General features: G+C 37.9%; 3 protein-coding genes and 1 pseudogene across 3 annotated transcripts in view; 1 reads left to right on the top strand and 3 right to left on the bottom strand.

The window, feature by feature from the left end:
• The window catches only part of LOC107801811 (lysine-specific demethylase JMJ26), a 13,276-nt gene extending 10,007 nt beyond the window's left edge, over window positions 1-3,269 (bottom strand). Inside the window, exons 1-4 of the mRNA XM_016625202.2 lie at window positions 1,939-3,269; window positions 1,739-1,851; window positions 518-617; window positions 272-413 (exon numbers count right to left, since the gene is read on the bottom strand). Coding sequence (XP_016480688.1) covers window positions 272-413; window positions 518-617; window positions 1,739-1,851; window positions 1,939-3,054 — 1,471 coding nt within the window. The 5' untranslated portion in view covers window positions 3,055-3,269. The remainder of the gene's footprint in view (window positions 1-271; window positions 414-517; window positions 618-1,738; window positions 1,852-1,938) is intronic.
• Window positions 3,270-20,285: 17,016 nt separating this feature from the next.
• LOC107801809 (transcription factor DIVARICATA-like) lies at window positions 20,286-22,517 on the top strand. The gene is made up of 2 exons (XM_016625200.2): window positions 20,286-21,232; window positions 21,898-22,517. The coding sequence occupies exons 1-2, from the start codon at window positions 20,772-20,774 to the stop codon at window positions 22,397-22,399; spliced, it is 963 nt and encodes a 320-aa protein (XP_016480686.1). The 5' UTR covers window positions 20,286-20,771; the 3' UTR covers window positions 22,400-22,517.
• Window positions 22,518-43,393: 20,876 nt separating this feature from the next.
• Window positions 43,394-44,424, bottom strand: LOC107761696 (uncharacterized). Its single transcript, XM_016579948.1, has 2 exons — window positions 43,977-44,424; window positions 43,394-43,839 (listed from the first exon to the last, which is right to left on the bottom strand). The coding sequence occupies exons 1-2, from the start codon at window positions 44,422-44,424 to the stop codon at window positions 43,394-43,396; spliced, it is 894 nt and encodes a 297-aa protein (XP_016435434.1).
• A 6,960-nt stretch (window positions 44,425-51,384) lies between these two features.
• On the bottom strand, window positions 51,385-59,057 carry LOC107761695 (eukaryotic translation initiation factor 6-2-like; annotated as a pseudogene).
• Window positions 59,058-72,089: the final 13,032 nt, after the last annotated feature.

Raw genomic sequence — 72,089 nt, 5'->3', positions numbered from 1 at the left:
CTTCTTAGAAAGGTAATAAGATTTAGTAACTTGAATTCAAGTTACTGCCCTATGAACTTTGGTCTGGCCTCTAAGCTTTCTTCAAGCTACCAATGCCTTCAACAAAAAGCATGATAGCAGAAAACTTGTGCAAACTAGTCAACCTAAGAAGGACCAAATAATACCTCAGAACAAAGGCCATGTGGACAAATATCAGCATGAAAGGCAAAAGTCCTAAAAGGGTACACATATATCACCAGGAGACCATGAAAAAGAATGGTATGCATAATACCTTTTATCTTTGCCTCCATCTCCTTTTCTATGGTTTGATCACGGATAAATGCTCTCAAAAATGGATGAAGTGCATTCACAAGATACTTCAAGCATTTAATTTGTTCGTTGTTTTCCAGTGGTATTCCTAAATATTTTGGATCCTGTAGTATAAGGAGTAGATAATGCATCAGCATGCCGCAATCACAAGCCCGGAGGTCTGTAGCAGAAAGTGGAATGAAGAAACATAAATGTGGCAAAATCTAACCTTAGGGACAATATTTTTGCGTAAACAATCTTTGCAATTGCAGTTCTCACGACAAAATGGGCATTGCTCGGCAATTGCTTCCTCTGACAGATGAGGGTACCTACATTGATGATTCAAAGAGAAAAACGTTTGCAAATAGATCACCTACATCCATTGATGATTTGAAGAGAAAAATGTTTGCAAATAGATCACCTACCAACAAAATAAAAATATATGTATATGTATATGTGTGTGTATGCATGTTTGAAATAGCCAACAGATTCTACGTTCAGATTGGCGCTTGTTCAGCAGTATTTTTGTTATTTAATTACAGTTTCAAACTATAAGAGGCCCCTGATTATCTTTACTAAGTTAAATCAATAAATTCATAATGTAGTCAACGGAAAAGAGAAAAAAAACATTTGCAATGTCCAGGAATATGAATAGCAGTTGTTAACTAGTCTGATCCATCTTTCAAGCTAGTCAGTAGGAGGTGGATTCATGAATAGGTTACGCCAATATCATCCTGTGGAGAAAAGAGAATTAATTGGCATTCTACTAAGTAGTTCTCCACAGGCATCCCCTCAGTAAACACTAAAATATCCGGTGACTGAACAGCTGAGCCAGTTAGACCATTCAGGTGGGCAAGATATCGCTATTGTGGATCAACCTCCACTTGATCTAGCTCTGTGCTTTACTAAACATCTGAGAGACGTAGCCATGTAAAATATAAAGTGGCATTGCCTTAGATTAAACCCTCCATCCCATACCATAACATTAATGCTGTCATGGATATTATATGGATATGTTGTCCATAAACAACATTACTTAGAATGAAGTACATCTACAAACCAGAATGACACCAATTAAATGACTGCAGAAGGAACATAACATCAAGAACTAATCTATCTAATCATTCAGAAACACAAAGCAGACAAAAATATTGTAATTTTCCATGTGTAACTTAGGCATTTGATAAGGGAGTTGTTATCAAGTGTTCTTATTCCATGTGAACTTCCCAACCAAAGCACAGACGCCCACTAGTAAAAAATCAGAACATAAGCCACTAAAATGGATTCCTCTCTGCTATCAATCTACAAGTATGCTGTTCAGTTGAAATATGAGACGCCGCCAAAAAAGAAGCTTAGATACCCTAGAACAATACTCTTTAACGTAAAAAACAGAATTTCAGTAGCCAAGAATAGTGAGAAACTCTCAAAGTTAAAATCAACAAACTATTACCATCTCTGAATACAAGGGCTACAATATCGTTTGAGGCAACCCTTTCGACACCTAACAACCTTTCGATCACTTTTCATGCACTGATGGCACATCTGGCAATCATCATCTGAGTTCTGCTTAGTAAAATGATGTCAAGTTATGGTCAGTAATTACAGCTTACAACAGAAAGAATAAGTCCTGAGTAGAGCAAATCAACTCACATCACGATCAAAATGCCTCCTTCTTTTGTCGACCTTCTTGTTTTTACCCTTATTACTTCTTACGCCCTTTGGATCTTCAAAGTAATCCTGTTCATCATCACTCTGCTTTTTCGAAGAAACTTTCACTCTTTTCTTCTCTGGTAATTTTCTGTTGTTTCTCCTAAGTAAAGATGCAGTTTTAACACCTTCTGCAAGAGATTCCAGTGACTTAGCTGAATGCTTCCTCTTTAAATTACAAAAGTTACCATCTTTCTCCTCCTCGGCACTTGGAGTATCCTCTCTATTCCCCTTTAACCTCATTTTCCTTAGCTCACATCCGATCCCTTTTTTAACCACTCCACAAACCTTCTCACCTTCAGGTTTATTCTCGTAGCCATCCCTCTCAACATTCCCATGTTCTTCTTCCTCTTGTGAAATCCCTTTCATTCTATGCTTTTCTTTCGAAGAAGATTCAGTCGTGACACACTTTTCAGCAGATTTGATCAAATTGGAACAACCTTTCTCCTCTGATTCATTGGCACTGTCATTCTTTTCCTCTTTCCTTCCCGAAAATCCCTCATTAAACAATAGATCTTCCTTCTTTTCACCCTTACCCCCTATTTTTATCTGATCATCTAAACTATCCTCATTTTCAAATTCCACACTACTATCTTTCATCATCGTCAACGATGTAACAACCTCATTCTCCTCGAAACCTTCTCCATTTCTCCCCATTTTCGTCTCACATAAAGGAGATTTCTTCACAGGCTTTACATCCTCTGGTTCTTCACTTAAATCATGCGTCTCACTCTCACTAGAATCACTCGTATCGCTGTCCCTTATTAGATTGCGTCTTGCCCGCAGTTTCTTCTGCGGTTTCACTACGGATGACGACTCCTCTTCTTCTCTCCTTCTCACCGTCTTGACCACTGAAACCCTTTTCTCACGGCGTAAATGTTCTATACGTGGTTTAAGAAAATGCTTCTGGCACAGGGATTTACCTTGGATCCTGTAGCCGTTGCACCTCCATTTCTTGCCGTCTGACCTTCTGCAACGGAGATCTTCCGGCGGCTTCAACCCCAGCTCCATAATCGTCTCGTCGTCCCACCACTTGTCCTCCTCTTTCCCCGGCCTCATTCCGACCTGTTGATCGTACTGGTTAAGGTTTGGGTTGTGTACGGTTTTGTTGAAAATGAGTTTTTAGAGGGAAAGTGAAAGGGAGGAGAGAGGAAAGGATTTCATATTTTGTCTTGGTTTTCGTGTGTAGTACTATGTAGAGGTAGAGCATTAATTAGTTCTGAGAAATACATTCTGGAAAGGAAGTTTCGGAATTGGGATCAACACAAAAGTTCCTTCTCAAATGAAAGTTTTGGCATGACATGAATAGTTAATATTCTATCTCGTTTATGTGAAAGTGTTTATTGAGTATTATATAAAGTTTAAAAAATAAATGGTGTCTTCTGAATTAAAATCAATTATTATATATAAAGTATCAAAAAAAAAAATTAAAATGAGTAGCGTTGAAAATAAGGTTAAATAGTTGGCACAAAAGGAAAATTGTTCTTTTTTAAATATATAAAAAGGTGAAAGCATGTCATATAAAATGAAACCTATGAGTGATTTTAAAGCAGGTTTTCTTTTCTTTTCTTTTCGGAAACTAAAAAAACTGCAAGAGTAGTTTTCTACTAATATTAACACTATTGTTCATCAAAAACATTTTATCAAATTAATTCAACCAAAATATTTTCAGGAACATAATGTTATCGAGAAATAAACCAGAGTTAAACTTATACCTATCTCTCAAGAGTTAGAAATTGTTTTCAAATGTTAATAAACAAATAAATAAGTAAATAAAGCCAGTAAACATTTTTTTCTTCCCGAAAGACATTTTAAAGTACTGCCAATTTGATTGGACTCTTTATGCCTAAGAAAATAGAAATTTGTTTTGTACGAAACATGTTACAAAAATTCCTAGAGGAAAAAGGGTCAGATTTTCCCTTTTACTACGTGAAAAATTAAAAAGAACATGTAGGTAACTATTGAGTAAAATGCACAACAGAATTAGTTTGAACTGTTTTAAATGTAAAAGATAGTACATCTTTATTTCAACTCATTTCCGATAACTGAATATGCACGGGCTAATATAAACCATCAAGCATTGACGCATTTTTCTTCAAAACCAATTAAAGGATGATTTTCCTGTTTTGGAATGGAAAAGTCACAATATATGTGGAAAATAATAAAATGGACTTGATCTGAGGTAGCTGAAAAATCATCTGCTTCATAACTAAAGTTACTTTACGGCTACAAAAGATATAATAGTATGCAAATGTATTCATACCCTCTTTATTGACACGATCAATACTACTAGCGGAATGAAACAAGGGATCTAAAGAAGAAGAAAGGCTAGACTATATGCCCTAAAGGATCTCGACTCTTTACCCTCATCTCCAACTTATTCGTGGTTTAAGGTGTTTTGACTATTATAAAAATTTATTTGGAGACCAAGATGAGATCAAGTCATTTTCGACAACCAACCGGTGGAGCCGATTTGAAAAGTTGAAAATAGTAAGCAATAAATTAATAACAAGACTGAAACATAAGTTAAATACAAGAAAATATAAGAAGAGATGGGTCTCCTCCCTATATATTTGATACCTTCATTTTAAAATATAAGCATTTTTGTGTGCTCACTCTGAGATGATTGTCAAACGCAAATCTGCTTAAAGTATTGTTAAAATATAATTACTACTACAAAGCAGGCTAAAATGAGTCGCAAACCAAAGCATTGCTGGAATTGAACTTTGCAAATTCTCTTCTGATTCAAAAAGAAATGTACTGAGGTGGCAACCCACGTGTTGTCCGCCTCACAAAAATGTCAGTGTCACGTGGGATTGAGTGTCCACCTTAACGGTCCTAATAGATGAGGGGTATATTTGAGTCGTTTGTGTAATGATAAGGGTATTTTAGTGTGAAAAGTATAATGGAGCGTAAATGTGATCCTTTAGCATAATAAAAGGCAAATTTGACTCGTTTCCCTTTCCTAAATAGTATCCTCTCGAGTATTGAGGAGGTATAAAAATGTAAGTATGGCAAAAGAGATAAAAGAGAAATACATCTAAAAATACAGTTTAGTCAAGTATACGTAGACGTCAATCGTTCTAAGTATACTTAATTTTGACATTATAATGTATGTGTTGTATTTATACTTGTGAACATGTCTCTTTTCAAACTCCATACAATTAGGGCTAGTTTGGTAGGGAACATAAGAATATAATAATACCAAGCAAGATGTATTAGTAATGCTGGATTAATTAGTTGTGTTGCGATTATTTCTTATTGACTGTTTGTTTGGTGTATTAGAAATAATATGCCTTACATAATTTGTTTAAAAAATTATTTGCTCACAAAAATACCCTTCGACAGTTTAAAAGAGGATTTGGAAAAGATTTTGAAAGGCATGTTCTATCTTTATACATATTTATCCATATATTAAAATTATGGTATTACTATAATTTGCTATGTATAAAAATAGTACTGAATAGTGTGTATAACTAATACATGTATTAGTTATACATAGGTTGGAAAGCACTACCAAAGGGATTAATAATATCAATACTAATACATGTATTATTTTTCCTGATGCATCCTACCAAGCGACCCTTATTATCTTGTACAATCAAACCTCTTTGTAACAACAACGTTTATTCTAACATTTTCAGGTTTTTATAGTGAATGAATGTTATACACCTATAATAACATTTGATATATTAACATTTTCTGGCTGTTATAGATAAAGATTATCAAAAGAATAATTTTTTTAAATGTTATATATAAAAGATAAGAAATTATTCAAATTTAAAATCTCAAAAGATATGTATATTTTACTACTTAAATATTAAAAAAAACTAATTTATTATTAATAAATTCATAACTAAATATACAAAGACTTAAACTCTACGGCACAGATTTTAAAGCTACTAGAAAATTAAATTCTCTCAAGATAGAGCTCTTATATGTACAAATCTTTGAATCTTAAGCATTATACAAGATGAAAACTTTGTCCAATGGAAGACTTCAAATATTAGACATTATGCATATAGGACCATTTGTATAATAGAATGAAAATCTACAAGCACATCTTCCAATCGAATCAAATAAAAAATTTTATTATGGAAATATGTACTAACATAATATTTTTTATAGATAATACATACTTGCTACCCTGTACTTGTTCGGAATTTTTAATTTAACATTCAAACTTTGTAGGGGTCCTATGACCCCTTATAGTTGTTTTGTGATCATCACCACTTTTCACAGACTCATCGGAAGGCACACACTACTAACATTTTGCCACATAATTTTCTTTTTTAATACTTTTTTATTTTTATTTTATCTTTTGTTTCCATTTGCGTTTTCTTTTTCTTTTTCTTTTTCTTCCTTTTCTTCTTCGCGTGCAACCACATCCAACTTAACCACCATCCAACCACCACAAAACTTATTCTTTACCGATGAATTTAATGAACATTCTTTCCTAATTATCAATTGAAAGGTGACTCTTTATTATATAGGGGTAAAATATGTTCATATTAAATGCTCGCATGATAAAGAAACACGTGGAGCCAAAGACAGAAGATAATCAGGTCTAAAGGCAACGATCTCATTTGTTACCGAAGAGAATGGTATTCATAAAGGCGAAGTAAATGCCTGCCACTCAGTAGCATTTAATGGAGATTATTCTATAGTATTAAGTTCATGGTCGGTTACAGAGAATATGACATTCACTGCCTACCATTACACATTCTTCAATGTCCTTCATAACTGTCATTAAATAGGGGTTGATCCTAGGACCTTATTCCCTATGTGCAACTATAAATAATGAGCTCTAGAACCATTGTAGAATAGGATTTTTTTTGACTAGCATATACTATACTCTGTTCAAAGCCCAACACTATTTATCTTCTTGCTTATTAATATTGTTATTATTGTCTCCGGAAGCTTTGCTTCCGGAACCAGGATTTTTACTGTTCTATCTCGATTTCAACACTAAGTCTTATATTCTTGTTTAATTTATTTATCATTTGAGGATCAAATCGATTCACTTGTCTATAAACCACATAAATTCAACTGTACTGTTTTACGGGTAAACAGTTTGGCGCTCACCGTGGAGCTTAGATATTTGTGTAATTGAGTTGATCCTTACATCTATTACTAACCTGTTTGATTCTTTGTTCTTAGCAAAAATCATAGAAAATGGCAGATAACGATGTCAACATCGCACATAACGTTGAGGCCCAGGGAATTCAGCCTTAGCACAAAGATTTAATTAGTGATACTCGCAACGAGGGAGATGAGGCCATGCCGGTTCATGGCATGCAATATCCACGACATGTTCGAGAGGCAACTCCTGATGATGTTGAAGACGAGTACGTCGTTGAAAGAGTAAGGATTATGAGGGAGCAACAAAAGGTCATTATGGGCCACCTCTCACGACAGGATCAGGTCATGATGGAATTGAGGCAAGCATTGTCGGATGATTCCAACAACGCAAATGGATGAGGTCCAATTCCTCCCGGTGCTCCCGCAAATCAAACAACATAGAGGGTCGACAACAATACCCCGAGGAGCGAAGTCGGTTTTGATAGGGCCGGGGGGAACGATAGCGGATCCGGTCATAACAATGAGAATGATCCCTTTAAAACCGAACTCATGCGGTTTCTGAGGAAAATAAACGCACGAAAGGATAAGATTCCGGGCGCACCGCCAGTATTGAAAGGACCGAACTCAAAGAAGTACACCCAATTGTCGTTCAAACCAAGCGCGGCACCAGAGTTGATCCTGAAGTGGTACAAAATGTCAGACATGCCAAAGTATGATGGGATTTCAGATCCTCAAGAGCACATCACCACATATACAACGACGGTGAAGGGGAACGATCTAGCTCCACACGAGATTGAGTCAGTCTTATTGAAGAAATTCAGGAAGACCTTCACAAATGGGGCCCTGACATGGTATTCTCTTCTGCTCGAGCACTCCATAGATTCCTTCAATATGCTCGCAGATTATTTCATCAAAGGCCCATGCCGGGGCTAGGAAGGTGCAGCCCCGAAAGGTAGACATATTTAGAATTGCACAAGGAGAGTCCGAATTGCTACGGGAGTTCGTGACTAGATTCCAAAAAGAAAGAATGTTGCTCCCAGCCGTACTAGACGAGTGGGCACCTGAAGCATTTACTAAAGGGTTGAATCCGAGAAGTTTTGATGCTTCCCAAAAATTGAAAGAAAGACTGCTTGAGTTCTAGGCAACAACATGGGCGGATGTTCACAACCGTTACGAGTCAAAGATAAGAATTGAAGATGATCAGCTTGGTTTTTCGGCATCAACCAAGGGATTGGACCGGGAAAATAATAATAAGAAATCAAAGGATAATTTCGACACAGATCGACGGTCTTCAAGGGGTCGATTTTTGCCCTATGAAAGGGCCGAAGGACGCGGCAGAGGTTTTCGGTCGGCGGATAGATTCGTTACGGATAGGAGAGCTGATCGTGGCTGAAATAATAGGTCATTGCAAGACAAGGAGATATCAAGTTCTTGAGATTCCTCATACCCCAAGCTTTCCGAATACAACTTTAATGTCAGCGTGGTGAAGCTGGTGTCGGCTCTGAGTAACATTGAAGAAGCACGATTTCCGAAACTAATAAGATCTGATCCTAGTCAGAGTGATCCTAATTTGTGGTGCGAATACCACGGGACCAATAGTCACCAAACATGGGACTGCCGGCATCTACGTGAGGAAGTGGCGACATTGCTGAAAAATGGCCATCTTAGAGAATTCTTAAGCGACATGGCTAAAAATAACTACGACCGCAATCGTGATAATGCGGAACCTTCGAAAGCAGGAGAAGATCCTCTATGTTTGACGATTAACATGATTTTCGGGGGAAACAAAATTAATGGTGACTTTTTCGGCGGCAAAGAAGACGAAGATATTAGTAACCCATAGTAAGAGACTCCGGGAAGTCGTTGAGGATGACATTACTTTCACGGAGGAAGACGCAGATGGACTATTTCTCCTGCACAACAATGCCTTGGTAATCTCTTTAAATGTCTTAAATTTTAAAATTAAACGTATATTGGCGGACCCAGGAAGTTCGACTAATATTATCCAGTGGAGAGTGCTGGAACAAGCCAAGATGACCTAAAGTATCATTTCAGCCACAAAACTCCTAGTCGGGTTCAATTTGGCAAGCGTGACACCCTAGAAGAGATTCTACTGCCCACGGATGCCGATGGGGTGATAAAGACGACCATTTTTGAGGTAGTGGACGGTGATATGGGCTATAATGTTATCCTAGTGAGACCGTGGTTACACGAGATGAAAGTTGTGCCGTCAATATATCATCAATTGTTGAAATTCCCAACTCGCGAAGGAATTAAACAAATAAGAGGCGACCAATCGGCGGCAAGGGAGATTAATGCAATCTTGGTTTCCAGTAGCAAAGGGAGGGAACATGTAGCATAGTAATTACAGGAACCGGCGCCTGCTCCTGAGCCGAACAAAGTCAACCGGGGGGAGGAGTCGTCGGAATCCTATCAGGTACCGAGATATTTCCAGGTACCAGAAGAAACAGACGTGACAAAATCCACAGCGGAAGAACTTGAACAAGCCGTATTGTTCGAAAAGTTCTTGGAGAGGAAGTTCCAATTGAGGACAGGACTAAACCCCGAGCTCAAGTCTGGATTTATTGAATTTCTTAAATTTAACGTCGATTGTTTTTCATGGTCGCATGCGGATATGACAGGTATCTCTCCGGAAGTGGTCGTGCACAAACTAAGTTCTGATCCTAACATCCCTCCGGTAAGGTAGAAAAAAGTTCATATCGTCGAGGTCAGAAACAAATTCGTCAAAGAAGAGGTAACTCATTTGCTTGATATCGGTTCGATCCGAGAGGTAAAATAAGCTAACTGGCTAGCTAACGTAATAGTAGTTCCAAAGAAGGATCTAAATAAGGCGTCCTCGAAATACTCGTTCCTATTATCAAACATTGATCAAATGATTGATGCGACGTCGTGGCATGAGTAAATGAGTTTCCTTGATGCTTACTTCGGGTACAACCAAATCATGATGAACCCGGAGGATTAGGAAAAAACTTCATTCATAACGAACTTCGGCACATATTGTTATAATGTGATGCCTTTCGGGTTAAAGAATACCGAAGCCACTTATCAACGGTTCATAAATAAAATGTTTGAGAAACAAATAGGAAAAACTATGGAGGTTTACATAGATGATATGTTGGTTAAGTCTTGAACCCAGGTGATCATCTTAAGCACATATAAGAAACCTTTGACATCTTAAGGAAGCACAACATGAGGCTTAACCCCGAGAAATGTGCATTCAGGGTTAGCTCCGGTAAGTTCCTCAAATTCCTGATGTCGCAAAGGGGGATCGAGGTTAACCCCGATAAAATAAAAGCCACCGAAGACATCTTGGACCAGCTATCAAACGTGAAGAGGTTCAAAGGTTGACAGGGAGACTAGCCACTTTGAGTTCATTTCCCGGTCTTTGGAGAAACGCCATCTTTCAAAAAGCGGAGGAAGACGAACAACTACTGATCTACTTAACGGTATTAGAGGTAGCGGTAAGTGCCATTTTAGTCTGTGAGGACGAAGGTACGTAATCTCCTATCTATTATGTTAGCAAAAATTTAGCGGGAGCAAAACATCGCTACCCACATCTGGAAAAATTGGTCTTAGCTCTCGTAGTCATCGCTCGAAAACTTAGGCCTTATTTCTAATGTCATCTGATAGCAGTGGTGACCACCTTTCCCTTGTGGAATATCCTTCAAAAACCTAAACTATCGGCTAGGCTGGCCAAATGAGAAGTCAAAATAAGTGAATTTGACACAGAATATAAACCTAGGACTACGATTAAGTCACAAGTTATGGGCGAATTTGTGGCCAATTTCAGTCCGGGACTGTTACCTTTGGCTACCAAAGAAGTAGTAATGGTGTTAGAATCGACATCAGTAGTTTGGACCTTGTTCATGGGTGAAGCTTCCAACATGAAGGGGTCCGAGCTCAGCATAGTGCTAACTACGCCCTCGAGAGACACCTTAAGGCATGCCAAAGAACCGTTCCTCTAACTAACAATGAAGCATAGTATGAAGCTTTGATTGCAGGACTCAAACTGGTCCGGGGATAGACTCTGAGGTCATAGAAATCAAATGTGACTCCTAGTTGGTAGTAGATCAGGTCTACGAGATCTTCGAAGCCAAAGAGGAACGCATGTAGCGATATCTAGTGAAAGTCCCGGCTCTGCTCGCTCGATTCAGGGTATGATCAGTTACGCATATCCATTGGGAAGAGAATGCGGAAGCAGATGCACTAGCCAATCTTGGATCGTCCACGAAAATGAAGGTATCAGACTCCGATATGGTCGTACAGCTTAAGCATTCAGTATTGGACGCAGATAGCTATTACGAGGTAAACACGACCAATTTGGTATAGGATTGGAGAATTGAGATCATAGACTATCTCGAGCATGGAAAATTGCCTGAAGATCCCAAGGCATCTCGAGCGCTGCGTACTAAAGCAACTCGATACTGCTTCAAGGGAGGGCAATTGTATAGAAGATCTTTCCAAGACCCGCTGGCCCGATGTTTGGGAGCTTCTAAAGCTAACTATGTTATGCGAGAAGTCCACGATGGGATCTGTGGAAATCACTGAGGCGCGAATTCCTTGGTGTTAAAATTAATTAGGGTAGGATACTACTGGCCCCGGATGGAACAAAACACCAAGGATTATGTTCAAAAATATGATAAATGTCAACACTACGCACCGTTGATACATCAACTGGCAGAGGCACTACACTCAGTTTTGTCGCCATGATTGTTCATGAAGTGGGGGATGGATATAGTCAGTTTGCTGCCACCGGACCCCAGTAAGGTAAGATTTTTTTTGATCTTAACTGACTATTTTTCTAAGTGGGTTGAAGCAAGTCCTTATCAGAAGATCGGCGAACGCGAAGTGGTAGATTTTTTGTGGGAGAATATAATTTGCAGATTCGGGATACCAAAAGAGATAGCCTGTGACAACGGACCACAATTTATAGGTGCAAAGGTTACAAAATTCCTTGAAAACTTAAAAAACAAAAGGATCACACAGTCACCTTATCATCCAAGCGCAAACGGTCAAGCAGAATCAATAAACAAGGTGATTTTACAAAATCTCAAAAAGAGATTGGAAGTAGCCAAAGGCAAATGGCCTGAAGAGCTACCAGGAGTACTATGGGCGTATCGAACAACAACCAAATCAAGCACGGAGGAGACTCCTTTCTCTCTTGTATATAGAGTAGAGGACCTGATCCCGGTGGAAGTAGGAGAACCTACCCTGAGATATTTCTGGGCGGATGAAGAAGCAAACAATGAAGCAATATTGGTTAAATTAGAGCTGCTCGATGAATGCAAGGACTTGGCGCATATAAGGATGACAGTCCAAAAGCAGAGAATGGAAAGATATTGCAATCGAAGAGCCAAGCTCCGTTATTTCAAAGTAGGAGATTTGGTTCTAAGGAAAGTAACTCAGAACACCCGGGAGCTCAACGCAGGAAAGCTAGGTCGAACATGGGAAGGCACCTACAGGGTCTCAGCTGCCACCGAAAAAGGGTCATATGAATTGGAAAATCTAGACGGAGTAAAATTGCCGAACAACTAGAATGTGGCACACCTCAAAAGATAATATTGTTGATGAGCCTCGCATATACTGAAAATATGTGCTGTACTCTTTTTCCTTTCTTCTAGTTTTTGTTCCAATTGGATTTTTCTGGCAAGGTTTTCAACGAGGCAACTAGGGGTGTTCATGGTTCGATTTGGATCGGGTTTTCCCTAAAAAGAAACCAAACCAAGTAAGTCGGTTCTTCAAATATTGGAACCAAACCAAACCAATTAAGTCGATTTTCTATCGATTCGATTTTTATCGTTTTTGTTCGATTTTTCATTTTTCGGTTATTTATCGATGTTTTTCTTAAATATGAGACATACACTACCAAACACATATTTCGGAGACTATATTTTCAACGTAACACTATCAAACCAATTGCTCTTTGAGAAATCTATCATTATCAATATATACTGATGATAATTGAATCAAATAATGATGAATAATTTAAGTACTCAATTAAAAAGCGATTATTTTTAACATAAAATAAATTCTTGTACTTAGCAAAAGAAAACTACTAACCAAACAAGAATGTAAAGACAAGGAATTAGATTATTATAATAGTGAAAAACTAGAATAAAAATATAAAAAACTAATATGTACCATAAAAGTTTAGAAACTTTATATAAAAATATACATATATATATATAGGTGTAATAATAAATTTAAATAGCTACTTCTATAGTCGGTTTGATTCGGTTTTTTCGGTTATTTTTTAATTAAAACCAAAACCAAACCAAATTTGATCGGTTTTTAAAATTCAAAACCAAAACCATACTACGAAGGAAACTTCATCAGCGGAAATAAGACCTTTAAATGACAAGGCATGAAAGTAGCGAGCCACTACAGAGTGGTTAGATAGTCTTTTGCTTGATAGCAAAGTTCCTATCGAGAAGTAAAATTTGTTGTCGGACAAAGATTATCCGACCGTTCATAAGTGCAAGCCACTGGAGGATTGTTAGATAATCTTTGGATCGATAGAAAAAAATTCCTAAGGGGAAGTGAAGTTTGCTATTGAACTGAAGATTACTTGACCATTCACTAGTGGAATCTTCAAAGGTGCAAAACTCCAGTGTTCGAATTCGCATTCTTTGCATTCGAACACTGGGGGGATGGTATGAGAATACGGCAACAATAACTGCCACATCGACCGGGAAAACGAAACCTGTAAACAAAGTAGTATCATCGGGATTGGGGACTGCGCGACCAGCCCCGTAGAAATAAGTTAGCCACAAATAATGGTAATTTTTTTTAGCACAACGAATGTTTATGTACTTTTGAAAATAGAAGGAATAAAAGTAAAGTTCTTTTATTTTTATCTTGTTTCTTGTCCTATCGATGAATTAATTTTATCATTTGCAAGTTAAATAAGTACTTCAACTGCTAGTGTCGTAATGAACAGGAGACGACCTCTTCAAGTACTGTAAACATAAGAGGGCCCGCTCTTATGAAACCCTCACGTTAAAGGGTTGATTTCGGAAGAACTTATGCCCCGAATCCAAATACTATTGGGGAAAATACACCCGAAGCCTCGCATATCTCAGCGCGAAAAACTTGTGAGAATACTTGAGCAAAAAGAATGCTAAGAGAAAAACATGCACAATACTTGAATGAAAAAGTACTTTTATTTATAGCAAACGAGCCAAGAAGCACGGGTACAAAAATAAAGAAAAGAAAGCAAAAAGCTAAACTACTGCACCACCGAAATCCGAAAGAAGAGAAGTATCTGCATCCCCGGGAGAAGTAGGCGGATCCGTCGCGGCTCAATATTTTGGCCTTCACCATCTTGGCCTTTAGCATCATCACCTTCCGGTTCTTCTTCAGTTCCCGAGAACTTGGAATCGGAACCAGAAGAGTCGGCAGCATCATGCTGGACCGGGAGACGCCTTCGGGCAGTTGACTCCAGCTCACGGACCTTAGCTATTTCAGCATCAAAGTCAATGATGCTCGCTTTGGTCTCGTCCAAGGTTTTTCTCCTCATACTATACATAGAATATGTTTTTTCAACAATGAGGGAAGCCGCTCGGCGCTGAAGTTCTTCTTTAAGACGATTAACCTTAGTTGAAAGGTTATCTCGTTCGGATCTAGTGTCCCGGAGGCTGACATCGAGGTCACGGATAGTGGAGTTGAAAACTTTATTGTGCTTTATGACCCTCTTGTGCCTATCTTCCAACCGGGCATACTTCACCTCAGCAGTAGCAACTTCTTCTTCAGTTTTGGAGTTCAAGGCCGCCTCCAAATTATTCAATCTTTCAGCAGAGGCAGCCTCACGATCGGATGCAATAAGAATGACATTATGGACTTCAACCCACTTTGCCCTAGCTTTTCCAAATTGTACCCTTAGCAGGGCAGCCTCTTGGCCAAGGGTCACTACCTCTTGCTCGCTTTGCTGCAACCGAGCCTCCAACTTAACGGCCTCAGTAGCTCGTGCTTCCAGTTCCGGGAGACGAGCAACAATTTAATCTCGCTCGGCCAACAGTTGATCCCGCTTGGAGGTAAGTTCCACCTTATCAAGAATCAACCTCTGAAGGTCCTCGGAAGCAAGAAAGTTAGCCTGCAAAACAGAAGTGCAGACTCAAAACTCTGTCATAACAAAGATGGAAGAAACAACTGAGGAAACAAAGATTATAACGCCGCTGCATTATGCATGGCATTGTTCAACAAACACTCTCCCGAGAGAGATTGTATCTTATTCCTATCCTTTTCTGAAGCTAGGGGCTTCAGATAATTAGCAAGTTCCACCGGCCGGGACAGCAAATGGCATCCGTTAGAAACTGAGAGGGTGACATTCCTCCTCCTTTGTGGATCTTCATAGGGGAAAGAATAATTATGCCCCATATTCCCATGAACTGGAGAATGGGCAAAAGGGACATCCTCTCCTCAGACGACTGCAACCGGTGGAGATGATGTAGCAGTTACTGGTGGCGAAGGCAAGGTCGGATTAGAAGGAGATGAAGCTGACGGCATTGCAGGTTGAGAAGCAGTTGCGGCAAATACAGTGCTAGTTGATGGTTTCTCATCAACCGAAGAGGAGAGAGATTCGGTACCCAGCCTCATGGTACCGGGCGCGGCGACGGGGACTCGAAAGTGAGAGTTAGCATTGTCCACCACATCATATTCCCTCCAGAGTGGCGGGAGTCGTCTTCAGTCAGCGTAACTAACTCAACAGATTGAGCATTCTGTTGAGCTGATGAAGGTCGCCGTCTTCTATGTAGAGAAGACCCCTCACCACTGGCGCATCCATCATCATCGATCACATGGGTGTCTATGGCCGGCTCAGGCGCGACGCTCATCACCACAACATCTGAGGATGGCTATGATGCGACACTCTTTGCCTTTTATTTTTTCCCTCGGCCGCTGAGGAACGTCGCCTTTTTTGTTGCTTGTTCTCCGGTCGGAGACTCCGAGAAGAAGCACTTACACCAGAAGCAGGTCCGACTACACCCGTTCGGGTAAAGGCCTCCTGCAACAACCTCACCACATCTGAGGGATCAGCCAAAACCTCCTTCTCGGGGATGGTAACGGAGCCCTGGGTAGACCTGAATTCAATACAAGAGAGTGGTTAATCAATTTTCTATACGAAAGGTAAAACCAAGATGAGTTCAACCTACCATGATTTTTGGCATTCCACTCGTATCTAAGAGCAAGTTCTTTTCACGTGCGGGTCTCGGGCATAGTGACATCTAAAATATTTTGGACCCATTGGTCCAAGCTTGGTGGTGTCCACCGAGTTGCTGAAATAGAGAAAGAAGAAGGATAAGTAACAACACGGGACAATCTTTAACTAGAAAAGACAAACGATGAACTTACGAGTTCGATTCTATAATTCAGGAAAGGATAAAGTCATGTCCGGGATGATGTCCCTAGTAGGAACTACAACGAACCACTCTATCCGCTCGCGATCGTTGTCACTATCCATACTGGTGGGCAAAGTATGGTGACCACCTTTGCTGAAGTTTATCATGCTTCTACGAAAAATCTTGGGGGAATAAAGGTTCATCAGCCGAGAGAGGGAGAGTTCTTCCCCCGTCTCCTGGCATAGCCGTCGAAGACAAGCAAAAGTCCGCCACACAGAAGGGCTCGCTTGTGCCAAGCAGACTTAGTAACGAAGGCAAAACTACAAGATAATGGAGTCAAGCCCCCGCTTAAGGAGAACGAGCCCAAAGTAAAAGGATACATATAAACATACGTAAAATCCTTCTTAAAGAAGGTTACCCGCTCCACCAGATCAGGAGCGATAATGTTTAAATATTGATAACCACAATCTTCCTTCATAACAGGGATGCTGGAAAGACGGATGGAAGAAGAATACACGCTAACAACCCATGTTCGGGGGTTAGCAGAAGGGTACTTCTCTTTGAAGTCCTTAGTTGTGATGAGCCTTCTGGGAATAATGGCGCTCACCGTGGGAGGAGCAGCATCATCAGGACTTCCTTTGTTCTTTGAAGAACTAGGATTTTTGGAAGAAGAAGCCATATTTAGTAGAAGAGAGAAAAGATTATCTCTGAAGAATAAGATTAGAGAGAGTTGAAAACAAGTATGAGTTGAGTAAAGAGAGTTTGAGAGAGTTTGGAAAGTTATGAAGTGTTAATGGAGAAGGTTGATGCGTATAAGTAAAGGAATATGCGGCTAAAATCGTGGCCATAATTACCTCGATAACCGGCAAAAGTGTTACTAAATCGTGGGATGACGCATGTTGGGGAAATTAAATGCCGAGAGACGTGCATCTAATCAAGCGTCACAAACTTTTCAGAGGGGGTCAGAGAATTTCTCGCCAAGAAAGGTATCTTCACCAACTTTTCGATGACACAAGGTTATGCCACCAGAAAGCAAGGGAACTATACGTATAGGGTAAAATATGCTCATATTAAATACTCGCATGATAAAGCAACACGTGGAGCCGAAGACAGAAGACAATAAGGTCTGAAGGTAATGATCTCGTTTGTTACCGAATAGATGGTATTCATAAAGGCGAAGTAAATGCCTGTCACCCGCTAGCATTTAATGGAGAATATTCTATAGCATTAAGTACATGGTCCGTTACAGAGAATAGAGAATATGACATTCACTGCCTACCGTTACACATTCTTCAATGTCCCTCATAATTGTCATTAAAGAGGGGCTTGATCCTAGGACCTTGTTCCATAGGTGCAACTATAAATGGTGAGCTCTAGAATCATTGTAGAAGAAGATTTTTCTGACTAGCATATACTATACTCTGTCCAAAGCCCAATACTATTTTATCTTCTTGCTTATTAATATTGTTACTATTATCTCCGAAAGTTCTGCTCCCAGAACCAGGATTTCTGTTGTTCTATCTCGATTTCAACGCTAAGTCTTATATTCTTGTTTAATTTATTTATTATTTTAGGATCAAATCAATTCACTTGTCTATAAATCACATATAAATTTAATTGTACCGTTTTACGGGTAAACAATTACCGTACATAAAGAACATATCTTTGATTTCTAAAATTAAAAATTAAAGGTTTGAGCTTGATTAATAAACTAAATTAAAAATTATTCAAAACTAGAAAAGGTATGGAACCGTAAAGAAAATTAAACCCAGAAAAAATGGTCACCTTCATAGAATCACAGTCCCATAAATTTTCACACCACAAAAATCAAACCCAACAAAGAAAAGACCAAAAACTTGAGAATTTTTTTCTGCAATTTAACGAGCTAAAAAGAAAGTGTCGAAAGTGGTCTTTATCAGTCGGAGGAGGTGTGATGATGGTAGAGAAGTGGGCTCGGATTTTATCTTTTGCTGACGGAAAAGGTGCGATGATGGAAATACTTTCTAAAGTATTAGATACTTCAGCTCAGCATTGCCAATAATACGATGCAATTAAATTGATCTCAATCTATATTGATAAAACTTTCAATCGGGTGGCTACTCAATCAAACTTTGAAGGTATTATTTTTTCACTTGTTCGATGCTAAAGTAAGATCAAATGAGAGCAAAAATAAATAAATTATGTAAAATGGTCTCTTATTCCTTTACAATCTAATTGAGTGGTGTGGTTAAGAAACGAAAGCTAACCAATTTTCTGAAGCCCAAACTGCAGACTTGCTGGCAATGGCCGGATTTGATCTTCTCAACGGGAAAGAACAAAATGTAAAAGTGAAGAAAAGATAAAAGGAAAAGTTAGAAGAAAGAGAAAAATAAAATAAAATAAAAATTAAAAATTAAAAAAGAGTAAAAATAGTCATCTTTGGGCTTTCACGCGTTGCACATTTAGTGAAAATAACACAAGTGTCACCTAGGCTTAAAAGGTGGCATGTATACAACTTCAAATAATTATAAGGAAGTTATAATATCCCCATAAAGTTTTGGTGTTCAACTAAGAATTCTAGACAAGTACAAGGTGATATTTATGTATTATCCCTTTTATTATAACTTAGTGCATTAAAGTTTTAGAAGTTTTGGCCAAATTAAAATCTTTAGGCTTATTCTTGGTAATCTTAGGAATTCTATATGGATGTTATAGATGAGTAATTTTATAAAGAATGTACTGCTATAAAGACGGTTGATATTGTTATAGGTAAAAAGATATCATAGAAAGGTAAAATATAACATAAAAAATCGATTGCGAGAAATATATTATTTTTATAGTAATGGCTATTATATGCCGCTTTAGAGAGGACTGACCGTATAAGGCATGTTTATCTTTGTGTAGAATACAGCTGGATTTTTTTTGTCGGTACCCGTTATATGCAAAGTAATCAATATGTCAGTTAGAGAAAGATATTTTTTGACATTTTTTTTTGGATTACTCTAAAGTATACATTTTAGTCAGTTATATTGACAGGTCAACTGTTTCACGTGTTCAACGTGTGCAATAGTTTGATACTATAATGTATGATCATATTTACATTAGTGTACGTGTCTCTTCTCAAGCTCAATATAACTATGATCTGTGTATAAGGTAAGTTCATCATTATTTTTGTCGCTAACTGTTTATATGCAAAAAAAATCAATATGTCAGTTAGAGATAGTCTACATCTATCGAATTTGACCAATACAGCTAAAGTCAAATTTTGTTTTACATGTTACAAAACTTGAATTGAAAAGAATATACATATTTCTGTCAAACTGAAGAGAATGTGTAATGCTAGAATTGATGAACTTTCTTTATTACTATATAAGATGTGAATAATTGCTTGAAGTGCTTTGTGCAAAAGCTCAATTGTGTTAAAATGAAATAACCAACTTTTGAGTTGTTGCATATATGGGAAAAATTGACCAGGAAAAGAGTTGAATTTTTAAAACAAACTTGATACTGGTAAACTTGTACTACTAACAATTTGTACTGCAAATCTTAGGCTGGTGAAAAAGTAGAAGCACATTGTCTTCATTAGGAGGAAATAAATGACATCCAAAGAAAGGAAAAACTAATAAATTTTTAGAGAGTTTTTTCACAATAGCAGTTTTGCTTTTCTGCAACCTCTAGTTGTAGTTGCAAGGCAGTTAGTTGGACACTACAGGACATGATATTTTAGTCAAAGTCAAATAGTAACAATTTACTTGCAAGATTGATCTTTTTCCCCCTTGAGAAGAATGGTGGACTGGTTTAAAGGAACTAGAAGTAATTAAAGGAGGGAAAAATGATTTCATATTTTAAAATCAAAATATATTAAAATCAAAATATATATACCATTATTAATCCACTTTTTCACATTCTATGTTCTACTATTATTTGTTTCTTTTCTAATTGCTAACCAACCAACCTTAAACCATTTCAATGGCGAAAAAGAGATCAATAGCTCTAAACAAACACTATAGACAACAACACCAAATGCTAAATATCATATTTTTTCTCTTGGGTCCATCGAGAAGTGAAATTTGTGTCAATTAATTTCTAGAAGAATCCATTCAAAAATTGAGTATAACAGCATCAATATGTGAAAGAATCTATTCAAAATTGATCAATGAGTGTAATCTTTCACTAATTGTAATAATTTTCAAATTTGATCCTACATGGAGCATTTAATTTTAGTCTTTCAAATCAGCTTTTTTCAACTATAAAAGGCCACAACTCATTGACTCTTAAACATCAACTGAGTGCAAAAAAAGAAGCATAATATAACTTCACTCTCAGTCACTCAACCCTCTTTCTTCTTGTCCTTTTTCAATGGAGTGGCCTGAATTCCTAGAGCGTTCAAACTCCCAAGAGTCCACATTTGGTCTGTTCAGCGCAACGCCTCAAGCTAATGAGGTTGTTGCGCGAGCAGTCCAGTGGACTCCTGAAGAGAAACAAGTATTTGAGAACGCTTTATCTGTGTTTAATAATCCAATTTCACCATCATTCTTTGAATATGTTGCTTCTAAACTCCCCCATAAACCCCTAGAGGAGATCAAAAAATACTACCTAGCCCTTTTCAAAGATGTTGAAATGGAAAATCCTGTACCTAAAAACAAAGCTCCTGCTGCTAATGGTTATGAACTAGATCATGACCAACAGCATAATTACCAAGTGCCTCAGGAAGATGATCACTCAGACATGGAAGCTGCTCGAAATGGCACACCACCTCCAGTTGAAAACAACCGTCCACGTCGCCGACGCGGAATTCCATGGACTGAAGGAGAACACCAGTAAGTTTTCGTTCTCTTTTTGTTTGTTTTCTTTTCTGTTTTTTTACTATGGCTAACTTTATATATATAGAAAACACCATTTTTTATGTTTTTTTTTCAAACATATATATATCTGCATGTTATAATTAGATTTGATTTTATGAGTTTGTTGCTTTTTGCATGGTAAATCTTTTAACTCCTTTGAGTTCTTTTATCATAGAATCACTTGTTTTTTTTTTATTTTTCCCTTACCGATGTATGAATTCAGCTTTTCACTTTTTGTTAATCTTCAAACCTTATATAAAGTTTTCTTTGTCCATGAAAAAATAATTTTGATAATAAGAAAAGCCTTTTGATCGCGTAACCCCTAGGCCACTGAATCGTAAATTTTATTACAATCAAGACAAACGAATTAATTCTTCCTTCGAGAAATTTATTTGTATTTTTGCAATTGATTTAATTTCATTTACTTCTATTGTCTGCACGCGAAGATATATACAACCACCCTTAATAATTTATTTTGATATCACTCACCCTTAACAGTAATTTCATTTTGGTGTAAAGCGAAAATTTCAGTCTGATTTTAGATTAATCTTCTGTTAAAAAATTGTATTCCAATTTTACATATATGGTTTGTTCAAATTTAATTTATACATATGTAATTTTTAAAAACAAATCATATGTAGGCTGTTCCTTATGGGACTGAACAGATTTGGGAAAGGAGATTGGAAGAGCATCTCAAGGTACTATGTTGTTTCAAAGACACCAACCCAAGTGGCCAGTCATGCCCAAAAGTACTTTGGTCGTCGGAACAGTGCAACTCCACCGGAGCGTCGCCGCCCTAGCATCAACGACATTCAAACTGTCACCCTTAACCCTAGGGCTACAACTGTGACGGCTCAAATCAATAATGGTAGACTTGCGCCTCTTAACAACAATAACCAAGGTTCTTCATCAATGCCATTTCACTATCCTTACAACTTTGGCGGTGCAATGTTTGGTCACAATTCTCATGGAAATTATGGGAGTTTCGTTAATCGTGGTGAAGCATGTGGCAGCAACTCAATCAACATGCAGCATAACAACGATAACAACAACAATAATAACAATCTTCGTAGGCTAGTGTTGCCTCGTCCATTCCTTTCGATGTGCCTGGCTTCTGCTACGAGGAACAATAATCGAGTCTAATCATGCATTGGTATCTATCTAGAGACATTTCTTTGAAGAACCAAAGTATGCTCACATTAAATGGCTATGTCCTAGCTCTTTGGGGGTTAGGGAAAAGGGGGTATGTGGTCTATTTTTGGGTATTCTTTTTCTTTTTCTAAATTATGGTTCTTGTGAGTTGGGTTGGGGTGGGGTGGGGTGGGTGGGATGGAGTGAGGGAGGGGAGGGAGTATTTTTTTTTCTTGTCGTCAAACTATGTTGAATAAAAAACAAGTTCTCAGTCCCAAACAAATTTGGTGTTACCAATAAAATATGAAAGCATGGTACAAAAAATTATAATATGAAAGCAAGTTTGGTGTTGCACTCACAAGTCACAAAGGATTATAATTCTAACGAAAATGAGCTTTCTTTTCATAGTAATTTTGTAAACTCACTATATCAAATACTTCCATGATAATATCAGATATAGACGATACCTTTCAAAATGTGACATTCACTTTTTCATAAATATGTCTAAATTTTACTAATAGCTAAAATAAATGAAACCTTCAAATTTTCAATTTTTAACGCAATAGTTTAGTAGAATAACTAAAGTAAAATATTAATGCATTTGTCTAGACTTAAACTCTAACGAGAAAGACAATGGGCTATTATATATTTAGGTGATTAGGTCCAAATGAGGTAAATTTTGTAGTTCATCGGGACTAATCTGGCTTTTCTTCATAGGCATACCTTTTTAAAAAATTGTGGATACCTACCTTGTCTTTAATTTATTAAATTTGCTTTAACCTGTGTAAATATTTTTAGTTATGTTTACTCTATTAGTTACACATGTATTGGGGAAAAAAAAGGTAAAGCAAGAAACTAAAAGTTTGACAAGTCAACTATTCCACGTCCGCGCCACTATTTGACACCATAATGTATGAGCATATTTACATCAGTAAGCGTGTCTCTTCTCAAACTCAATATAATTATTATTTGTGTATAAGGTAAGTTTATCATTGATTTTGTCAGTAAATGTTTATATTCAAAATAATCAATATGTCAGTTAGAAATCGTCTACATCTATAGAATTTGACTAATACAACTAAAATCAAATTTTGTTCTACATGCCAAAACTTGAACTAAAGAGAATATGTTTTTTTTGTCAAATCGAAGAGAATATGTATAGCTAGAACTGATGTACTTTCAGTATTTATTTTTCTTGTTGTCAAGCTATATTGAATAAAAATAACAACAGTTCTTGGTCCCAAACGCTTATCGTGGCGAGTGTTGGAGTACATTTTAAATTTTTGCCACACTTGTAAAGAGGTCGGTCACATTACAAGATTTTACCCTTGAGATAGTGGTACTGATCAGACAGGCACAGAGGAGCATTTTGGTATTACCAATAAACTATGAAAGCATGGTGCAAAAAATAAAATATGAAAGCAAGTTTGGTGTTGCTCTCACAAGTCAAAAGGTCAAAGAATTATAATTCTAACCAAAAAGAGCTTTCTTTTATGATTGTTTTGTAAACTCATTATGTCAAATACTTGCATGATAATACTAGATATAAATCATGCCTTTCAAGGTGTGGCATTCACTTTTGGGATCTTTACATAAATAGCCGTATATATTTATTATTTACTTTTTCTAATCATATACATAGTTTATACATTAACTATATACAATTATACACATATAATATATAAATTATGCATATATTATACCTTCCCCGACTATTTTTAGTTTAAGCAATTGGGTGGGTAGCTATTTGGATTAATTCTTCTTCACTTTTTTCATAAAGACATCCAAATTATACTAATAGCTAAAATAAGTGAAACCTTCAAATTTTCGCTTCTTAACTCAAAAGTTTAATAGAATAATTAAATTAAAATATTAATGCATTTATCTAGACTTAACTCAAACGAGAAGACAATGGCGCAACTATATATTTAGTGTGATGTCCCAAAAGGTTATCTTTAAATTTAATAATTAATTCTGTGTTCTAAAACCTCGAAAAGCACTATTTATCATTCCTTGACTTGCGAGCACAATCCGTAAAATTTTTCGGAAAGTTTTTATATGAAAAAATTGATTAAAATATGAAATAGAGCCTTAAAACTCAGTTGAGTTGACTTTGGTCAATATTTTGAGCAAATGGACTCGGATCAGTGTTTTGACAGTTCCAGTATGTCTGTATCGTTATTTGGGACTTGGGTATATGCCCGAAATTTAATTTGGAGGTCCCTAACTTAAATTACCGCCAGTTGGCGAAAACTAGAAGCCCAAAGGCTTAAAGATTTTAAAGTTTGACCATAAATTGACTTTTATTGATGTCGGGGTCAGATTCGAGTTCTAAAAATTTTTATAGGTCCATTATGTCATTTATGACTTATCTGTCGAATTTGGTAAGAAACGGAGTTGATTTGTCATGATTCGGACAATCGGTTGTGAAAATAGAAGTTTTAAAGTTTTCTTAAAATTTTTATTTAATTTGGTATCCGATTCATAATTCTAGGTGTTAAATTGGTATTTTGATCGCGCAAGCGAGTTCGTATGATATTTTTGGACTTGCGTGCATGTACGGTTTAGAGCCCCAAGAGCTCGGGTGAGTTTCAGATAGCCTACAGACCATTTGAACTTTGGTGCATGGCGTTTCGCGATTGCGAAGAGGAAATTTTGAGCCTTGAGTTTTACCCTTCGCGTTCGTGAAGATAGGCACGCGATCGCGGATGGTTAGCTCCCAGTGCACCGCAAATGCGTAGAGTTGATCGCGTCCGTGTAGAAGGAATGAAGGCAGAAGCTGGGCACGCCATTTGTGCTACGCGATCGCAAAAGTCAATACGCGATCGCGTAGAGTTAAAATTCTGGGCAACCAAAATATGCTTCGCGATAGCAAAGAGTTATCTGCGATGGCGAAGAGTAAAATGGACCTAGGCAGAAATTGTTCTACGTGATCGCGAATGAATTCCCGCGATCGCGATGAGTAAAAATCTGGGCAACAGAACTTCAGTTCTGGAAATGGGATTTTGTCCCATTTTCCACCATTTTAGATTTTGAGCTCTGGTAAGAAGCTTTTTGGGCGATATTTATGGAAAAATATTGGGGTAAGTGTTCCTTATCCTATATTGATTATATTTCATAATTCCATTCTCATTTATATCATGAATCCATGAATTTATGGAAGAAAAATCAGATTTTTATAAAATCTTCCAAAAATATAAAATGAAGATTTGAAAGCCAATCCGATGTCGGAATTCGATAATTTTTGTATGGTTGAACTCGTATCGGAACGCGTGTTCGGATTTCGTGAGTTTTTTTGGGATTCGAGATATGGGTCCCACTGTTAATTTTTGAAATAAATTTCGAATTTTAATCCGAAAAAATTAGTAAATTTATATGGAATTAATTCCTACGATTTGTATTGAGTATATTGAATTGTTTATGACTAAATTTGAGGATTTCAGACATAAATTCGTGAGACAAAGGTGTATTGGAAACTAGAATTTGGTTGCGAAGCGAGGTAAGTGTCGTGGTTAACCTTGACATGAGGGAATAGAACCCTTGAATTATTTGTTATGTGAATTTCATGTGCAATGATGTATAGGCAAGGTGGCGAGTGCCTATACTTTGTCAATTTAATTGTTTGTTTAATTATTTAAACATCTTAAATTATTTTAAGACATAAATTAATTGTTATAATAATTGTTTCTCTCCTATTCCTTGTCAAATATTAATTCTTGAATTCTTGTAATAATTGTCACATGCTTATTTTATTTATGTGTCTTAATTGCTACTTGATATTTAGCATATTAAATATTATACTGCCTATTTTCTTCCTGATTTCCACAATTAATTGCTACTTATCATTGTTTGTTTCATAAATGAATTATAATTATTGTATGCTTGTTGTCTTATAATTTCATATTAATTGTTGTATTTATTGAAGTAATTTCTTTTATAAGAATTGGTAAATGGATATATTGGAGGAGCGGCTTGCACGTCGCAACAGAAATAAAAGTGAATATATTGGAGGAGCGGGTTGCACGCCGCAACAGAATTGAATATGCACATATTGGGGGATCGGGTTGCACGCCGCAACAGAGTTATTTAAAATTTATATTGGGGGATCGGGTTGCACGCCGCAACAGATTTATTTAAAGGTTATATTGTTGGAGCGGGTTGCACGCTGCAATGAAAATTTATTGAGGAATTATATTGTTGGGGCGGGTTGCATGCCGTAATGGAAGTTGTTTGAAATAATAATTAGTTATGACTACCGAGTTGACTTCAACTGTTAAATTTAGTTACCTGATTTATTTCTATTATTGTTGTTATTATTATTATTGCGTACAGGTTAATGTAAGTGACATGCCTTAGCCTCGTCACTACTTTGTCGATGTTAGGCTCTGCACTTACCAATACATGGGGTCGGTTGTACTGATACTACACTCTGCACTTCTTCTGTATATTTTGGAGTTGGTCCCGGTGGTGTACTGTAAATTTGCCCGGATACAGCTACCAGTGGAGACTTGAGGTATAACTGCACAACGTTCGCAGTTCTGAAGTCCCCTTCTATCTTATCTCAGCCGTGTATTATATTTCAAACAGCTTGAATTTTGTGCAGACCTTTATTTGTATTATTCTAGAAGCTCGTGCACTTATGACTCCAAATTCTGGGATGGTATTTAGATATCGCGTCTATTATGGATTATTCACTTTATTTCAGACTTTATTTCCGCACTTGTTTTTTTGTTATTAGTTAATTTAAAATTGTGTTAAAATGACTAATTATAATCTAACGTTGGCTTGCCTAGCAAGTGAAATGTTAGGCGCCATCACAGTCCCGAAGGTGGAAATTTCAGGTCGTGACAGTTGGTAGCAGAGCACTAGGTTATATAGGTCTAACGAGTCACGAGAAAACTTAGTAGAGTCTGAAGGATCGATATGGAGACGTCTGTATTTATCTTTCAGAGGCTATGAAGTTTAGGAACAATATCACTTCTTTCTTATACTGTCGTGCAATTTTATTCTATCATCGATAATTGAATCATTCTATTCTTATTCTCTCGCAGATGGCGAGGACACATAATACATCTACCAACGGACAGGGACCAGAGCCCCCGGTGACAGCTATGGCTAGGGGTAGAGGTCGAGGTCGTGCTAGAGGCCAAGGCAGAGATAGAGCTCAGTCTAGAGCTCGAGCAGGAGCATCTGTTATAGAACATCAGGTGGATATTCAGGAGGAGGTTCCAGTACAGACTGTACCAGTTGGACCAGTTCAGGTCCCGGAAGGATTCATAGCTACTCCAGTGCTTCAGGATGTTCTAGTCAGTTTGGTGAGTCTTATGGAGGGCGTGGCCCAGAATGGTACATTTTCAGTGGCACCACCCATCTCACAGGCTGGGGGAGGAGCACAAACTCCCACTGCTCTTGCTATGGAGCAGATGGCTCCCCAGAATCAGGCTCCAGCAGTCCCGCCAGTTGGGGTAGTTCAACCAGTTATTGCGTCACAGGCCGGTGATAGGCTCGTCATATCTTCTGAGGCCTTATTGAGACTGGATAAGTTTACTAAGCTCTTTTCAGTTCACTTCAGTGGCACACCTTCTGAGGACCCACATGATTATATTGACCGCTGCCTAGGGTTGGGCATCGGTCGGTTCGGTTCGGTTATGAATATTATCGGTTTAGCATATCGGTTATCGGTTTACAAATATGATAAACCGATAACCAAACCGATAAGATATTAGTTATCGGTTATCGGTTAATCGGTTATGGATCATTATCGGTACGGTTATCGATTTACCCGATAAGATAACTCAATCTAGAGTTAAGCAAAAAAGAGAAGAGTAAAACAGTTTTAAAACTCGTTTCTGGCCACAATGAAAACAGTTTTATAAAACAGTTTTATATCGGTTATGGACAGTAAACACAACTAATTGTGCTAATCTTTCTGCTAGCTTTGACTTAATCTGACCCCTGCAATATAGTTGTTGTATCACATGTCTTACTAATTGTGCTAAAATAGTTTTATATCGGCAACTAATATTCAATGTAATCAACACTACATTGAACAAAGAATCTGCAACAAACATAATCTAACACTACATTGAACAAAGAATCTGCAACTAATATTCAACATAATGTTGCTGCTACAACTTTCCAGTTTCCAACACTACAAACGTCAACATAATGTTGCTGCTAACCCATAAAATCTGTAATTAATAGTTCGACACTACAAACAGTTGTCCAATTGTTTGAAAGAGTAGGGATGACATCGATAGAATCAAACACAACTAATAGTTCAAACACATTAATAATAATACAAAGTAGTAGCAATTTCACCTTAATATTAACAAGTCCAAACATAGTACTAATAGTTCAAATTCAAGTTAACAAGACAACAACTACTCAATCCTTATAGGCTTCACCAAATTGCGCTCCAAACAATGCTCAACATGCCTCATTAAGTATTTAGTACCAGTTTCTCGTGTATTGTAACATAAAACAAGATGACAATGACTACATCTTAATTTTCACCATCCATCATCACCTTCTTCAATCTTTTCATAGTGACTCCGAACATGTGAGATAGCTTTGAGACCACAAAGTCGAGGCATGGTTACACCTATTAAACATAAAAAGAAAAAATATTAAGTCAAGTAATATTTGTAAACATACTATGTGTTTTATAAGTTGAATAATTAACTTACCAAAGTTTTAACTCACAACTATCTAAGATTCTACACATCATCATCGCAAGGTTCGTTTCCAAGTTTGGAAAAATCTATGAGAATATATATTAACAAGTCAAACAACAAAAATATTAAATAAACTATTTATAAAAATAATATACAATCAAACAAATTAAAATATTTCTACCTTGCTCTAGTTGCTCGAGAACATCTAAATCTTGCTCAACACTTACAGATAATGGCTCACTCCGAAGCCAATCTTGAAGGCACACTAGAACATCCACCAATTTAGGAGTCAATGAACTCCTAAATGAATCAAGAATATGCCCTCCAGTGCTAAATGCACATTCGGATACAACACTTGAAATAGGAATAGATAACACATCCTGAGCCATCTCAACAAGAATGGGGAATCTAGGTGAGTTTACTTTCCACCAAAGCAATATATTAGAGTCTGCTATTTCATTTTCAACTTCTTCTGTAAGATATTTTTCCAATTCCGATTTAAAATCTGAACCTCCAATCCCAGCTTTATGTCTTTTTAATTCTTCAAAGAAAGAACCAAAAGCTCCTCCGCTTTGGACACTAATAGTATTCACTAAAAGCGATAAAGTAGAAGTTTCCATTGTGTCCAATGAAGAGTTAGATAAACATAAAGAAGGATGACAACCTTTATCTTTTGAATGAGACTTTACATACTCATCAAATAATGAAGTCATATATGTATGCACTGCCTTCGCGATAATTGACCCTTTTTCTTCAAACATCTTCGCAAGTGCAAAACTAACGGAATCAAACTTGTACCGAGGATCCAACACACATGAAATGAAAATCATCTTGTTCATTTTTTCTGGATCACCCCAATACTTATCAAATTTCTCCTTCATCTTTTTTTGCCATTGAACCCAAAAGAACATCTTCATTTAATATCAATTGTTTCAAGTAAACAGCAATTTCATAAATTTCAAGAAAATGATGATTTGATGTAGCATAAAGTGAGCCAGATACCTTTAAAGTAAGCTTATAAAAGATTTCAAGAATTTTTGTCAATTTCTTTACATCCTCCCAATCACTACTCAAAAGTGTACTTGTAGGACTTCCATCCACAATATCAACAAACTCAAGATGATGTGACAAGCCAATATCATGATCAGTATATTCTAAAATTGCACTCTCATATTCAATAGCCCTATTCAACATCAAGTATGTAGAATTTCACCTTGTAGGAACATCCAAACATAAAGATTTCCTAACTAGATTTTCTTCATCACAACATTCCTTAAACTTTTTCCACCTAGCAGGAGACTGCCTGATATATCTCATTACTTGCCTAATACGTTCAATAGACACAATTGATTCTTTTATACCATCCTGAACAACAAGATTCATAATATGAGCCATACACCTCACGTGAAGGTGCTTACCATTCATGGAATTGGTCCCCCATTTAGTTAACTTCTTAGAAAGCTCCTTCACCGTCACATCATTTGAACTAGCATTATCAACTGTGACAGTGAAAATCTTTTGTAACCCCCACTCTTTCAAACAATTAACAATACTATTTGCCATATCTTCACCCCTATGACTAGAAATTGGACAAAAGATGATAATTCTTTTATGCATTTTTCATTCACTATTAATCCAATGAACAGTAATACACATAATTTATTCGTTATAAGGAAGTCCAAGTATCAGTGGTAAGGCAAACTCTCTGATCTTTAAAAAGCTTCACCAACTTACGTTTTTCCACATTGAAAAGATCAAAACAGTCCCAAGTCACAGTTCTACGTGAAGGAATTCGAAAAAAAGGTTGTGCAATTTTCATAAAATTCATATAACCTTCCTTTTCAACAAACCTGAAAGGAAGTTCATCAACGATCACCATACGACACAAAACCTTCCTACATTGTTCTTGATCAAATTTCTAAGGAACAACATCTATATCACCCTTATTACCCCCGGAACAGGTTGAAAGGCTAATTTTGATTGACTTTTTGCAACATCTAAAGGTATTTTTTTTATAATTGGTTATATGTGTAAGCAGAAATTTCGTACCATTATCTTTTGTATCAGCAAAATATTCTCTTTTGCAATATTTATAGACACCCTTTTGATTTCCTTCCGAATCAATAATTTGGTAAAAATGATCCCATGCAGGAGACCTCTTTTTTCTTTGTCTCCTTACTGTTGATTGAATTGATTGAGATTGTACTGTCGCATTTTAATTAGAAGCTCCACTTTTACCAATCACCTTATCAATTATGATATTTTCAGCCATGCGTTTGTGTCACTGTGAGTTTGAATTTAAAAGAAATCAAGCAACGAGGCAATAAAATCTTAAAAAATGAATTAGAAAAATCTAGACATAAGGAAACTGAAGATGAAAAATCTAGACATAAGGCAACTGAACAAAATACATACTGGTTTATCCTACACCTATTTTCTCTATGATTTTACAATTAATATTCTTAGAAGTTTTTCATTCTTAAAGCTGATTCTACGATTTCCTAGTACAAGACTTAGTTGGAGCAGCATAGACAATTATCATATCATCATAACTCCTTTGCATACCACTAGGAGTGCTTAACGTGGAAGACCAACTTAAACTTGACTAGAAATTGTTAAATGAGTTCCATGTAGACAATGAATATGAATAATTACAGGATTATTTGTTAACTACATTCAAGCAATTAATGTGTTGCACATTGGAATAGTTACCCAAAGTCTAATCTAATCTGAAATTTTGCATAAAACAGATAAGTTGAATTCAACAGACTGGCCAAACCTAGGGCACAATAGGCAAAAACCCTTGAAAAAATCAGTATATTAGCGCGAAACACATAAAAAATCGAAAATCGCAAATACATTTTCCTTTTTGTTTAGCCATCTATTATCCAAAATCAATTGGCCCGACATATTTGGAGTTAGTCGCATTACTAAAAGGGGTATAATCGTAAAACGCCTATTCTCAGAAGTTTTTCATTCTTAATGGTCAAACTCAAAATTTCTTATTAAGGATAAAGGAATTTGAACAAATTAATTTCCTACTAGTTGTGATGGAAAATCAAAGCAGAACATAAACGATTTGGGTAGGCAACTCAAAAATAAACTGATTAGAAAAAATGACATAAAGATGGATTAGAAATCAATAAACGATTGAATCAACTGAAGATGAAGATGAAGGCAAGTAAGCAACTGAAGATGAAGATGAAGCAACTAAAAACTTACACGAAGAATGAAGATGAAGCTGAGGAATGCGGTTGAAAAATGTGAACTGTGAAGCAACTGAAGAGTGAAGAGTCTGAACTCTGAAGAATGCGGTTGACAGTTAAGGCTGAGAAAGAATAGGAAAGAATGAAGCCCTAGCATATCTGCACATGTATATACTTAAGGGTAAAGTAGTAATTTTGTTAATCCTTATTGGGTTATCGGTTAACCCAATAACAGAATTGCCAAACTGAGGCCCGAACCGATAACCCAATAGTAAAAAAATTCTAAACCGTTAACCCAATAACCTAATATCGATAACCCAATAAATAATTAATGGTTCGGGTTATCGGTTTTACCCGATATATGCCCAGCCCTACCGCTACCATGAGGTGCTACGAAACATGGGTATAGTTGAAACCAATGGGGTCGATTTTGCTGTATTTCATATGACGGGTTCTGCCAAGAGGTGGTGGAGAGATTATACATTGACCAGACCAGTTGGATCGCCTGCATTGACCTGGGAGCAGTTTTCACGGCTATTTCTAGAGAAATTCCTCCCTATCACATTAAGAGAGGATTACCGCAAGCAATTTGAGCGTCTACAACAGTGCAGTATGACTGTTACTCAGTATGAGTCCCTTTTTGTGGATTTAGCCCGTCATTCTCTCCTTTTACTACCTACCGAGGGAGAGAGAGTGAGGAGGTTTATTGAGGGACCCACTCACACTATTAGGCTTCAGATGGCCAAGGAGACCAAAAGTGAAATTTCCTTTCAGGCGGCTGCTAATGTCGCGAGGATGATCGAAATGGTTCTTGCATAGGAGAGATGGCAGAGGTCTGATAAGAGGCCTCGTCAGTTTGGTGGTTTCAGTGGTGCCTCGTCTGGAGGCAGGGGTAATTTTGGTAGGGGTCATCCTCCCAGACCGTTTCATTCAGCACTTCAGGCATCTCCCGGTCCTTCAGTGAGTCACAATCCTATTATGCCTTACTCTGGGTAGCCAACATTTAGTGCACATTCATCTCCTATCAGTGCACCACCACTCCAGAGTCACTATAACGGTTATCTGGCCCGTTCGGGTCAGCTTCAGCTTCAGTAGCCACTGCATCAGGATGGGTGTTATGAATGTGTGAACATTGGTCACATTAGGAGGTATTGCCGTAGGTTGTTGAGTAACAGATCTTGACAGGATTCTCGTGCCATCATACCGGTACCGGTTGCTTCACCGCCTGCTCATCCAACTAGAGGTAGGGGTCAGGAAGCTAGAGGTGGAGGTTAGGCCATTAGAGGTGGAGGTCAGGCCGTTAGAGGTGGAGGCCAGCCAGTTAGAGACCGTCCCAGAGACGCAGTTCAGAGTGGTGGGGCCCAACCCCGATTTTATGCTTTTCCAGCTAGGCCTGAGGCTGAGTCATCCGATGTCGTGATCACAGGTATTATTCCAGTTTGCCATAGAGATGCTTCAGTTCTATTTGATTGAGGATCTACTTATTCCTATGTGTCCTCCTATTTTGCTTCGTATTTAGTTGTGCCTCGTGATTCTCTGAGTGCTTCTGTGTGTGTATCTACACCAGTGGGAGACTCTATTATAGTAGACCATGTCTATCATTCATGTTTGATTACTATTGGTAGTCTTGAGACTAGTGTGGATCTTCTACTTCTTGATATGGTAGATTTTGATGTCATCTTGGGTATGGATTGGTTGTCACCTTATCATGCTATATTGGATTGTCATGCCAAGACGGTGACCCTAGCCATGCCGAGGTTACCTCGGTTAGAGTGGAAAGGAACTTCTGATCATTCTACCAGCAAAGTTATTTCTTATATGAAGGCTCGACGTATGGTCGAGAAAGGGTGTCTAGCCTATTTGGCTTATATTCGCGATCCTAATACGGATGTTCCTTCTATGGACTCAGTACCAGTTGTTCGTGCATTTCTAGAAGTATTCCCTGCAGATTCTTCGGGGATGCCACCCGACAGAGATATTAATTTCTTTATTGATTTAGCTTCGGACACTCAGCCCATTTCTATCCCACCATACTGTATGACCCCACCAGAGTTCAAAGAATTGAAGGAGCAGTTACAAGACTTGCTTGATCAGGGATTCATTAGACCCAGTGTCTCGCCCTGGGGTGCATCCGTGTTATGTGTAAAGAAAAAAGATGGTTCAATGCGAATATGTATAGATTATCGGCAGTTGAACAAGGCTACTATCAAGAACAAGTATTCACTACCAAGAATTGATGACTTATTCGATCAGCTTCAGGGTGCCAAGGTGTTTTCAAAAATTGACTTGAGGTCTAGTTACCATCAGTTGAAGATTAGGACATCTTATGTCCCTAAGACAACTTTTCGGACTCGGTACAGGCATTACGAATTCCTAGTGATGTCATTTGGGTTGACAAATGCCCCAGCAGCATTTATGGATTTGATAAATCGAGTATTCAAGCCCTATTTTGATTCTTTTGTGGTTGTATTCATTGATGATATCTTGATTTGCTCCATCAGTCGAGAAGAGCATGAGCAACATCTTCGGAGTGTGCTGCAGACTTTGAAGATTAATCAATTATATGCTAAATTTTCAAAATGCGAGTTTTGGTTAAACTCATTCGCCTTTTTGGGGCATGTTGTATTGGCAGAAGGCATAAAGGTGGATCCTAAGAAGATTGAGGCTATTCAAAATTGGCCTAGACCTACTTCAGTCACAGAGATCCAGAGTTTCCTGGGTTTGGCAGGTTATTATCGTCGGTTCGTGGAAGGGTTTTTATCTATAGAAAGCCCATTGACCAAACTGACCCAGAAAGGTGCCCCATTCAGATGGTCAGATGAGTGTGAGTTGAGCTTTCATAAGCTCAAGACCGCTTTGACTACGGCGCCAGTGTTGGTATTACCCACAAGTTCAGGATCGTATATGGTATATTGTGACGTATCTCACATTGGGCTTGGTGCAGTATTAATGCAAGATGGCAAGGTAATTGCATATGCGTCGCGGCAATTGAAAGTTCACGAGAAGAATTATCCTGTTCATGACTTAGAATTGGCAGCCATTGTTCATGCGCTGAAGATTTGGAGGCATTACCTCTACGGTGTCTCGTGTGAGGTATTTACTGATCATCGTAGCCTTCAATATCTGTTCAAACAAAAAGATCTTAATTTGAGGCAGAGAAGATGGTTGGAGTTGTTGAAAGACTATGATATCACCATTTTGTATCACCCCGGAAAGGCTAATGTGGTGGCCGATGCTTTGAGTAGAAAGGCTGTGAGTATGGGCAACCTTGCTTATATTCCGGTTGGTGAGAGACCATTAGCTATAGATGTCCAGACTTTGGCTAATCAGTTTGTGAGGTTAGATGTTTCGGAACATAGTTAGGTTCTAGCTTGCACAATTGCTCGGTCTTCTTTATATGAGCACATCAGAGAACGACAGTATGATGATCCTCATTTACCTGTCCTTAAGGACACAGTGCGGCACGGTGATGCCAAACATGCTTTTGTGGGGGAAGATGGAGTTCTACGAATGCAGGGTCGTATTTGTGTGCCTAATGTGGATGGGCTTCGTGAATTAATTCTAGAAGAGGCCCACAGTTTCAGATATTCTATTCATCCAGGTGCCGCCAAAATGTATCAAGATTTGCGGCAACATTATTGGGGGAGTAGAATGAAGAAGGATGTAGTTGCATATTTAGCTCAGTGTCTAAATTGTCAGCAAGTCAAGTATGAGCATCAGAGACCAGGTGGTTTGCTTCAGAAGTTAGAAATTTTCGAGTGGAAGTGGGAGCGTATCACTATAGATTTTGTTATTGGGATCCCACGGACTCAGAGAAAATTTGACGTAGTTTGGGTCATTGTGGATAGGTTGACCAAGTCAGCACATTTCATACCAGTGGCAGTTACCTATTCTTCAGAGCGGTTAGCCGAAATTTACATTCGTGAGATTGTCCGCCTTCACGGTGTGCCCGTGTTTATTATTTCAGATCGAGGTACGCAATTTACCTCACACTTCTGGAGGGTTGTACAATGTGAGTTAGGCACGCGGGTTGAGTTGAGCACAACATTTCATCCACAGACAGATGGACAGTCAGAGCGCACCATTCAGATATTGGCAGATATGCTTCGCTCTTGTGTTATAGACTTTGGAGGTTCTTGGGATCAGTTCTTGCCACTTGCGGAGTTTGCTTATAATAATAGCTACCAGTGCGGCACGATGGTGCCAAGCAGGTTACTATTGGAGATAACAAATTTTTGAGGATGCAGGGTCGTGTTTGTGTGCCTAATGTGGATGGAATTCGTGAGATGATTCTTAAGGAGGCTCACAGTTCCCGGTATTCTATTCATCCGGGCGCCGCCAAGATGTATCAGGACTTGCGGCAACATTATTGGTGGAGGAGGATGAAGAAGGACATAGTTGCTTATGTAGCTCGGTGTCTAAATTGTCAGCAAGTAAAGTATGAGCATCGGAGACCTGGTGGTTTGCTACAGAAGATAGAGATTCCTGAGTGGAAGTGGGAATATATTACTATGGATTTCGTTGTTGAACTCCCACGGACTCAGAGGAAGTTCGACGCAGTTTGGGTCATTGTGGACAGGCTGACTAAGTAAGCGTATTTCATTCCTATGCCAGTTACCTATTCTTCGGAGCGGTTGGCAGATATTTACATCCGCGAGATCGTCCGTCTTCACGGTGCGCCCGTGCCTATCATTTCTGATCGAGGTACGCAGTTCACCTCGCACTTCTGAAGGGCAGTACATCGTGAGTTGGGTACGTGGGTTGAGTTGAGCACAACGTTTAATCCTCAGACGGACGGACAGTCCAAGCGTACTATTCATATCTTGGAGGATATGCTCCGCGCATATGTTATGGACTTTGGAGGATCGTGGGGTCAGTTCTTGCCCCTTGCAGAGTTCGCCTACAACAACATCTACCAATCGAGCATTCAGATAGCTCCCTATGAGGCATTATATGGTAGGCGATATCGGTCACCAGTTGGGTGGTTCGAGCCGGGGGAGGCTCGATTGTTGGGTACAGATCTAGTACAGGATGCCTTGGATAAGGTCAAGATTATTCAGGATTGACTTCGCACAACTCAGTCCAGGCAGAAGAGTTATGCCGACCGTATAGTTCGTGATGTTGCATTCATGGTCGGAGAGAGAGTGTTGCTTTGGGTATCACCCATGAAGGGTGTAATGAGATTCGAAAAGAATGGCAAGTTAAGCCTTAGGTATATCGGGCCCTTTGAGATTTTGGAGAGAGTGGGCGAGGTGGCTTACAAGCTCGCATTGCCACCTAGTTTAGCATATGTTCATCCAGTATTCCATGTGTCCATGCTCCAGAAGTACCATGACGATCCGTCCCATGTATTAGATTTCAGCTCTGTCCAGTTGGACAAGGATTTGACTTACGAGGAAGAGCCGGTGGCTATTCTAGCCCGGCAGGTTCGATAACTGAGGTCTAAGAGTTATTCTTCAGTTTGAGTGCAGTGAAGAGGTCAGCCCATTGAGGCATCTACTTGGGAGTCCGAGTCAGATATGCAGAGTAGTTATCCACATCTTTTCACCAGCTCAGGTACTATTCTATGTCCGTTCGAGGACGAACGGTTATTTTAGAGGTGGAGAATGTGCTGATCTAATAAGTCATCTTATGTTTTAAAACCTAATTATGTGATTTGAAGCCTTAAAAATCTCATTTTTACCCTCTTCGAGTTGCGTGCATGGTCGGGGCGTATTTTTGGAAAGCTTTTATGTTAAAAACTGTGAAAAATATGAAATATTGCTTTGAAAATTATTTGGGTTGACTTTGATCAATGTTTTAAGTAAACGGACCCAGATCCATATTTTAACGGTCCCGTTAGGTCCGTATCGTAATTTGGGACCTCGACGTATGCCCGAAATCGAATTCCGAGGTTGCTAGCTCGAGATATGGAATTTTGATGAAAAATTAAAAGTTGAAAGTTTAATAATTTTTAGAATTTACTAATGTTTGCTTTTGTTGATACCGGGTCCATATTTTGGTTCCGGAGTCCGATACAGGTCCACTATAATATTTATGACTTGTCTGTCGAATTTGGTGAGAAACGAAGTTCATTTGATGTGATTCGGACGTTCGGTTGTGAAAATAGAAGTTTTAAAGTTTTCTTGAAATTTTCATTGGATTTGGTGTTCGATTCGTAGTTCTAGGTGTTATTTTGGTGATTTGATCACGCGAGCAAGTTCATATGATGTTTTAGGACTTGTGTGCATGTTTGGTTTGGAGCTCCGAGGGCTCGGATGAGTTTCGGATAGGCTACGGGTGTTTTGAAACTTAGAAATCCGGTTTTTCTGCAGTTTTAAGTGCCTTCTGGTTTCTTCTTTGCGTTCGTGAAGGTACTCTCGCGAACGCGAAGTGTGAGTTGGGCTGGGGGATGGTTTGTTCTACGCGAATGCGAGGCCATGGTCGCAAACGCGGAGCATTGGGGGTCTGCTCTTCGCGAACGCGACAGGCAACACGCGAATGCTATTGGAGGTGGGCTGGGGATCAGTGGGCTGTTCTACGCGAACACAAAACGAGTCTCGCGAAGGCGATGGCCAGTGGGGATAGACCATCACGAACGCGTGCAATCCTTCACGAATGTGAAAGCCATTCAAGCTGCTGCACTTCGCGAACGCTGCAGGCCCTTCGCGAACGCGAAGAAGGCCTGGCACCCAGACCTTAAAACAGAACCAAAACAGGATTTTACCCATTTTTTCATAAACTCTCCATTAGATCTCGGCCTAGGTGCGATTTTGAAAGGAAAACTCAACATCAATTCATAGGTTTGTACCCTTTAACTTATTTTCTTCCATTTCTATCATCAACCATTAAATTCATATCCCTAATCTTTGTTCTTTCATGGTAGAAAACTAGGGATTTAGGAAGAATTGGGTTTTTTTTGCAAATTAGGGATTTAGACCTCAATTTAGGGTCGGATTCCAAAACTAATTATATAATCGGGCTCGGGGGTGAACGGGTAAATGAATTTTGGTCCGAACCTCGGGTTTTGACCAAGCGGGCCCGGGGTCAATTTTTGACTTTTTGGGAGAAAGTTTAGGGAATCTAAATTTATGCATTGTAATTGATTTTTTTAGCAATATTTGATATTATTGAGTCATTTGTGGATAGATACGAATGATTTGGAGGTTGATTCTAGAGGAAAAGCGGTAATTGAGCATTGAGTGGCCTTTGGAGCGAGGTAAGTGTTGTGTCTAACCTTGACTTGAGAGAATATGACTTGCTTGTCTATTTGCTACATGTTTAAATATTGGGGAACAACTTATAAGTGAGGTGACGAGTACTTACGCATTGTAGTCGGGTTAAAGCATGCGAGCGGGGCTTGGTTTCTTGCAATTATAGCTTCCTTTGTTCATGTTATCAATGTTTAGATTAGTATTGTTAAATTGATCGTTCTTATCATGTTTACGGATCTTCTAGTGATAATTGAGTATTGATTCCGAAGTTGAGGTTGATATTGTAGAACCAAATATTGAAGTAAGGCTTGTACTTGTTATTCTATCTCCCTGTTGTTATTTGTTCATTGCATTATGGTAAGGGAGAGTGTTAATGCACGAAGGGTGATGCCGTGCCATATTGTGAGTGTTAATACACGAAGGGTGATGCTGTGCCATATTGTGAGTGCTAATACACGAAGGGTGATGCCGTGCCATATTGTGAATGTTAATGTACGAAGGGTGATACCATGCCATATTGTGAGAGTTAATGCATGAAGGGTGAAGTCGTGCTGTATCTATTGATTTATATTGTGAGGCCGAGAGTAAAAGCACGAAGGGTGATGCCGTGCAATTTTCTTCATTGTGTTTATTTATTTTTTCACTGGTTAAAAGCATGTAGACTTTTCTGGTTATCATTTTCGCTGTATCTCCTATATCATGTGCCCCTTTAGCATGTTCCCCCTCCCAATAGTACATGTTTAGCTGTTACTGTTATTTTCTTGTACATATACTGTTATCTGCACAGGTTTATTATGTGGGTGTCTTGTCATAGCCTCGTCACTACTTCGTCGAGGTTAGGCTCGACACTTACGAGTACATGGGGTCGGTTGTACTGATACTACACTCTGCACTTTCTGTGCAGATTTTGGTATTGGTCCCAGCTGATCGAGAGGTGTAGCAGCTCGGACTGGTTCATCAGAGACTCAAAGTAGATCTGTTGGTGTTCGCAGACCTTGAAGTCCCCGTCTATCTTTTCAGTTTTCCTTTTTTTACTGTTTCTTTCGTTCAAACAGTTGTACTTCTTTCAGGCCTTTACTTGTAGTAAAATCTTAGAAGTTCGTGAATTGTGACTCCAGATCCGGGTAGTAGTGTATATATTGAGGATGTTATAAATTTTTGCACTTATTTTAACTCGTTATAGCTTAGTTGCTGTTATTTACTGAAATGTATAAGAATTGGCTTGATGAATTCTCTTAAGTTGGTTTGCCTAGCAAGTGAAATGTTAGGTGCTATCACGGTCCCGACGGTGAAAATTTCGGGTCGTGACATAAGTTGATACCTTGCAGAATTTCTTTTGCTTCTGCAAGGTTATTGTTGCACTGCCCATAAAATTCTGCAAATGCTTGCAACATATGACCATTATGATCCCTGATAATACCACCACCATCCGCTGAGCCTGGATTATCCTTACTGCAACCATCCACATTCAATTTGACCCATCCTAGGTCTAGTTTCTTCCACCTAATTGCCTTTGAGTGAATGGAAAGTTTTAGTTTTTCCACAAATGTACACTTGTCATGCCAAAGTAAAGGAAGCTGTAAGGAAGGGAATTGACAATTGAGGATCAAAGTTAAGCATTTTGATACTTGCTGAATAATATGCCACGCAAACATGGTTCTATTATCAAATCTAGCTGAACACCTGCTCCTCCAGATTTCCCAACAAATGACTGATAGTAAGCATTGAAGTAGACTTGAATGAACTTCATTTCTACCTTTAGCTAACCACCACTTCATAGCTCTCTGCCTCAAATGGCTATTAGTCACTTTGATGCCACAAGAATTACAGAAAAAGGACTAGACTTGTCTTGCTATGTGGCTATCACTGAACAAGTGAGAAATAGTTTCTTTTTCACGCTGATTGCAACAGTTGCATATGGAAGGAATCATATTTACAAACTTCTTGATATTATCATATGTTTAAACTCTAATTTGTAACAATCTCATTATGAAAAAGGAGATTTTAAAAGGAACCTTCTTGTGCCAAATCTTGATATTAGACAAAGTTATTCCATTCTTTTTCCTAATAATTTGCCATGCAAACTTACAACTGAAGACCCCTGTGCTTTCAGGTATCCAGTATGGACAGTCCATTTTATCTTCATTGATCTCAACTTTTTGAACACTATTGACCACATTAATTGGGAGATTGTCCAGTAGTTTCTCAGTCAACAAGGTTCCTTCACTGATGAACTCTTTCACTTTGATATTTTTGGATGTCTTTATGCCCTGAACCAAATTAGCTAAAGGTCCAAGGTCAGACCAATTGTCCCACCAAAAGGACACCTCTCCACATCCAAGTTTCCAGAAAATGAATGGTTCAGCCTCTTCTTTGATATCCATGAGCCTCTTCCAGGTATGTGATTGCCCATATTCCCACATCTTGGCCACCGGATGAAATCTTTTACAATACTCAGCCTCCCAGAATTGATTAAGCAAAGTCTTTTGAGACCTAAATTTTCACCAAAGCTTGACAGCAAAAACCTTATAAATATCTTGTAAGGATCTGAATCCAGCTCCCTCTTCAACTACTAGAAAGCATAGGTCATTCCAGGATTTCCAGTGCCTTTTGTTATTATTCTCATTCTTCCCCCAGAAAAAATTAGCAATAATTCTCTCAATTTATGAAATCACTGTTTCAAAAGGGGAGTGGGGGAGGGGGGGGGTTAACAATATGGCATAAATGTAGAGGCAATGCATGTAGAACTGATTTGATTAAAACTGCCTTCCCTTCTTAAGAGAGAAGTCTGCCTTGCCATCCTTTTAATATTTTGGCAACCTTAGCCACTATGCTCTTAAAATATATTACCTTTTTCCTACCCACATATATTGGAAACCCAAGGTATTACATAGAAAATTGACACTGAGAAAAGCTAGTGATTCTCCTAATGTCATTGATAGTTGGCGCATCATCATGCAATGTGACATAAAAGACAGATTTCTCTTTATTCACTAGTTGGCCTGACACTTGTTCATATACCCTTAGCTGTCATCATCAGTCTCAAAGACGCAGAATCACAAGAGGAGAAAAGGATGGTGTCATCTGCATAACATAGATGAGTAATATGTGGCCCATTCTTATCTGCATAGTATGGTATAAAGTTTAATTCCAGTAGATTATCCATCAACCTGGACAGAAGCTCTGCCCCAATAACAAATAACGAGGGAGAGAGAGGATCCCCTTGCTTTATTCCTCTGCTAGATTTAAAGAAACCATGTCTAATACCATTAATATTGATAAAATACCAAATATTAGACATTAGCCTCCAAACACTCTCAATCCAGCATTCAGAAAATCCGATCTGAGAACATGACACAGATACTCCCAAGAGACCCTATCATATGCTTTAGCCATATCTAACTTCAATACAACATTATCACATGGAGAGGGTTTTGTTATATTGTGAATCATATCCTGTGTCATCATGATATTGTCTCTGATTGGCTTTCCTATAATGAACCATGTTTGATTAGGGGATATAAGCTTCTACATCATAGGAGTTAATCTCTGATTCATTAGTTTGGAAATAATCTTGCATGAAAAGTTGCTAAGACTTATAGGTCTTAGCTCACTGAAAGACTCTGGGCAGTCCACCTTAGGCACTAGGATAAGATATGTATGAGTAATTGCCTTAGGAATCTGATTACTTACAAAAAAGTCAAGAATCATTAGCATTAAATCCTCATTGATGATCTCCCAACATGCATGGTAGAACTTCCCAGATACTCCATCAGGCCTTGAGGTACTCCGTGAGCTCATTGAGAACACCACTCCTTTGAATTCCTCCATCGTAGGGACTGCATTTAGCATCACATTATCTACCACATCAATGAGTTTAGGAATACAATTGAGAGCTGAGAAGTCATTAACATAACTATCTTTTATGAATTATTTTTGGAAATAGAAGACAGACTCCTTTGCAATCTCTTCTTCCCCTTCAATCCAGTTTCCATCATTCCCCCTAATCTTCTTTAGAGATAATCTCTTCTTCCTTCCTTTAATAATCGAATGAAAAAACCTTGAGTTCACCTCACCCTGCACAAACCATTTCACCCCAGATTTTTGTTTCCAGAATGATTCCTCCTTCTTGTATGCCCTAATCAGGAGAGAATTTGCATGATTTAATTCACCTCTATTCATATCTGTGTTGTCATTGATGATTTTTTCCTCCAGTTCCCTCACCTTTTCTTCCATTTTAATAACCTTCTCAAAGATATTTCCAATAGAAGATCTTGACCATTCTGACAATTTCTTGCAAGTGTTTTTCAACTTGAGATGGAACCTCCACATTGGAGATCCTTGTACTTCCACATTCCAAGCTCTTTCAACTGGTTCTTTAGTCCAGAGATCTAAAAACCTGAAATACTTAATAGGTTCTCTTTGTGTATATTTGGTAATGACAAAGAGATGAGAATGGTCTTATCTTGTCCTAATCAAATGATTGACACTGGTAGAATCAAAGATATTTAACCACTCATGTTAACAAGTATCCTATCCAATCTCTTCCAAACCCTCTTATCAACTTGCCAACCATTACACCATGTAAAAGTAGAGCCCGAATAACCAGGGTCAATGAGATCACAATCCATAATACATTGCAAAAAGGATAAACTTTTGGACATTCTGTGAGGGCTCCCACCTTGTTTCTCAACAGGGTCGACAATGCAATCAAAATCCCCTGCAATGTACTGAGAAAGACTGTATCTGTCTGAGATGTTTTTAACGTTCTCCCACAAGTCTTTCCTAAAGTCAGCAATGCATTTAACATACACAAAAGTAATGAGGATATTAGTCCCCATCCAGTTAAAGCTACAAGTAACTTTCTGCTCACTCTCTTCAACCACCCTACAATCCACTGCCTCATCCCAGAAGATCAATATTTGACAGTTGCTGTTAGAATATGCATTAGCAAAACCCATTATTCTTTTGAATTTGTCCAATTTATCAACTTTGCAAAATGGTTCACAAATGGCTACAAATGGAGTTTTTATGATCTACTAATTTGTCTCAATCTCTCAAGAGCACCATTAGAAGTAATGCTCCTGATATTCTAGAAAAGAGACCTAAACATTGATTAGTTGGACAAATGTAATTCCTGTGCTCCAGACACAGGCTGTTGATTAGAGTGCCTACCACCTCTTCCTCCTGATGCTTGTTTGCCTCATCTATTGTTCCCCCGCCTCTGCCCCTACCTCTATTGGATACATGCATATTATTGGTAACTTTATCTAGTTCAGATGTCACAATAACATCCACAAGAGATTGGGGACAAAATGTCTCTACCAATACATCTGCGTGATCATCACTGCAAAGTCTCTCATTAATAACTTCATTAGTTCTGTGGTCATCACTGTGTTGCCCTTCACTTTCTAAGCTTGCATAATCTTCACTGGCTTCTGAACTCATCTCATCTTCATAATTCCTGTCATCTATACTATCCTCATCTTACCTTGATGAGTCTGTTTGTTCCCCTGGTTCAAATTCATACAAAGCATCATTATGCTGATCTTCTTTAAGACTTGTGTCACTAATTAGCTTGAGATAATTGTTCTGAACCTTTCCATGATCAATCTTTAAAATTGGCTTCAATACTTTGACATTGCTTGCCATTTTGATCATCGACTTTTTCCTCCCTGATTTGATATGCATTTTCCTTGTGACCATTGCTTTGTTCACTACCCTTTTGTTGTATCGATTCCATGGTGCCGCTTCATTCTCCCTTTTCTTGAGTTGTGGAATGAGTTTGTACAGTATTTATAGCCGCATTGCCTTGATCAATTTCTCCCCAATCACTTTGTTTCTTTCTTCTGCTTATTTTGTTCTTTTTAATGATTTTTGTTGCTTCTGAAGTTCCTGTATCCTTGCATTCTACTTCTTGTTGTTTTTGATAATTAAGATCAATTCTCTCTTCATGTGCTTTCCCTTTCCCTTTTCCAGGGACCTCTATGATCACTGGAAGTTTCTGATTAATAGATGGCTCCTTAATAGTGATGCCCTTATTCCTCCTATCATTCAGTTCAATTTGGTTCGCTGTACTATTTTGTCATTGAATTGGCACATCTGTCTGCTATTTTGCTCCATTCTGACTTACTTTAACATTGTTGTTACTTGGTGCTGATTTCATTTTGGAAGCTCTTTTCCTGGTAACATTCTGGAAACCATCCTCCTTTTTGTTCTGAGCTTCTTTCCTAGTTTTCTCCTTCCTTTGAAGTTTGATTCTGTCGTCCCAAATTTTATTCCTACATTGACTTTCCATATGCCCTTGCATTCTGCAATACAGACAATAGTTTGAAATTTTTTCATACTCAATATCAAGCCACCTGCCATCATCAGTACCATCCAATCTTTTGAATCTCAGCCATATTTGATCTAGTCTTGGTTTTAACAAGTCAATTTCAACTTTGATTTTAGCCACATTGCCTCTAGATTTGGAGTATGTTGTCTGGTCAGGGGCCACCGCAACTCCAATTTCACTAACAAGTCATGAAACAACTTGCCAATTGAACAGGTGCCACGGTAATTGGTGGATCAAGATCCATACAGGGACAATAGTGGTCTCCTCCTCTGGCTTAAAATCAGGGGTCCATTTCAATATCTTCATCGAAGCCTCTCCTATGTCGATGTATTCTTTGGAGAAAATGTGATTACAATCAACATCATTGGCAAAATCAAGGTAGACATGCTTCAGGTCAAAATAAGCAATTTTAACAGGGCATGTCAAATGAAATTGCCTAATAAAAGCTTTTCTTATCTCCTCCATAGTGGGTTTCTTCCTGTAGAACTTACCAATGATGGTAAGTTTGCATTGTTGGGCCAATTTTACAAAATAATCTTCAGCATTAAAGCAAACTGTTTGTTTACCCAGGTGGTGCCATGCTTTATTTCGACCGTCGAAGCTCCACTAATAAGAGATGGTAATTTTGCTAGCAAAAGAAGGTTTGGACACTACCTGTTCATGTCTTCTACTACTTGTGGCATCATGATTTCTATTACCCAGTATCACTTCTTTCCCACTCTGCATGTTATGCTGGTTTGGTGTATGGTCTGAAGGAATATTTGTATGTTATACCTCTGCATTTTGGGGTTGTAAGTAACTCGGATCAATTGAACTCTGAGAATCTTTGTCTTTCCGATTAAGAGGTTTGGTTGTGAAGGGATGTTCTTTCCATTAGGAGATGAAGGAGGATTTGTCTGAATGTTGTTTATGGGTGGATTGACGACGATGATTGTTTTGGTGGTGTTTGGTTGGTTTGTATCTGTCACACTAGGCGTTAATGGGAGAGTTGTAGGTGTTGTATATGTGTTATTAGATTTGGCTAGGTAAGTTGTCGATATATCATTGCTTGGGTCAGGAGGGGCTGGTGGGTGAATAGGTGGGGGGTCAGAGGATTGTAAATCTGTCATAGTAAAAATTAGAGAGAAGGAAATTTTTTTTTTGATCGGTACCACAGTTTGATACCGTAATTTATGAGAATATTTACATTAGTAAACGTGTCTTTTCTCAAACTCAATATAATTATTATTTGTGTATAAGGTAAGTTTATCATTACTTTTGTCAGTAATTATTTATATGCAAAATAATCAATATGTCAGTTAGAGATCGTCCTCATCTATCTAATTTGACTAATACAACTAAAATCAAATTTTGCTCTACATATTCCAAAACTTGAACTAAAGAGAATATGTTATTTTTGTCAAACTAAAGAGAATATGTAAAGCTAGAATTGATGTACTTTCCGTATTTTCTTTTCTTGTTGTCAAGCTATATTGAATAAAATAACAACAGTTATCGGTCCCAAACAATTTTGGTGTTACCAATAAGCTATGAAAGCGTGATGCAAAAAAAATAAAATATGAAAACAAGTTTGGTGTTGCTCTCACAATTTTTTTTTTTTTTTTTTGTTGCTAAAGCTCTCACAAGTTACAAAGGCCAAAGGATTATAATTCTAACAAAAAAGAGCTTTCTTTTATGATTGTTTTGTAAACTCACTACATAAAATACTTCCATGATATTAAATATATATCATACCTATCAAAGTGTGGCATTCACTTTTTCATAAAGACATCTAAATTTTACTAATAGCTTATAAAAAAAAATAAAACCTTCAAATTTTCACTTCTTAATTCAAATGTTTAGTAGAATTAGTCTTAGAGTACGCGTTTTGCACTTGTATTTATATTAATGGGTACTCAGTTTTTAAAAATCACATTATGTGTTTGAGTTATTAAATAAAAATTAGAAGAAGGGTATGTTCTTTAAAATGATGAATATCGATCTCGTTTGGCAAACCTAATGAAAGAAATCTTGCTCCATCAAAGTTTTTAGATGTCTTATTGTGATTTTAAAATTATTGGCATTTCTATTGCCTAATACTGAAACAAATAAATCAGAAAAATACTTTTATGGTTATTCAAAGATTTGTCAAATAAAATAAATTGAAAAGCTGAATAATTGATTTTTTTGGTATCTTAGAGATTTGAGAATGAAAAGGTTGGCTTTGTAGCTCACAAAACAATTGATAAATGATGATGCAAAGTCTAAGAATAATTGTTGAGTTAATGTCTTTTCAAAAATAACTTAATATATAAAAATAAATAAGGAGCTATCATTTGCTGAAATGAATGTGAAAAGAAACAAAAAGATAATTATAAAAATTAACTCACATTTAAAATAAATTTTATCTACTAATATTTCGTCCTTATTGCTTTATGTTTGTATTTTATCAATGTGACTTTTAATACTATTACTAAATTTGCTCTATTTTCTGATATCTTACTACCAATGCCTTTTTTTTTATATAGAAATAAATTTATGTAGCCTAAGAGTTTTATAAATTTAAAAATAATTTTACCTATATAAATTTGAAGAAAAAACTGAATTGGATACTTTGAATTACTAATTGGTTAATTAATTTAAGAACTAACCATTGGTTCTCAACCTTAAAGCAAAAATTTATTTATTTGTTGATTCAAATCCATATTAGCTCAAACTTTAAATATTTAAATATAACTATAATTTCGTCCAAGCATTTAAAACGTGGAAAACTCCTTCCCACCCTTTCAAATCTTAATTAATATTAGTTTATCTAAATTTAAATTTAAATAGATATTTTTGCAATATACTCTAAGTACCTAGATATTGGAGTTCGTACATTGTTCTGAAAGATTTAATTCAAATAGTAGATAATCATGTCTACTATTTTATTCTTATTAATTTTAGTTTGTATTTTAATCAATTTTACTCTTAATGCTATATTATAATTGATATTCATCCTTTACTATTTTTTTCACCGTCAATTTGCTTGATCTTATGGAAACAAATTTGTATATCAAAGATTTTTGTCAACTAAAAAATTAATTCTAGTTAGATGATGCATTTGAAAAATAGTTGGATTATAGTTTTTTGCTAATAATTAATTCAAAGATTTAATTATTTAATTTTATTGTGATAGTAACTCATTAGATTTTTGTTCATGCCAAATTTTAAATATTGAATTATAACATGAAAAAATGACGATTATGTCACGTTACTAAAATAAAGAATAATTCATATAAGGTAATTTAATTTTAAAGTTAAAAAAAAATCAATTAGCCCGAATGGTTTCCATGATGTTCCCCTATATTTTCTTACCACCATTGAACGTGCATGTGTTGGGTGAGTTTATTAAAGCGTTTAATTAATAGAATTTTAGTTGATGTTAAAATCCTACATATTAAGAACTTAATATGGAATGATATCAGTTATATAAATTATTTAAATAAGAAAACAATTTAAACAAGGTAAAATCTTAATTGATTTGAATTCCTAAATATTAGGACTTGATACATAATTTAATTAAGGAACTAAGTCCTAAGTATTAGGAAATAATTTGAATTACTATTTTGTCTAATATGAAATTTATTTTAAAATGGTAAAAAAAGGCGAATGACATTTCACTAAGGGCCTTCGTGCTTTTAATATAGTATAGATATAGATAGGTAGTTCATGATCTAGGCTAATTTGGTTTTTCTACATAGGTATACCTTTTAAAAATTTCTTTAACCTTGTGTAAACTTTCTGATTTATATTTACTCCATTGGTTACACATGTAATTGAAGAAGAAAAAAAAAAGTAAAGCAAGAAAAGTTGACATTTGAACACTCAGGCAAATTGATTTCGGATTTGTGACATCGCGGTGCAAGGTAAGGACTGATTATGTCAGAGAAAGTTGATTTTGACATGGTTAATTATGAGTATAATAGCATGTTTGGCTATTATACTCATAACATTCACATTTGTATATAATAACTGATTATATGCAAAATAATTTGCAACTAGTCAGAGACTGTCTACATCTATCAACTTTGACCGATAATGATTTAATTCCAATTTTGTCTAATAGCATTCCAAAACCTGAACTGAAAAGAATATATGCAATTTAAAGTTGTTCATCACCATTCATAATAGTAAAATAAAATTATTCTTAGATTTTCATAGATCTCTTTTTTTGTCCTTTGCATAGATAGCATAAAATATTAAAAAAAAATATACTCAAAATTAATTAATGCGTCTAATCTATCAACAAATGATAATTTACATTTTTGTCAATGACTTTTCCCAACTATATAAGGACAAAACTCTTTGACTCTAAAACATGAAATGAGTACACAAAGAGAAGCATAACTTCAATAGTGATTTTGCATATTCTTCTTTTCTTTCGTACCACCATCCTTATCATCTTTGTCCTTTTTAATCGAGTGACTAGAATTTCTAGAGCAGTCAAAAGTTGGTGAAGGTCTTGAATTAGATTAATTAATTGAATCTAAAAAGGTTTTTATCTAAGATCTGATTTATTCGATATTGAAACTCTTCTATTGTTTTGAAATTGTATCCGGTATCAGCAGTTGGCAATTCATATTATTGGATTTCTTGAAATCTAAAAAGTTGGTGAACCTCTCTAGTTTCAATTGAATATAATTGGGATTGTTATCCAAATAGTTGGCCATATTTAATGTTTACTTTATTTAACCGGTATACATAAATTATACAGTGATTATATATAATTATACATATATTATACATGAATTATATCTATATTATACATTCGCCGGCTATTTTAAATTTAAGAGATTAGGTGGGCGACTATTTTTATTAAATCTTCAATATAATTCAAGCTCTTCAACACCTTTTAATCCAATTCAAAATCAGAAGCTCATAGGTGTGTAGGGTTAATATACAATTGAAAATAATTATTTTTTTCACCTGAGTGCTACCTTTTCGGAATATAATCAATTAGCAGCTCTCTATCTCTTTCTTAAAAGTGGCATAAACATTATTGTAACGCAAGAAACTGCTCTGAATATTACGCCAATTCAATTATCACCTCAAGTGGAAAGCAACTGTTCATCGTCACAAATGGGATCCCATGGATTGAAAGGGAAAACACCAATGATTTTAATTTTTGTTGTTTTGCTTGTAATCTTATCCTTCTCTTGAGTATTTCAAATTTTGAAATTTATTTATTTATTTAGACATGAATTCGAATTGACTCACATGGATGATTAATCCAATTATTACCTCATTATTTTAAAGGGTCATTTGGGTTGTGTCCTAAGGGATAATAATCTCGAAATAAATAATATTATAGTACTAACATTTTACCACTGTACCAAAATCTGTGCGTGACGTAGGACAAGCAAAATTAAGAGGAGCTGGGAGAAGCTCAAACTTTAATAATGAATAGAAAAACTCCAAAGAACATGCAACATAAACCACAGAACTCAAAGAATACTGTCGTCTGTCGACCAATGATTTTCCGATAAATAATAGATATGAACTCATAACTTTAAAAATATGATAGGTTTAATGTCAAGAATCTTGAAGGTTGAACCATAAAACTTCAATCTTGGATCCGCCTATGATCAATAATACCCAACTCAGTTGCTGTAGTGTCTGAGCCACAAAATGCTGTCCCGTCATTAACACTCAATCCAGCAGCTAACCACATCACTTGTTCCTCGGCACAGAGGAACCTGAAGAAGATTTGCAAGCTCACGCAGCTCTTGATCGGATGTATGAGGATGGACCTGTTGTTCAAAATAGAGTTTCACCAAAATCAGGAAGAAGATTAGTAATAACATTTGTGTCTTGTTGCTGCCCGCACCTGTCAACAAGCAGTAACTCATTTCCCCTTCCCTAGTTTTCTCTCTCTCCATTAAAGAAAATTTACTTATCAAGCCCCCTGTGAGATCAAGGTTTACTTAGCATCTGGGCCCAAACATAAAGTATAACTTGATCCAACTTGGGCTTTTTATTTAATGTACAGATTAGTCCATTGTATAGGGTAATACACTGTAATAGCATTTCTGATTTTTCAATTCATTTTCTTACAGAGAACAAAAGTCGGTTCTCTCATTTCTCTCTCTATTTGTCTTCCTCTCAAACCCTAACTATCATCTCTACGATTTCGATATTTTTGTATGTTTTCATGGTATCAGAGCTATGGATGTGAAAGATCTTGTTATTCTCATTCGTCCGGTGCTACCCTTCACCATATTTGATTGAGTTTTTCGCGGTCTCGTCAGTAAGACGATTTTCTCGTAAAAATTATTTTTTTTTAATTTTTTTTTGTGATCCTTCTCTGGAAACAGTCTGTAATTGAGTGGAGGATGTTCAATCGTTGATGAAGTCTCCTTGATTCCAAGCTTTGGTGGTGAGTTTTTCGAGAATTCTCAAACTAGGGTTTTCTGTGGTTCATACCTGGTTTGGCTTCATCCTCAGAAGTTGAGTGTCTTTGATATGTGAAGGCTGTAACTTCTTCCAGTGCTGAAGAAGGGGGGTAATTTCGATCTATTACTCATAAGTAATTTTTTCTAATCTGCAAGTTATTTCTCATATTAGGCTTTTGGTCTTTCTCGCATGTGTTGATTCTGAGGGATTTGTTGTGTATTGAGTATTGAATATGACGGGAATCGATAGTTCTACTCCTTACTCTCCTGACCCTTCTAGTCCTCTCCATCTTCACTCCTCTGATATTTCTGGATCATGCTTGGTGTCAGTCCCTTTCTCTGGTACTGGTTATGGAGGTTGGAAAAGGAGTATGGTAGTTTCCTTGTCTGCAAAAAATAAAATTGCATTCATTGATGGAACTTGTCCTAAACCACATGATAATTCTCCACAACTACAACAATGGAACATATGTAATAATATGGTAATATCATGGATAACCAGTTCCTTAACCCCAACTATTGCTGAATCTGTATAATATTCTTAGGCTGCTGAAAGTATATGGAGACAGTTAGAAAGTAGATATGGTGCTGTCAATGGAACCAAAGTCTTTGAACTTAAAAAGGAACTCGCATTTACTTCTCAGGGTTCCTCGGATATAGCTTCATACTTTAACAAACTTAAGAAGCTATGGGATGAGTTAGAAATGATGCGTAAGAAACATTCAAATTCCTGTGTCTGTCCTGCCAAGTCTGGTGCCCAAAAGGAAGAGGAAGAAGATAAAGTACACTAATTCCTCATGAGACTAAATGAAGTATATGTGAGTATAAGAAGTAATCTCTTAATGATGAATCCATTACCATCTCTTGATACTGTATACAAAATTCTTCTCCAAGATGAGAGGCAGAGACAAGTCAATCCCATATCTCAGTTTAATCCAGAGTCATCATCCTTCAATATGAATTTCTCTAACAAATCTCAAGCTCATCCAATTTCTACTCAAAGGTCATACAATCAGAGGGTTAATTTTGATCAGACAAAGGGTAATCTCTTCTGCAAATATTGTAAGAAACTTGGGCATCCTATTGACAAATGTTACAAACTCCATGATTTTCCACAAAACTTCAAGTTCACTAAAGGCAAAAGGATGGTGGCCAATGCCTGTGTGGATGAGACTACTGTTCCTATGGGTGGAATTCAGTCTGAACATGGTTCTTTGGTGCCTAGTCTCACAAAGGAGCAGTACTCACAGCTGATAACCCTGCTGCAACAAACCCATGTGTCTGATTCTGGTCAATCTGGTCCTCAATCCAACCTTACAGCTTCTGCTAATTTTGCCGGTACCTTGTTGCATACTAATATAGTTGGTCCTTCTGTTTCTTGCATGTTTTCACATTCTTCTGGTTCTGTGTGGATTGTGGACTCTGGTGCCACAGACCACATGACTGCTAGCAGAGATCTTCTTTTTGATATCAGTCCACTCACTATACCTTTACTTGTTTCACTTCTTAATGGATATAAAGCAAGAGTGACTTGCATTGGTTCTTTTGCTCTAACACCCTCTATCACTCTTCATAATGTACTCATCATCCCTTCCTTTCATCATAATCTGATTTCTGTGTCAAAGCTTATATAGCAGTTGCATTGCATTGTCCAATTTGGTCCTTACTCTTGTGTGTTACAGGGCCCTTCTCTGAAGATGCCTCTGGAACTTGGTAAATTGGACAATGGGCTTTATAAGCTAGTGCAACAGTATACATTTCATCATACTCCTCCTCCTCCTGAAGTACAACTTTCAAATAGCAAAGTCTGCAACTTACCATCTTTGTGTAATAGTATTTCTGACCATTCACCTGTAAATGTTTCATCTGTGTCACATACTACACATGTACATAATTCATTTTGCAATAAAGTTGCTATGAATAAATCAGATATGCTTTGGCATAATAGGCTTGCACATGTGCCTTTTGTGAGAATGAAAACTATTTCTGTATCGTCTGATATCCTTTCTGATAAATAATCTTTTCCTTGTCATATTTATCCTTTATCTAGGCAAACCAGGCTTCCTTTTCCTGCTAGTACCATACATAACACCAAACCCTTTCAGTTGATTCACATAGATACATGGGGACCCTACCACACCCCTACTCACACCAACTTTAAATATTTTCTTACCATTGTTGATGATTATTCAAGGTCCACTTGGACTCATCTTATGGGGTCCAAGAGTAATACTTTTACTCTACTAAAGGCATTTATTGCAATGATTCAAACCCAGTTTAATGTCACTGTTCAAAAGGTCAGAAGTGATAATGCCCTTGAAATAGGAGGCAGTAACTCTGCTGTTTTATTCTTTTCTGATAATGGCATAATTCACCAAACTAGCTGCCCTCACACTCCTCAACAAAATGGGGTGATAGAGAGAAAGCATAGAACCTTACTTGAGGCCTCTAGGGCACTGATGTTTCAATCCAATATTCCTATTAGGTTTTGGGGAGATTGTTTACTCACAGCTACCTACATCATTAACAAATTACCTTCCAAACTCCTAAATAACAAATCACCTTTTGAATTTTTGTATGGTTTTCCTTCAAATTATTCTCACCTTAGGACCTTTGGGTGTTTATGCTATGCTATTGTTCCCATACCTCAAAGAGAAATTTAAGCCTAGAGCCACACCATGTGTGTTCCTTGGATATCCTTTTGCCAAGAAAGGATATAAACTCTATAACATGCAGAATAAACAATGTTTCTTTTCTAGAGATGTGGTATTTCATGAGAACATCTTCCCTTTCTCCACATCTACTCCACCTTCTTCACCTGTTAAACCTCAGGTGTATTGTGATGACTCTCCTTTCCATTTACCTGCCTTCACCAATGTTTCCTCTTCACCTAGTAGCCCATTTTCCCCTGCTGCTTCCTCTCCACCTTCTCTACCTGCTGATTCTTCTTCCCTTGATTCTGCTTCATCTGAATCCTTGTTTTCTCATTCATCTCCTTTGTCTCTTGTTCTTGACCACCAACAGCCTGTCCTTGATTCCATTTCTTCTGTATTACCCTTTTCTTCCCCAGTTTTACCTACTAATCCAGTGGTTAGAAAATTTACTAAGAATCATTCTCTTCCTTCTCATTTGAAAGATTATGTCTGTCAACTTCCCCCTTCCTTTTCTGGTGCAACTGCATTCCTTCCACATGCAGTAGTAGAACCATCTTCTTACTCTCAGGTTGCACACGTTCCTGCTTGGCAGGAAGCTATGAGGAAGGAGTTTGAGGCCTTAGAGGCCAATCACACTTGGGACATTGTTGAGCTACCCAAAGGGAAGAAATCAATTGGGTGCAAGTGGGTCTATAAAGTAAAGTATAGGGCTGATGGAAGTTTTGAAAGATACAAGGCTAGACTGGTTGTTAGGGGAGATACTCAGGTGGAAGGGATAGATTTCAATGAGACTTTCTCTCATGTGGTTAAAATGTCTACTGTCAAATGTTTAATAGCTGTTGCTGTCAAGAAACAATGGTCTTTATTCCAATTAGATGTCAACAATGCCTTTCTTCATGGTGACCTTGATGAAGAAGTCTACATGAAAATTCTTCTTGGTCTTTCAGTTTCTAGTGTATCTGGTTCCACTTCTGCCCCTTTAGCTTGTAAGCTACAGAAATCTCTCTATGGACTACGCCAAGCTTCTAGACAATGGTATACCAAGTTGTCCCAAGCTCTATGCACAAGAGGGTATACTCACTCCATTAATGATTACTCCTTATTTGTTAAAGGTATGCCTGGTAATTTGGTGATATTGGCTGTGCATGTGGATGCCATAATCCTCACTGGGGATGACTTACCTGAAATTGCTGCTCTTAAACTGTTTTTGGATGCTGAATTTAAGATTAAGGACCTAGGACTTTTGCACTATTTTTTGGGGATTGAAATTGGCTACTTTCCTGGTGGTGTACTCTTAAATCAGAGAAAGTTTATCTTTAACTTACTCAAAGATTATGATTGCTCAGATGTTAGTCCTGTAGTCTGTCCATTGGATTTGAATATCAAATTGCAAGCAGGTTCTGGAGATTTACTTCCTAATCCAGCAGATTTCAGAAGTTTAATTGGTAAATTGCTATTTCTTACTCACATCAGACCGGATTTATGTTTTTTAGTGCAACACCTTAGTCAATTTAATCAATCTTCTCGTGTGCCTCACATGACAGTTGCTCTACATGTCTTAAGATACCTAAAGGGGACGGTTGACCTTGGCTTGTTCTATTCCTCAGTTTCTGATTTTTCTTTGACTGCTTACTCTGACAGTGACTGGGCTGCCTGTGTAGATACTAGAAAATTCATGACTGGTTTCTGCATTTTTTTGGGTGATAGTTTGATTGGGTGGAAGTCTAAGAAATAACCAATTGTTTCTCTGTCCTTTGTTGAGGCAGAGTATCGTGCATTGAGCAAAGTGGTCGCTGAATTAACATGGTTAACTCGCTTACTTACTGATATTTGTGTGCCTGCTTCTCTTCCTGTTTCTGTGTTTTGTGACAGCCAGGCAACCATCCACATTGCCAAGAATCCAGTTTTTTATGAGCGTACTAAGCACATAGAGGTGGATTGCCATTTCATTCGGACAAAGCTCTTAGAGGGATTGATTTCCCTATCCCACATTTCCACTGCCAAGCAGCCTGCTGATATCCTGACTAAACCTTTGCCTGGTCCTCTTCACCAGCAGCACTTAAGCAAGTTGAAGGTGTTCGCCCCCTTCAACTTGAGGAGGGGTGTTGAGATCAAGTATTACTTAGCATCTGGGCCCAAACATAAAGTATAACTTGGGCCAACTTGGGCCTCTTATTTAATGTACAAATTAGTCCATTGTATAGGGTAATACACTGTAATAACATTTCTGATTTTTCAATTCATTTTCTTACAGAGAACAAAAGTCGGTTCTCTCATTTCTCTCTCTATCTTCTTCCTCTCAAACCCTAACCATCATCTCTACGATTTCGATATTTTTGAATGTTTTCACCCCCCCTGTTGGAGAAAGAACAATAGCTGCCAACAAGAATATTCCCAGCTATAGTTTGCCGAAAAACTTCAACACCAAGAACATCAGCAATCATCTATTCAGTGTCCTGGTAAATAGAAAAAGCTAACATAGCATTGGCGAAGCTAAGAATTTTCCTAAGGGTATTCAAATTTGAAAGAAGTAAAAAAAAATTCTGACAAAGGGTGTTCAATATGTATTATATATACCTCTAAAACGTAATATTTTACCTATATATACAGTGCAATTTTTCGACGAAGGGTGGTTAGTTGACCACCCTTGTGACCATGTGGTTTCGCCACTGAACATAAGGATGACACAAGAACATGATAAGTAAGCTGGTCAGTCTATTAAATGATATTAGGTAACTTTCAGGATCTAACCTACTCTTGAATCTAAGTTATCCCAAAGGAAAAAAATGACTATTGCTGAATCTTGACAAACTCAGGCTACAGTTGAATCTATATTCTGGTCGTGAAAATTCAAAAGCTCGACGTGAGTATATGGTAATGATAGAATATGTTTAAACAGCATAGAGTACAGCAGATATGGTAGTAAAAGAGAAGCGCCAAGGGCTAACACGAGGAGATGAATAAACGCTTGCCCTAGTAGAAGTCAATCAACATATCGCCTTCCTTGGAGCTAAACATAGTGTTAGATTACATAATATTAGACGGAAGATGCTTAAGTAATACATACTGGAACATTCTACATAAAGGCCTAGAACTATGATTTTTTTATAACCTAGAAATCCCCTAGGACTAGGACTACAATTTCAGATATCCTTTCTCTAGTCACACACATCCTAACACACTAATGCCACATTTCTGGCTTGTAACTAAGTGAATCCAGTTATTCCTATAAGTTTATTCACGACCTTCGTCTAAGCAGATGAAAGAAAAAAAGCATATCAATGGATCCAATCGATATTTATTTTTTCAATTACGGATAAAGAAACCAACCTTTCGTTATTTACATATTCATATCCACAATAAACAAATAAAATATTAGAATTATCATATCAGACTGCTTTAATTTTAACAGACCGCTTGTGTTTTCTATATAAAATAGAAAATTGGCCAAATGTGTAGACAATCATTGACAACGCAAAACATCACAATAGTTACCTAATGTGCCACTCAAAACATTGCTCAATATCCAGAATATATAGGGAGGGAAATGAACTTTCAGAGATCACATAATATCATTCCATTCTATAAGAAAAGAAGCAAATAAATACCTTGTCAAGATCACGATGTATAAGAGCAACATGATCATTGCATGCTATGCAGTTTTCCAGGTCAGAATATGGCTCTTTAATGCATTGTACCTCAACAGAATCTGGAAGACTATTCCTCAAGTGCTGAAGTTCTTCAACCACCAAAAGAGACACAAAGTCAGATGCTAAGTCAAAGAAATACCAGAGGATAGAAGTGATGAATGAAAGGCACTATGACCAAGTTAGAATGACATCACAGTCCTACCAAATAAACATGAAACTGTAGAGTGAAAGCTAAACATCCTGATCTACAAAGAGCGTGTTTGAATCTTTTTTTGATATGGACGTGCTTGAGTCTTTTTTCCACAATATTATGAAGCATGAAAATATAGAAGTTTGCAATAAGAACTAATAACACATCTTTAATAGCATTGTCATTAGACTATCATCTTAGAGGAAAATATAACTGGAAGCATTATACTAGTAGAGACATTCCTGGATTTCCTTAATCCCACATTGACAATCAATAATACTAATTTTCCCATCACCATCCCTATTCTCCAAATTCATTTCAGCCAATGTTTTCTGATTCAAACACCTCATACATTCGAAGCTAGAGATGGGGGGCATATAGAAAGAGAATTCCAGATATGCTACACTATAACTATGAGAAGAACTAATCCCAAAAAAATACTTTAAGAATGGAATAAGATTTTGGTTGGAATAATGCTTATCGAGATAAATATAAGATGAAATTATTTACCCGTAAAATGGTACAGGTGAATTTATACGTAGTTTCTAGACAAGTGAATTAATTCGATCCTGAAATAATAAAATAATTGAAGAAATACGCAATACTTAGCCTTGAAGTGAAGATAAAATCGCAGAAACAGTAATTCCGGGAGCAGAGCTTCCGGGCACAACAATGATGAAATCAAGGAACAAGAAGATAAAATTGTATAATGCTTTTTATCGATTATAGCGTAAGATTGTCAGAAAAATCGTGTCCATTACAATGATACCAGAGCTCACTATTTATAGCTGCACCTAGGGAACAAGGTCCTAGGATCATACCCTTCTTTATTGTCAATTATAAGGGCCATTGAAGAAGGTGTAACGGTGAGTATAAATCACAAATTCTCTGTAACGGGCAGTGCATTAAATGCTGTAAAATATTCTCCATTAAATGCTATCGGACGAAGGGTATTTATTGCATCTTTACGAGTGTCATTCTTTCCGGTGACAAACGGGACAATTGCCTTTGGTTTTAACTATCCCCTGCCTTAGGTTCCACGTGTCCCTCTCTTAAACGGCCACGTAGCATAATATATTTTACCCTATACAAATAGTCCCCCTGCTTTCCGATGACATAACTTTGTGTTATCGGAAGTTGCTAGAAACACTCTTTTTGGCGGGAATTACTATGATTCCTCCTAAAAAGCTTCTGACGGTTGATTAGCCGCACGTCTCTCCGCATTTAATGCCCCAAACATACGTCATCCCACGATTCAACATAAATTTTTTCGGTTATCGAGGTAACCATGACCACAAATTTAGCCGCCTAAACTTTTACTTATACGCATAAATCTCTCCTTCATTCATACTCCATAACTCTTCAAACTCTCTATAACTCTCTTTATTCAACTTGTATCCTGTTCTTCAACCTTTCTTTAACTCTCTTCAAACAAAAAAAGCCTTTCCTTCTTCCATAACATATAATGGCTTCTTTTTCAAAGAATACCAGTTCCTCAAAGAACAAGAACAAAGCGGAGGACACTGCTCCTCCAACAGTGGGCACCATCATCCCTAGAAGTCTTGTTACAACAAAAGACTTCGAAGAGAAATTTCCTTCTGTTAGCCCTCGTACATGGTCGTTAGCAGGTATCCTTCTTCCATCCGTCCTTCCAGCATTACTGTTGTGAAGGAAGATTGTCGTTGCCAGGACCTAGACATTATTTGTCACGACCCAAATCCGTAATAGGCCGAGACTGCACCTAACGTCGCCGTTAGGCAAGCCCACAAATAAAACTAATAATTATTTACCCCTTTTAAACATATTTTAATATGAAAATTCCTTCTTTTTAGAGAACAATTTAACTGGCTTTCATGCAACTATGACAAGTCTCTTTAGAACAAAATGCCAACATAATAAGTACGTACTCTGCGATGATAGAAATAACGAGTATAGCAGTACATAAATGCTACAAATTCCCAAAATCTGGCGTCACAAGTACATGAGCAATCTAGAGAATACACAAGACTACAAATACTACTGTCCAAAAGAAATAGACATGAATAGTAAATAAGGTGGAAGGAGACTACGGTGTTGCGGATCGTAGCAAGGCAAGCGGCTCACTACTAAGTCTCCGTAGATGATCACTTACGCGCCCGCATGACCACCGGTGGACCTTGTCTCAGTACCTGCACATCAGTGCAGAAGTGTAAAGTGAGTACGGAGAACAAGCGTATCCAGTAAGTATCTAGACAAACCTCAAAAAAGTAGTGATGATGGATCGACTCGACACTTACTAGAGGTCAGTAATAATAATAAAAGTGCATAAAGTAGACATGGTGAACATACAATAGGTATCAATGAGACAAATAAAAGCAACTACAATAAATACAACATGATTCCGTAACACATCACCAATATCTCATAGCTGGCCGTGAAGACCCTAACTCAATTATATCCAAACTGGAACTCATTTCGATTAATAAGCACGAAGTTGCTGAGGCTAACGGCCCAATCCCATAAGAATAGTGGTACTCAATACCACCGAGGCGAACGGCCCGATCCCATAAGAATAGTGTTACCATCATATTGCCAAGAAGAACGGCCCGATACCATAAGAGTGGTGTTATCATATTACCGAGGCGAATGACCCGATCCCATTAGAGTAGAGAAGTTTACCTCGCTCTCGGAAGTATTTGCGAGACGAGAAGACATGGATATTTCATAGCTATTAAGTATTCCTCAATTTTCCGAACTAAGAAGGCTAAGTCGATAATTGCAACTTTAAATCCCTAGTCTCAACTCTATTCTAGATGGGTAATACGCATGATAAACACAAAAGTACAATTAAAAGCATGATGTGGTTCTAAGTCTACTCGGGCATATCATGCAATATAGCTATGCACGGACTCTCGTCACCTCGTGCGTACGTAGCTCCCCACATAAGTAATACACAACAAAGATACACCTAAGGGGATGACTTCCCTCTTACAAGGTTAGGCAAGAGACTTACCTCATTTTCAAGCTCACTTCCGGTCCACTAATCCGCTCACAAAGCCCTAAGTCGATGTCGTACAATCCGAAACTAGTCAAATGATATATAATTTAGTTAATATATACTCAAAAGTTCATAATTTAGCTTCTAGAGTCATAACTCAACCCAAATTGGAAGATTCTTAAAATTCGCCCCTGGCCCACGTGCTCGGATTCCGAAAAATTTTAAAGATAAATATTACCCATAGCCTCACGAACTTAAATATATAATTTTTACTTAATTTCATTACCAATTTTGTGGTCAAATCCAAAACTAGTCAAATGTTATACAATTTAGTCAATATATATTCAAAAGTTCATAATTTAGCTTCTAGAGTCATAACCTAACCCAAATTGGAAGATTCTTAAAATTCGCCCCTAGCCCACATACTCGGATTCCGGAAATGTTCGAAGATAAATATTACCCATAGCCTCATGAACTCAAATATATAATTTTCACTTAATTCCATAACCAATTTTGTGGTTAAATCTCATTTTTATTAAAACCCTAGGTTCTTCACAAATCCCACAAGTTTTCACAATTTTTCCATGTTTAATCTACCTAAAGTCCGCATAATTAACTTGAAAATGGGTGGGAGTTACTTACCTTAGGATATTGATGAGAATCCCCCTCAAATGTACTCTCAAAATCTCCCAAGACCAAATGCAGTGTGAGGAAAAATGGCATAAGTCTCGGATTAAAAGCCTCGATGCCCCAACGATTTTCGCACCTGCGGCTCTGCTTCTGCAGAAAAATTCTCCTCGCAGGTGCGGTCCTTGCTAAGGTCAGCTCGCCTCACTTCTGCGAGCCTGCTTCTGTGGAAAGGCTGGTCGCACCTACGAACCCAAGCCAGGCTGGCCTTTCTTCGCTTCTGCGGACCAGCGGCCACCCACTCTCAGACCGCTTCTACGATCACTGGCTTGCTTGTGCGAGTTCGCACCTGTGGCCAAATCCATGCAGGTGCGAACGCACCAGCGGTTTCCCCAATGTCCAAATTCGAGTCTGATTCCTATCCGTTTCGCATCTGGGGGCCCCGGGGCCCCATCCCAATACACTCACATATCCAACAACATATTATGGACTCACTCGCGTGATCGAAGCAACAAAATAACATCTAGAATTACGAATCGGATGCCAAAACGTAAGAATTCGACATGAAACTCAAAAACTTCTAAAAACACTTCCGCGCGTCCGATTCCGACCAAATCAACTCAGAATGACGTTAAATTTTGTGTGCAAGTCATAAATCAGCATACAAAACTATTTTCAAGCTCAGAATCCCAAACGGACCTCGATAACACCAAAGTCTACTCCAAACCAACCTTAAAGAACTTGAAAAATCTTCAATGCGCCAACTTTCAATATTCAGCACTGAAACGCTCCCGAGTCATCCGAAACCTGATTGGAACATAGGAAAAAGTATAAAATCATCATACGAATCTATTGGGACCGTCAAATATTTATTCCGAGGTTGTTTACCCAAAATATTGACTCAAGTTAAACTTAACCATTATAGGCTACTATTAAGGAACTAAGTGTTTCGATTTCAACCCGAACCCTTCCAAATCTAAACCAACCATCCCCGCATGTCATAAAATGGTAAAAGCACATACAAGGAGTTTTAATTAGAAAAACGGGGATCTAGAAAGTAAAAAGACCGGTCGGGTCATTATATTATCGCTCCCGACTGGCGGAGCGGGTAACCTTACCCAAGAAGGGTTTTACGTACTTCTATATGTATCCCTTCACTTTGGGGATATTTTTTTGAGTGGAGAGCTTGATTCCATCATTGAAGAGTTTTGTCTCCGCTATGAAGTGTGTCTGGTATAGGTGAGTCCCTCCGTGTGGAGGACGATTGCTTGTCTTCGGCGCTTGTACCAAGAAACGAGAGAGGAGCTAACTTTAGCTCATGTGATGAACATTTATTCCCCCAAGATCTTCTGTGGGTGTGATCAACTTCAACAAGCGGGGACACCATGCGTTGTTGTCTAGCTTGGATGATGATAACGATCGTGGGTGGATGGAACGGTTTGTTTCAGTTGCCACCAGTGACATCATCTCGACATCGGCTCCATCTTTCCCGGAATTGTGGAACCGTAATCATAAGTATATAATATGTTTCTTTCCTTGTTGAAGATCTTTTCCTCATCATTATTAACTTTTCTTCTATTTTCCGCCTTAGTGGCTTGGTGGGTTCCCCGTAGGGTTGAGGGCCTGGACCAATAGGTTAAGAAGATTTTGAACGTTACCACGCCCGAAACCCGCTCGTGGAAAGAGTTGTCCCTGAAATACTGGTGGAAGGATAAAATTCACAGTAGTTTAACTCATTATGTCTTTACCTTTTCTTCTGATAAAATTATCTGACTCCTTCCTTCTTTTGAATATAGGTCTACCCCAAGGCTCAATTGTTGTCCCCGAGGAGGACATTTTGGCTTATCCTGCTGATGCGGCGAGGCTGTTGCAGAAAGCTTTTTCACAGACAAGCATCTCTAGGCCTGCTTCTAGTGCAAGTGCTTCTTATCGTAGTCCCCAGCCGGAGAACAAGCAACCAAAAAGAAGGCGTTCCTCTGTGGCCGGGAAAAAAAATAAGAGAGCAAAAAATGCTGCCCCCGAGTCGTCTCCAAAAGTCGTGGTGACGAGCCTTTTTCCCGGACCGTCCATCGATACCGTGATGATTGACGACGATGGAGACGCTAGCGAGGAAGGAGCTTCTCTACATATAAGGCGATGACCTTCCTCAACTCAACAGACCGTTCAATCCGTTGAGTTAGTTGCACCAGCCGAGGACAATGTGTCGGCGCTTTGGGGGGAGTATGAAATGGTAGAAAATGCCACCTCCCACTTCCGGATCCCAATCGCTACGCCCGATATTTTGGGGCTGAGTACCAGGTCCCTTCCATCCTCGGTTGATGAGCAACCACCAACCAACACTGCATTTTTCGCAGCTGCTTCTCACCGTTCAACACCATCAGCTTATCTCCATCTTCATCAACACCAGCAACTACTACATCATCTCCACCTTCATCAACTCTTCCACTCGCAACTGCTGCATCATCTTCACCAGCCGCATCATCCCGAGAAGAGGGCGTCCTTCTCCCCCAGTCCCTAGTTCATTGGAATTTGGGGCAAAACTATGCTCCTCCCACAGAAGATCTGCAATTGAGGAGGAGCATTACTCTCTCGGTCTCCAACGGATGCAATTTCCTATCCCGGCCGGTGGAACTTCTACTATTTAAAGCCAGAAAGATTGGGAAAAGATACAGGCTCTCTCGGGGGAGTGCTTGTTGAACAACGCCATGCACAACGTTGCAGCAGTACATTCTTTACTTCTTTATTATTTCTTTTGCTTTTGCCTGAAAATATCCTGAGTTTGCCTTTCTTGCTTTGTAGGCTAACTTTCTTGCTTCTGAGCACCTCCAAAGGTTGATTCGGGAAAAGGAAGAACTTACCTCTGCATAGGATCAACTTTTTGCCGAGCGGGAGCAAACTACCGCTCGCTTTTCAGAATTGGAGGCCAAAGCTGTTGAGGCCGTTATATTGGAGACTCGTTTGCAGCAAAACGAGCAAGAAGTGGTAACCCTTAGCCTAGAGATTGGCCCGTTGAGGGTTAAATGTGACAAAGCCAGGTCCAAATGGGCTGAAGTCCATAATGTCATTCTTGCTGCATCCGACTGCGAGGCTGCCTCCGCTAAGAGCTTGACCAACTTAGAGGCAACCTTGAACTCCAAAACTGAAGAGTTTGCCGTTACGGGGGTCAAATATGCCCAGTTGGAAGATAAGTATAAGAAAACTATCGAGCATAATAGGCTCTTTAGCTCAATTGTACGTGACCTTGATGCTAGCCTCAGATCTGTTAGATCTGCACGGGAAAATCTTTTTGCCGAGGTAACCCAACTCAAAGAAGAACTTAAGCGTGGAGCGACTTCCCTCGTTGTTGAGAAAACTTACGTTATGTACAGCATGAGGAGAAAAAACTTGGAAGAGGCTAAATCGGGTGTCATTGACTTTGATGCCGAAATCGCTAAGGCCCATGAGCTTGAGTTAGTTGCCCGTGAGCTTGAATGCCAAAGTGCCGAAATCTCTAAGGCCAAAATGACGAGGGACAAAATATTGAGCCATCGGCGGATCTACCCACTTCCCTGGGGGGCGCTTACACTTCTCTTTCTCCGGGTTTCGGAGATGCAGTAGTTTAGCTTTTCTTTTCTTTTTCCAACTTTTGTATCAGTGCCGCTTTGGCAAGTTATTAAAAATAAAGATATCTTTTTGCTCAAGTATTGTTTGAGTCTTTCTTTTGTTTGAACATCTACGCAAGTTTTAATCTTTGCATTCTCTTTTTCTTTTTGCTTAAGAGTTTTGTGCAAGTTTTTCTGTTTGTGTCTTATTATGTATAGCCTTGGGTGTATTTTTCCCGGAAAGCATTTGAATTTCGGACAAAAATCCTTCCGAAATCACCCTTTATCATGAGGGTTTTATAAGAGAGAGCCCTCATATATTTACGGTGCTATTGAAGAAGACGTCTCATGTTCATTACGACACTAGCATTTGAAGTACTTTGTTTAACTTTCAAATTATAAAATTAATTTATCGATTAGACAAGAAACAAGATGGAAAATAAAAGGACTTTACTTTATTCCTTCCGTTTTCAAAAAGTACATAGGCATTCGTTATGCTAAAAAATGAAATTGTCATTTCTTGGGGCTAATTCGTACAACTTATTTCTACGGGGCTGGCCGCGCAGTCCCGATCCCGACGATACAACTATGTTCCCGATTTTTGTGCTCCGGTCGACGTGGCAGTCATGGTTGCCATATTCTCATATTATTCCCCCCAGTGTTCAAATGCGAAGAATGCGAATTGGAATACTGAAAATCATTTACCTTCGAGGATTCCACTAATGAATTGCTAGACAATATTTAGCTTAGTAACAAACTTCGCTTCCCCTTAGGAATTTATGCTATCGAGCAAAAGTCTATCTAACAATCCTCTAGTGGTTTGTACTTGTGAATGGTCGGGTAACCTTTGCTTGATAGCAAACTCACTTTCCTGGTGGGAATTTCGCCATCGAGCCAAATATTATCTAACCGCCCCGGAGTGGTTCTTTGTTTGTGTGCCTAGCTATTAAAGGTCTTATTGCTGCCATTGAAACTTTTTTTGTAGTATACTTTCCGTTGCTGCCTCATTAAAAACCTTGCCTGAAAAACCCAATTGGGACAAAAACTAGACGAAGGGAAAAATAGTGCCGCACATAATTTCAGTAAAGGCGATATTTGCTAGCAATAATATCTTTTGAGGTGTGCCACATTCAGTTGCTTGGCAACTTTTCTCAATCCTGATTCTCCAACTCGTATGAACCTTTTTTGGTGACTGCTGAAACCTGGTAAGGGCCTTCCCAGGTTGGACCTAGCTTCCTTGTATTGAGGTAGCGGTGTTTTGAGTTACTTTCCATAGAGCCAATCTCCAACTTTAAAATAACAGAGGGTGGCTCTTCGATTATAATATATTTCCATTATCTGCTTTTGGGCCTCCATTCTTATATGTGCCAAGTCCTTGCGTTTATCGAGTAACTCCAAGTTTACCAACATCGCTTCGTTATTCGTCTCTTCGCTTGCCTAGAAATATCTTAAGGTTCCACCGGGATTAAGGCTTCTGCTTCATACACAAGGGAAAAAGGAGTTTCCCCTGTGCTCGATTTGGCCATCATTTGGTGTGCCCATAATACTCCATGTAGCTCCTCAGGCCATTTACCTTTAGCTTCTTCCAACCTTTTCTTGAGTTTTGTATAATCACTTTGTTTGTTGATTCCGCTTGACCATTTGTTCTCAAATGATAGGGTGAAGATGTGATTCTCTTTATTTTCAAATCTTCAAGTAACTTTGTGATCTTTGCGTCAATAAATTTTGGCCCATTATCGCATGCTATCTCTTTTGGTATTCCAAACCTACTGATTATGTTTTCCTACAAGAAGTCCACCACTTCACGTTCACCGATCTTCTGATAAGGACCTTCTTCAACACACTTATAAAAATAGTCAGTTAAAATAAAAAAAAAACCTTACCTTACCGTGGGCCGGCGATAGCGGTCTGACGATGTCCATTCCCTACTTCATGAACGGCCATTGAGACGGAACTGAGTGTAGTGGTTCTTCTAGTTGATGTACTAGCGGTGCGTAGCATTGGCCCTTATCACATTTTTGCATGAAAGCTTTGGTGTCTGGTTCCATTCGGGGCCAATTATATCCTGCCCTTACCAGTTTTAACACTAAAGAATCTGCGCCCGAATGGTTTCCGCATATTCTTTTGTGGACTTCTCGCATAACGTAATTAGCTTCGGACTCTCCCAAACATCGAGCCAGCAGGCCTTGGAAAGATTTCCTATACAGTTGGCCTCCTTTGAAGCTATACCGTGATGCTTTGGTGCACAGCGCCCAGGACACCTTGGGATCTTCGGGTAACTTTCTGTGCTCAAGATAATCGATGATCTCATTCCTCTATTCCCAGACCAAATTAGTCGTATTTACCTCATAGTAGCTACCTTCATCCAGGGCCGAGTGCATGAGTTGTACTGTCATCCCGGAATCCGATCCCTTCATTTTCGTCGATGAACCAAGGTTAGCCAGTGCATCCGCTTCGGCATTTTCTTCCCTTGGGATATGAGTAATCGACCACTATCGAAAATGAGCCAGCAAAGCCTGGACCTTCACTACGTATTTTTGCATGCGCTCTTATTTGGTTTCGAAGATCCTGTAGACATGGTTTACCACCAGCTGGGAATCACACTTGATTTCTATGACCTCGGAATCTGATCCCCGGGCCAGTTCGAGTCCTGCAATCAAAGCCTCATGCTTCGCTTCATTATTAGTTAAAGGGACCGTTTTGATAGCTTGCCTTAGGGTTTCTCCCAAAGGCGTGGTTCATACAATGTCAAGCCCGGACCCTTTTACGTTGGAGGCTCCATCCGTAAATCATGTTGATCGTCTGGCGTGGGGGATCTTCTCTTGCTTTCGAGCTTTTCGCATTATCACGGTTGAGACCGTAATTGTTCTTGACCCGGTCACTTAATAATTTTCTGAGATGCCCATTCTTCAATAGTATCCCCACCTCTTCCTGCAGATGTCGGCAGTCCCCAGTCCGGTGGTCATTTGTCCCGTGGTATTCACATCAAAAGTTGGGATCCCTCTGACTAGGATAGGATCACATCGACTTCGGGAACCGCGCTTCTTTAATATTTCTCATAGCTAATACCAACTCCACTACACTGACATTGAAATTGTATTCTGACAGCCTGGGGTAGGAAGGATCTCGCGTACCTGACGCTTCTTTGTCCTACAATGATTGTCGCGACACTTTTTCTCGTGAAAGCAAGTTTCGACATGTGACAACTTTTTTAAATGGGTGTTAAAAGAGAAAAGTTGCCACCTAATGATTTTAAGGTGTATTAGGGCACCTATTTGCAAATAACTCTATTTGACTAGTCAACACTACCGAAGATCGGGTAATGGCTCAAATTACCTCAAAGAGAAGGTGTTAGGAACTCTTTGAGGTCCACAACTATGGGTCCCAGCTGAAATTTATACTATGTGGATTAGATAATTAAGTTAGGTGATCAAATAAGCAAAGAAAGATGTAGAAGTTGAAAACTCTATTATAACATAAAAATTAACTATATAACTAATTAATACAAGTCTTAAAAAATCACAAAGAGTACAATTGCGTCGATCTATGACTAAGTGTGAACAACAAGTATATAAAAAGATAGGGGGAGGTCCTACGTTTTTTAGCCTAAAGGATTACCCCATACAACATAAATAATACTTCGCAACTCCCTTGAGGTAGGGGTTGCTCATATTATTCAGCAGGCACAAACTATCATCTCCTGCTACCCAATTACTATGTTGAAGTTATTCCTTATAGGCGCTCTAATTCAATTCTAAATTGTATCCTATGCGTTCACTACCTGCCCATGCCTATGGTCCAGGAGGCTTTGGACCTACTATTAGGTGGCTCTAGACCTAACTTAGGTTGCTCAAAATAATAAAACTAGGCGACATTCAGAACAAATAGGACTGCACACAATTGCAATGAAAGGTTCAAGTTGATCTCCAAACGTAAGCACAAAAGCACGCGATCAGATTCTTATATTAGGCAGTAGACAATTTCAGAATTATTACTTAGAGTCATTAAGTCCTATAGGCATGATCTCTAGGTGATTCTGAATTCTAGCATGGTGCAAACAACGTTGTTATTTCTGAATTCGCAGATTATAGGTATTACAAACCTTATAGGCATGATCTCTAAATTGTTTATGCAATGAGGCAATAAAACTGTTACAAAGCTCAGAATTAATAGCGCTGATTTTATAGATATGTGTCTTAAGCATGCGACATTGTCCTATAAGCATGATTTCTAATAGTTGCATAATTAGGCAGTGAAAAAGTTTTAAGAGTCCAACATTAACATTGTTTATTTCATAAACGGCTTTTCTAGGAGTGTGAGAGTATCCTATAGGCAGTATTCCAAATATTTGACAATTAAACTTGATTTTATAACACTTCAACTCTATAGGCATGTCATCTAAATGGGACAATACAAAAGTAACATGAAACAGTTGACCAATTATTAAACCTCAGAGTCATGGTATCTAGATTAGTGAAAATATTGCATTATTGTATCCAATAGGCATATTATCTAAAACCATTGAACAGTAGACATGGAAACAAGTATAGCATATTTGAAAAGTTAAGTGAAGTGTGTCCTATTCCTATTAGTGTGCAACAAATAGGGCATGCTAGATGTAATAGCAAATAGAACACATAGACCCTATAGGCATGCTTCTACCCTTTTGTGCAAGTATTAGAATGCCCCATCCCCTTTTATTAACTTCCCATCATTCGTTATACAAATTATTACAGCTCAAAATGGAATAACTACATGCCTAATCATAAATGTAAAACAACCCAACGGTGTATGTGGGCCTTCAAATGGCTTTAATATTCGGACAGGCCCATATCCTAGGCGCAAATAGTGCGCTCAAAACCACAGTACCAAGAACCAGATTCAACAGTCCAGGACCAACAACAAAACAATTCTATTGCCTATCCATTACTAGTTATAAATAATTAAAGTACGAATGGCAACTCATACAAACCCCAAATGATTAAGATAACTCAAATTCTAAGGTGGAGCACATGCTCATTTGGACCCTAATACCACAACTAATAAAAGCAAGAATTCTACATGTCCCAGTGGTAAGACACACACTTGAACATCACATAAGCACACATAAGATGTAGAGAGTATACAAAACACATAGATTGGACATATATATGGGTTTTCAGATTAACAAACAAGTTCAAGGTAACAGGTTTCTTGGGATACACATGATTTGATTGCAGGAATCTAACATACAAGAATCCACAAACAGAGGAGTTAAGCATGAGGGTTCAAAGCAAGCAGGGTCATGAATTAATTTCCATAAGGTTAACAAGTAGCAATGACATGCTTGAGAGACAAAGACCAACGGTGAAATTCACAAGAAAATCTTAACATAAGCATGTAGGGCAAAACATAACTTAGATTTGTAAGTATATTTGTGACAGACAGAAAGTATTTATAAGAAAACCTAATTAAGAAATTAAAGGTCAACAATATTGAAAACTCTGCACAATAGCTAATTAGCAGGCATGTATCTAATTCTGAGAATACAAGTCTATAGCAAGTTCCATTATATATACCAATGATAATAATAGGCATGAAACTGAGCAGAATAACAATAGGCATGAAATTGAGCAAAGTAGCACTAGCAAGCAAAATGGTAGTAAGACATGCAACTATAGTACAGTGTTGAGGCTTGCAAGTAGCATAGAAATATACAGTCTGAAAGGTTCAGGATTCAAATAGGCATGATCATTTTAAGAAATTACAAACCCGTTCCCCCATTTACTGCTTAATTTATGATTTACAGTTGTCATGTGACTCGTCGGGGTGATTGGTTCGGGTTCGATGAGATTTTGAAATTAATTGGAACACTTAGTTCCAAGGTTTAAAGCTTAAGTTAAAATAGTGACCGGATTTTGACTTATGTGTACAAAACCCCGAAATAGAGTTTTGATAATTCCAATAGCTCCGTATGGTGATTTTGGACTTAGGAGCGTGTCCAGAAAATTATTTGGAAGTCCGTAGTTAAATTAGGCTTGAAATGGCTAAAATCGAAATTTGAGTTTGGAAGTTTGACCGGGGAGTTGACTTTTTGATGTCAGAATCCAGTTCTGAAAATTTTCAAAGCTTTGTTATGTTATTTATGACTTGTGTGCAAAATTTAAGGTCAATCAGAATTGAATTGATAGGTTTCGACATCGAATGTAGAAGTTGGA

This window comes from Nicotiana tabacum, chromosome 17 (genome assembly GCF_000715075.1).
Source record: "Nicotiana tabacum cultivar K326 chromosome 17, ASM71507v2, whole genome shotgun sequence".
In the NCBI taxonomy this organism is placed as follows: domain Eukaryota; kingdom Viridiplantae; phylum Streptophyta; class Magnoliopsida; order Solanales; family Solanaceae; genus Nicotiana; species Nicotiana tabacum.
This window is presented reverse-complemented; position numbering and strand designations above follow the sequence as displayed.

Bases quoted from the DNA above. Each gene is read 5' to 3' on its own strand.
- LOC107801809 (XM_016625200.2), top strand. From the start codon at position 20,772: ATGGAGTGGCCTGAATTCCTAGAGCGTTCAAACTCCCAAGAGTCCACA. The intron at 21,233-21,897 runs GTAAGTTTTCGT...AATCATATGTAG, and splicing joins TGGACTGAAGGAGAACACCA to GCTGTTCCTTATGGGACTGA.
- LOC107761696 (XM_016579948.1), bottom strand. From the start codon at position 44,424: ATGGGTTTTGCTAATGCATATTCTAACAGCAACTGTCAAATATTGATC. The intron at 43,840-43,976 runs GTTAAATATCTT...TCTGGACTAAAG, and splicing joins GATACTTGTTAACATGAGTG to AACCAGTTGAAAGAGCTTGG.